Raw genomic sequence first — 72,089 nt, forward strand, 5'->3', positions numbered from 1 at the left:
AAATGACTCAAAATATGGCGCATCGAGGGTTAACCTATCATTGATGCAAAGTATTGAAGATGATTCACAATCATCTATCAACAATTTTAGATCAAAGAATGTTGATCAACCTCAAGTCCGTCTATCAGTGATTTGAGATGAGGAAGATTTCATTAACCAAGCAATTCAACTCAATTCAAAACATCAAATGATCATCAAAAGAAAATAAAAATAAACTAATAATGATTTAATATTGATTAAATAAAGAAAATAAAAGGAAAAATGTCAAAGATGGGTCAAAACATCAAACAAAAGTCCAACAAAAATATGGAAGGTCAACAAAATTAAGAGTGAATTGACCTAAAAAATTGGGATAAAAAATGATTAAAATAAAAAGGCAAAAAGAAAATTAAATGGAAAATAAAATAAAATATGCATTAAATGTAAAACTGATTTTAAAAAATGCAAAAAATGGTATGTGATAGAAAATATTTTTATGAAATTATGGATAAAAATTGGATCAAAAAATATTAAAGGAATTATTTAAAATTAATTTTGGAAGAAAAGAAAATAAAATGAAATAAAAAAAAGAAAATAAAATATTTGAATCCAACAGCTAGGTCATGTGGCGCGCTCTGATTAGCCAAGGATTTCAATTTTCCCACTAAAGCGCGCGAAGCAGCTCATCTTTAACCTTCAGATTTATGATTTTTCAACATCATGAACTCATGTTTTTAACATGAATCAAGCATTTATTCAATTGTAAAACATCTCATCATCATGTCTCCATGCATCAGAGCAATTGATATGCTCTGAGTAGGGAGAATTTTCTCAAAAACTCGAAGAACCTAGTTCTTCAAAGTAAAATTAAATGATGAGTACTGAAAATAAATTCCATGTAAGAGAGGACTTTTGATCAATGGAACAAGGTAAAGAGTGTGGTAACTTGTTTGCTCAAGGTTGTAACTCGTATCTACATGTTCGGATGAAGTTTCAAAAGTCAATAATGGTGGATTTGGGAGCTAGGTTGCTGAAGGATTCAGACCAAGGCAGTGCTTCAGACATGTCCAGAGGATGCCGGTGAAAGATTCTGGGCAAATAAATAAAAGTAAAATAGCTTGAATCACAAAAAAGCTTGTCTGGTTATTTGAGGTATCTGCTTCAATGGTGGAAGGGTTTATTTCGCTCTCAAAGCTTGTAAATGAAGGCAAAAGCTTACTCTATTTATAGGGAATGTGTTGGGATTCAAATATGTGTGAAATGGAGATAAATTCGTGTGAATTGACTTGGAAAATTTTAGATCCCAATCGTGTGAAACTTTGGTGCCAAACTCGTGATTTTGGAGCTTCTCAAGTCGTTTCAAGTTGTCATCAGATGTGTTTGGTCATGGGCAATTGGTTTGCACGCGTGAAAAATGGTCCTGAGTGGATTTGTGCAAGATTCAACATTATAGATCACTGTGCCAAACAGAGTTAGTTCACCATGTTCAAGCTTAGGCCAAATCCAATCCACTCGTGCATTTTCCAATTTTCTTTGAGCCAAATGATCACTTCATGGAGTAGAATAAGATGCAAAAAGAATAAATCCAAAAGGAGATGTGAAGTGAATTTTATGGTCCCGTGAAATTGAGGGTGTGACCTGTAAAATTGGGTTGGGCAATTGGTCAAGTACTTTGCAGCATGCTCTGTCATTTTAAGGTCATATGTTCATGATGCCATAACTTTTGATTCCCTCGTGCATTTTGAGTAAAACATGGGCCAAATGATATTTGACATAAGGTTAAAAAAATGCAAAATGAATTGGATCAAAAGAGTTCTTGGACTGAAAATGGCAAAGGTGGAAAGTAGGGGGTCATGGCAAGGTTTTGGCCCATTTTGGCAACTTGGTCGTTTGCACAAATGAGGTCCTAAATGGGTGAATTGATGTTTTACCCTTGAATAAAAGTTGTATAGGATCCCAAAAGGCACATTTGGCTCAAATAATCTTAGAATTTGGATGAATATTTAAGGAGTTATGGGGTTTGTACTAAAGGCATGGCATGCTTGCAAATTAGGTCAAACCATCTTGTGCCCCTTTGTGCAAACTTGGTGTTTTCTTGAATTTTAAGCCATGATGAGGATGGAATGAGAATACATTTATGAAATATTGATTAGGGCTTGAGTGATATGGGACATGGCTTAAAGATCGAGGGTTGTGGCATGGAAGCCAACACATGAACCACCTTTGAATCAACATGAACAAACTTGCATTTCCTTTGATCAAAGACCTTGAATTTCCCTTGCTTTGAAGCATGGTCATCTATAAGAGTAACAAGATAAAACAATTTCCATCTCTTCATGAATTTAGGGTTAGTTGACAATCAAAATAAGATGGAACCCTAATGTTAACATACAAACCAAAATATGGCCATGCTTATGGCCAAATGCAATGATCATGCATGATATGATTTGATGTATGCAAATGAGGTATGTTAAAAGAAGTAAAAGGGAGGGTAAATTTTGGGGTATGACACCATCCCCATCTTCATTCACATGATCCCAAATAATGAGCGTGTGAGAATCCAGAGAATGGAAACATCTCAAAATCTGGATCACTTCCCGATTGAGGGGGAAAAGGACACTCGGATCCTTTGGGTAATACAAGGATATAACGTCTAAGACAGAGGGAAAATATGGTCATCCTTTTCCCCTATAATGATGGGATAAGCATCACCTCAACCTCTCATCCACATGAAGTAGTCTTTTAAATCCTTATAGGGCTTCACAAAGGGTTTCAACAGACATCCACATAGCAAAGGTCGCAACGTTACCTAGTCGTTGTTTGAAAGAATATCCATCCTAAAGAATCTAACAAGAGGAGACATTTATAGTAATAAAATAATCCACTTCAAAATAAGTGGACGGAACTAAAACCCTTAGCTTGTAAATAATAGGCATGAGGAGGTAAAAATAGGGAACAAATAACTCGCTAGAGGTATCCATGTTGACCCTTTCTCTCTTCCTGAACATGGATCCATTATCACATCCCCCTCACGTCCCATGCTGGAAAACCTAATACCATGGTGAAACTTGTTGATTGTATCCATAGTAGAATACAAGGATACAATGTCTCAAACATGAATAACCTTAGTTTTCTTACCCATTATTGCCTGGGGTAGGAGATCAAGAGGTAAGAAGTTTTAGCCTAAGAAGAGGAATGAGTTTTTGGATTTCCCTATCGTTACCCTCAGCGAGTATATTTTTTTGGAAAAAGGGAAGTATGTAAGAAGAAGAAACTAAATTATTTTTCTAAAACAATATATGGGAAATCCAATAGCACAAGTCATATATCCACCCAAAGAGGTAACTACCACGAGAAGAAAAATGGTCTTTACTCTTGTAACACACGTGTAATAAAAATATACTAAATTGATTTTCTCAAAGAACGCCATTATGAGGTACATTATATTTTACCCACACTCTTTTTCCCACCAAATAAATCAAGTTTTCAAGGTTGATTTATGTCTTTATGTCTTAGAGTCCAATCAAAATGAAATTGGGTATACCCTTTACCATCTAGTTATCTAAGAGGCATTCGCTTAAAGAAGAGCACTCGTTATAAGCTGAGGGACTCGCCTCTTAATAAAAGTCGACTTCAGTTGAGGGACTCATTCCAAGTTGAGGTACTCGCCTCTTAATAAAAGTCTCCTTCAACTGAAAGAATCACCCCAGACTAAGGGACTCACTTCTTAATAAAATTTATCATCAAATGAGGAACTGGTCTCTTAATAAAATCCGCCTTCAACTGAGGGACTCGCCCTAATTTGAGAGACTCTCTCGAAGGTGAGAGACATACCTTGCAAATGGGAAAAGCCTTGAAAACAATTCTCCCTTAAAACATTTCTCGTGCTTGAGGGACTATGTAGTGTTATATTTGTGTGTCCTAAAAAGGGAAGCTCAGTTGTCCTTGCCTAAGAGTGGTATTGCCTAAGCGACATCTTCATAAAAAAAGGGTGCTCGGCCTTTAGACTGATGACGTGTATAATATTATTGTCTCCCATTGGTTAAATAAGGAGTCCACCATGACTAACTTAAGAATAGGGGATCAACAATCTTCCCTGGACATGAGGGAGTGGTTGTCTCCCTTATGGGTTTCCTAAACCCTAGGCCTAAAAATCATATATATATATATATATATATATATATATATATATATATATATATATATATATATATATATATATATATATATATATATATATATATATATACATATATACCTATCCCACAAAGGGAAAAAAACATATCTTAACTACTATCGATCCCACCTTACATATGCTTATATATAAGCATTCCACTCACAGACAGAGCCTCTCACCTCACGTGAGTAGGTCCTCTAAACCACCATAAAACACCACCACACAGGGCTTCTCGCTGTTGTGGGCAAGTCCTAACCACAATTATTTATTATACACCTACTAAGGCCTCTGAGTGTCCCCGCCCTCATAGGATAAATACACACATTTGTACTTTTTGGCCAGTACATTTATGTTTTGCTTTTACTTTAATCTTTGTCATGACTAAACTTGATCCTAGGGCAATGAAATGTATTTTCCTAGGATTCAAGCCTGAAACTAGATGATTTCTTCTATTTGATTTAACTAATAGAAACACCTTTATTTATAGAAATTTCATTTTTAATGAATATGTATTTCCTTATGCTATTGAGAGTTCCAATAGTGACAATCTTGATAATGTCACAACTTTTAAGGATAACATCTTCTTTGACATCCTTGATAAGGACAATTACATCAAGCACAAAGCTCACATTATCATTGAGGCCACCTTTGCCAATGGCATAAATTTCTCTGAGTATACTACCACATTTGAAAACATTTCCACCAAGAAACCTTTGTCAATGACATAAATTTCTCTGAGTATGCTACCACATTTGAAAACATTTCCACCAAGAAACCAAGAGGATCACATATCACCCGTGATATATCCATCATAACATGGTTTTTAAACATGGTAAAAAAATTCTTGTATACTATGTTTCTTATGCTATTTCATATGATAAATTATATGCATCCCATTCTAATGTTGTACATGTCTTAAACTATTATGTGGAACTCACAACTAACAAACAATTTTGTCCTGCCTTAAATCATTATTTGGAACCTTTTACTTACAGATAGACAATTAAATGCCACCAATGGATTGAGGCCATAAATGATGAAATTCATACACTTAATCGCAATCAAACCCGTATAATTGAATATTTTTCAAACAAAAACAACTTTGGATGCAAACATGTGTCTAAAATTAAACACAATAATGATGACTCCATAAAAAGATATAAGGTTAAACTAGTAGCTAAAGGATTTACCCAAATAGAAGGTGTTAACTACTTTGAAACATATTCACTAGTAACCATAATCTGATGCCTTAGACCAACTCAACCATCTTAACTTCATGTTATATATTTACTAAAATGTAATATTATACAATAGTAGTCGTGCAAAGGAACAAATAAAACATATAATTTCACATTTTGTTCCTCTAAAGAGTTAGAGGTAGAAGGCAAAGCATGAACCTTAACTTGAATATGATCTCATTTCTTCCTAACGTCCTCGCTATTAACTCTCTCGTACATGTCCCACACTCTCAACACACTGGAATCAAATAACCTCCCTTAGTTTTTAGAAATATTAAGATGTTTTGGATAGATTCAGTTGACACATTCAACTGATACTTGAAGCATGTTTTCATGTGACTTTGTAGATTTGATGTTTCATGTTTCTTAGAGTCGTACATGCATATTTGATGACAATACTTATATGCGGAAATTGATGGGTCACTATTATAAATGAGGTTAAAGTGATCCCAAATCTTATATCTCTTTATATTATTATTTACATTAGATTTTATTTCCTTTCTCTAGTTGGTGTAAAATTTGTGGCAGGTTCAATATGTGATGTTGTTGTTGGCACATTAGGTGTTGATGTTTGTAGATTAGGTTAAGAATGTTCAATAAGAATTTGAGTGTGTTGGTCTATTATCGAAACAATGAGCATCATTCGTTAAAGTTTAAATTAGGTTAATAATTTAAATTTATTTATATTTGCTAAGAATTTAGATTACTTAAGTTTCTTAGAGTTTAAGTTACTTATTTCATGTCTAATTGAGGGCTAAACATAATCATGCAAAAAATATTTCACACATAATCATTCATACACCTAAACATGCATAAATTAATCAAGTATACATTTTTCATACATATTTGCACCTAATCATTTATACACATAAACATGTTAAAACATTCATACTTAACCATACACCTAATAAACTTAGTCTAAACTTCAAATTATTTTGTATGCTTCTAGCTCCTTGCAGGGACGAAGCTATTCAAGTTGTTATGTGGGTATGTGTCCCCACTAATATTCCATACATATTTATACTAATAAATATTGTTGACATATTCATATTTTTTTATCCCATTATGTTGGATGAGCAATGCTAACTTAAAACATAAATTAACATTACATCATATAAAATACATTTGATTTAGTTTCTCAATATTTTATTGTTACTTAAAAATACATGTTAATAGTTTAGTAATAGTATAGTAGTATACAATACCATGGAATTGATGTTAAATTTTATGTTAATCAAACATTGCTCATGTTAATTCTCCAAAATTAATAAATCATCTATTGATATAACACATAATTAACTATATTTTTAAACCAGACATTATTAATTATGGACTCTTAAAATCACTACTATTTTATATCAATACATTAATAAACTTTGCCAACTTAATTGTATTTTATTTATCCATTATAAATATAATATATATGCTATCAATAAAATGTTATAAGTGTGGTAAGGTTTAAGTGGGAAATGGTTGATACATTCACTCAAATGTAAACTTTAGATGTCGTACTTGTGTATGATGAAAATATAATTATATTATTTATGAACTAAAAGACATATTAGTAATATTTATTTCTAAAATAATACATATTATACACCAAATATAATTTAATGGGTATGCATTATTAAATAATTAAAAAAAATCATATATATATTTGATTATGTCTAAATATTATAGATGTTTGTGAAAATATTTTTTTATTCATATAAAAAATTAATTTAATGATACAAAGTATTTAATTTTTTAGTATATATATTGCCCCCATATTCTATATTTTCTGGCTCCGCCCCTCTCTCCTTGTATATCCTAACACTTTCATATCTTCAATTCATTGCATATATATTTCCAACTCTTTGCATATTTCCAACTCTTGTATAGATCTATTAAAAGAATATAAATGAAGTTATTAAATCAATAAAACGGTAAAGTTAATCAAGTGTCATTAACTAGTAGTCACTAGCTTGAAATAGATAATTGAAAACGATAAATAAAGAGATGGTTGAAAAGATAATAACTAACTGACCATAATAGTAACTCATACAAAAGCATATATCATAACCTATTACTCTTAATTTTTACCATTTAAACTATTAATTTTGATCAAAGTATCTAATAACAACAAGTTAACTTATAGTCATATAAAAGGTGTACTAAACAGATCCATTATAATATTACAAAATTTATTTTTAAGAAAAAATCATCTAATCATAAAATTTTGTGCATAAAATTCAATCTATTAATATCATTAAATAAAATATAACAAGTTCTATATGAGAAAACAAAAAAATAACATAGTTGAGTACGAAACCAACACAATAATGAAGTAACAATTACAAAACGAAAATATTTATTTGCTTGTAATTGAATGTGAAATGACATTGCTTTGAATTTAATGATATTAACTAGTGATCATCAAGAAGATAAAGAATACATATAGACAAAAGAATAAGTATACAATGTAAACACTAACATAAAGAGAAAAATACTTGCTAAAAATAAACACATTCAACCAATAAAGGAGTCTCCCTTTCTTAATTGTTGAAAACAAAACATATTAAAGACTTATGCATCAAACCATCATAAGGATATGGAAAATCTCACCAACAAGCAAATAGAGCTATAAATGCAACTGTTTAGTTGAAAACATTTGAATGCAAATGTCAAATGGAAAATCTCACCAGCAAGCAAATAGAGTTACAAAATTAGTGTGGCTTAGTGAGAATGAGCGAGGAATGACGTGGATGGTGGTGACGATAACAAGGCTTAAGTTGTTTAAGATCATGATTCAAATTGGTAGTAACAACGACGAGACTATAAATGAGGTGAATATGCATGTGTTTTGTGACTTAATATTAGTTAAGGTTAAGGTTCAAATTGGATTGGGCTAGAGGAAACAATTAAACCATGGGGTATTATCTTATATATAAAACTTATTAATTGATTGAAGAAAACTCTAGAGCCAAAATTAAGGCTAATTTAATAATATATCATATTTATTTTATTATTATTTTTAATTATTTGATAAAATCTAACTTTTTTTTATTAATTTTTTAAAAAAAATTATGTAACATAAGTTAAATAATGTTAATTTTTTATATTTTATTATCTTATCTAAAATAGTTTTGGACCGGCCAAAGACCCAAAATGTGAGGCTCACTTACTGCTCCAAAGTAAGTCCAATGGATACTTGGTCCTTATGTATATATACTTCTATATGTGTAAGGTCTACGGTACACAATTTTCATACTTCACTTTATATATTTTTAGACGCATTCACTGACTTGGACGTTGGAGTGCTAATCTTGTAAGTCCAATCCCATGTTCCATGATAACACAGAAAAATATTATGTTTCTGACTTAATTCACATGCAAATATGATTCATTTTCCTTTCCTTTTTATAGTATTATGCTTGTATATTGACTCTATTTCAGGTATTTAGGTTGTTGGAGGGATTAGACGTAAAAATGAAGTAAAACGGAGAAAACGGGAGCAAAAATGTCTTTCTGTAATGATATGATGCCCTCACCGAGGGAATCACACCCGTTTGACGTGGCATGGTCAAAGGTGTCATCGCAAAAGGATAAAATATGAAGAATCTGAGCGTCAGTTGGATGACATGTAACCCGTCACAAAGATAATGTCTGTCATTTCTCCACGTTCAGTGATGAGTAGGGCGTCAGGACCATGACGCCTGTCATGGCTATGCTGTTCAGAGTTTTTAGGCACATTTTGTGACTTAGTTTTATGTTTTCCCACATATCTCTCTACTACCTTTTGCACGTTTTGAGACAGTTTTGTACGAATTTTAGCTCTACAAATAGGTGTTTAGAATTCATAATTTCTATCCAAGTTTTTTGAGTTTATTTTTAAACTGAAAAATCAGTTTGGAAAAAGTGTTTATTTGCTCACACTAAGTGAAAAGTGCACTTTAGATTTAAGTTCTGAGAATTTTCAGTATACACTTGGATCATTCATCTTGTAATCTTGTCGACATCAAAATTCCGAAGTTTAATTCAATGTTTATTCAGTATTGTTTCAGAGCATTTTCTATTTTAATACATTTATTTTAATACATGAAGTTCACTGCTATTACAGGTTTTTAATTTACTGTTTTTCTATTTGTTATAATAGCTACTTAGATGTGCTCAATTTTCTATTATTATTATTATTATTATTATTATTATTATTATTATTATTATTATTATTATTATTATTATTATTATTATTATTATTATTATTATTATTATTATTATTATTATGTTTGACATGTTTAGAGTTAATTTCCAACACTGTTTTTATATTGTTATCAATATGTTCGACTAAATTCTTAGAGTCTGTAATATGAGGTACTCACATTTAAGTCGTAATTTAAATAATTAAATGAGATTTGTTTAAGGACTGAGTTTTAATTTATTTTTAACTTAAATATTCACTGCCATAGCACAATTTAGAGATACCGATTCCGATTCGAAAGAATAAAACTTGTATCTGACTTAAGTAAAAATTTATAATTTAGTTAACTGCACTGCAAAAGCAACTTTTCTTTAAATTGCAAAAAAAAAATTATTATGAAAAAGGGATTTAAGAACATAAACTGACATGTGAAAGCGGGGTGCTTACGCACTTAAAATCTAGTATTAGACGAACAAAAGTCGATAATACCTTTAAAGCTTATTTTTCACCTTAAACAACTTTTTGATTAATTAAAAGTAATTAATTTCCAAAAATATAAGTTTTGCACTTTAACATGCGGAAACGGCATTATAGATTTTAGGCTAAACTCGGTTCCAGTTGCGCGAAAGTGAACGATTCCTTTAAATTGATTTTTTCTTGTGATAAAATACTATCCGATTTAATTAATTATTATTACAATTTTGCGAGTACCGTTGGTCAATCCGAGCAGTATTTTGGTCTCCGTCTTAATTGATTTTTCATACGAGCTTATTTTAATCTTTTTGCATGAAATATTGATATTATTAGCCTTAGATTTATATTGCAGCAATAAATAACGATACAATTGACACTTGATCTATGTGGGTTCGAACTTTATATTACTACGATATTTTCGTGTACCTGCGGACCTATCAAGTTTTCGACGCCGTTGTCGGAGACCATTAGTCAATATCGTGATTTCGTTGTTTCACCGTATAGACTAAGGCATTATTTTCCTTTTATTCCCACTCGTTCGATTGTATGCCAAGTATACACTCATCAGGGGACGAGTTAGAACATCCAATTGACAAAATCAAGCGTTTTATTTATATAAGACAACAATTCAAAAATTCCCCACCCAATTTACCATTCCTATGACCGCGACAAACATTAGGCGTCCTCTTAAGGACTATGTCATCCCATCTCATGACGAACCTCATTCGAGCATAGCTCCTCAGAATATTCAAGCCAATAACTTTGAGCTTAAACCTTCTCTACTTCAAAATTGTGCAGCAGAATCAGTTCTCCGGAAGCCCTACTGAGAACCACAATCTACATCTTTTTATATTTCTTCAATATGTTGACACATTAAAGAGTAATGGTGTTGATCCCAAAGCCATTTGATTACGTCTTTTTCCCTTTTCCCTTCGGGATAGAGCCAGAGCTTGGCTACAGTCCCTCCCTGCTAATTCTATTACAACATACAATGATCTCAAGAAGGTTTTCCTTGCCCGATATTTCCCGCCATCTAAAATGGCAGTTTTAAGAAACCAAATCACTTGTTTTAGACAAGCTGGTGGAGAATTTCTCTGCCTAGGAAAAGTACAAAGATGAGATGAGACTTTGCATGCACCATGGGCTAGAGCAATGGCTAATTATCCATGCTTTCTATAATGGTCTCCTCTATAACACGAGGATGACAGTTGATGTTGCGGTAGGAGGGGCTCTAATGAACAAGCCATTCTCTAAGGCCTATCAACTTATTGAAAACATGACCCATAATCATTATCAGTGGGGTAGCGAGCGCACCCCTGTTGAAAAGTCTCAAATAAAGGTGGTATGTATGAAGTAAAGGGCCTAGATCGTGTTAATGCTAAGGTATATTCCCTTACACAAAAGATTGAGAACCTAACCATTACTCCTGCAGCTACCGTAGCTGCAGTGACTCCTCCCTGTGAGATTTGTGGATTCCAATGACACATTACATATGACTATCAATTGTTGTCTGAAGCTTCCCATGACCAGACACATTATGCGCAGGGTAACACCTACTCTAACACGTATAATCCTGGATGGAGGAATCATCTGAATTTCTCCTATAAAAACAACAATGCTCTTTTTGCACCGAGCCCACCTCCTACTACTCCCCTAGATTTCAGAATAATAAAGGACCCATGTTGCTCATTCTGCACCTGAGAAGTCTAATATGGAACTAATGATGGAGAATTTTGTCATGTCTCATACCTAACAAAACAAGGAGTTTATGAACCAAAACGTTCATACTAATGAGCTGATAAAAAAATTGGAAAATAAGTTTGACACCATGGCTACCCATAATAAGATGTTTGAGATATAAATCACTCAAGTAACCTAATTACAAACGACGACTGCTTCTCTTGCTACGAAGTAATACAAAATTAGACGGACTAGTTGATACTAGAGCGAGAGACCCGATAGTAGGACATATAGTTGAGAGAGTAATAGAGAGAGTTAATGATAAAACCCCAATAAAAGTAGAATCATAAACTGATAGTGTGTTGGCACCCTAAGTTAAGGAGACGATTGAGAAAGAACAACCGTATCTACCTCCTCCCCCGTATAAGCCACTAATTTCTTACCCTCATAGACTTGCAAAGTCTAAGACTTAAGGTCAATTTAAAAAATTCATGGAGCTCTTGAAGCAACTCCACATTATTCTTCCCTTTACGGAAGCCACATTACTTATCTCTTTTATATTATATTATATTTTTATTATTTTAGTTTTATAATTAAATATAAATAAAATATTAATATGTCAGATAAAATTGTAAAACTGAATAAAATTGTATTACTAGAGTTAAAATTGTAAAACAATAAAACTTAATAAAATGCTTTGGCTTAATGGTTAAATAGAGATCATATAAATATATTTTATATAGATAGATATACTTTTATTGTTTCTAAGTGTAATGATCATCTGAGTAAATTTTTTTGGATAATGCTATCTTGTGCCCTTAAAAACTAAATAAAATAATGTTGTGTTGAAAATTATGCATTAATTTTAATAAAAGTATAAAATTAATTTTTTAATTATTTTTTCCAATATAAACTTTCTATAAGTGAGTTTCTTATCTTGTGTCCGCAAAACATAGCATTACCCAATTTTTTTTAGACTGTCGTTTGATAAAATGATTTGACGGGTGCACGTTATTATCTATAACAATATATAAAGGGAAAACTTGGTTTTGATGTGGCATTTTTTCTACCATTTTTACCCTTACATTATTGTATAATTTACTTAATAAACCACTATTATCAACTTCTATATAACTTCTTGCTATTAACTTCCACTTTCTATTATTAACTTCCACATACTATAATTTTTTAAAATTATATTCAAATATAAAATATAATTTATATTTATCCATTATACTCTTTATATTTATTTATTTTTTATTTTATTTTTAATGGATAAAATTTGTTGTTACATGTTGACTATAAAAGAAAAATATTTATATAACTTGCGACAATAATTTCCACTTAATAATAACCCCCTCTTTCACTTCCACTTTCTATTATTAACTTCCACATACTGTAATTTTTTATAATTATATTTAAATATAAAATATGATTTATATTTATCCATTATACTCTTTATATTTATTTATTTATTCTTTTATTTTTAATGGATAAAATTTGTTGTTACATGTTGACTATAAAAGAAAAATGCTAATATAACTTGCGGTAATAACTTCCACTTAATATCAACCCCCTCTCTCACTTCCACTTTCTATTATTAATTTCCATATACTGTAATTTTTTAAAATTATATTTAAATATAAAATATGATTTATATTTATTCATTATACTCTTTATATTTATTTATTTTTTATTTTATTTTTAATGGATAAAATTTGTTGTTACATGTTGACTATAGAAGAAAAATATTTATATAACTTGCGGCAATAACCCCCTCTCTCACACATAAAACTGTTTTTTAATTTTTCAACTGATCCCCACACAATTGTTTAATCTTTAAATACCTTAAAATCAGAATGCTTTGGAATCATAATTGTTTTCTATTTCTTCACACAAAATGAAGGTTGAAAGTTTCAGACAAAATGAAGGTTGAAAGGTTATATATATTGGTTAGTTTTTTCTCTTCATTTAAATATTAATTAGTATTCTTTTTTACATTTCTCATTTAGTTTCATTCTTACAGATTTTAAGAGTTCAATATTACTTTAAAATCAGAATGCTTTGGAATCATAATTATTTTCTATTTCTTCATAGAAAGTGAAGGTTGAAAGGTTTCAGATAAAATGAAGGTTGAAAGGTTATATATATATTGGTTAGTTTTTTCTCTTCATTTGAATATTACTTTAAAATCATATTTTAAGAGCATTTCTCATTTAGTTTCATTCTTACAGATTTTAAGAGTTCAATATTACTTTAAAATCAGAACGCTTTGGAATCATAATTGTTTTCTATTTCTTCACACAAAATGAAGGTTGAAAGGTTTCAGACAAAATGAAGGTTGAAAGGTTTCAGACAAAATGAAGGTTGAAAGGTTATATATATATTGGTTAGCTTTTTATCTTCATTTGAATATTTATTAGTATTCTTTTTTACATTTCTCATTTAGTTTCATTCTTACAGATTTTAAGAGTTCAATATTAAAATAATATAATGTTTTTGTTTTGACGTCTAAAATTGTGTTACCCTTAAAGTTCAATGTAATTGTTGATCATGGATTAAAAAATCAGTGCAAGACATGCCCTGTTATTTCTTATTTAGAAGAAAAGAAGAAAAGTAGAGTAAGTTATTTATCCTTACAACAACTATATTGCATATATGGATACAAATGATAAAAAATTATGAAGTTGATTTTCTTTTATTGTTTGTTGTTCTCAATTCTCACACATCTTTGGTTATAATTTTTAGTTCTATTTACAAGATTATGCTTATACTTTACTAATTGTAACTATTTTTGGTTACTTAATTCTTAATTATTTTGTTGTTTTTTATTCGTGTCTTCGGTTTTGGGAGAAGATCGCACTTTCGTAATGAAAAAAAAATATTGATGGAATGAGCATATGAAAGATATATAGGTGAACCAGTCATGTGGAACTTTCAATTGTTATTGTTTGTGCAATTCAAATGATAATCTTATAAAAGCAAAGTGGATGAGAAAAATAAAGAATACATCTCATCACGCAGAGGACATCCAATAGCAATGTATAGAGACAAAAATCCTTTCCTATTTCTTCTTTGTTTCTATACATTTTTTAGTATTGTTAATTTTTTTTCAATTGTTTATCTATCTTTTCAATTGATTTGTTTCTATTCCATTTTTATTCAATTCAATTTTTATTATTAATGATCTTTGTTATTGTTAACATTCTCTTTCTCAAATTTTAGTCTTGATGTTTGATTGTAAGTAAATCATAATTTTCAATAAATTCTCTATCTTATCTGGTCACATACGTCAACAGATTCTTATTCTCACCATCATTAAAGAAGGAATTTGTAAGAAAAATAAAGGTAAAATATTTTTGTTATTTCATTGTATAATTTATGTGATAACTTCCATAAAATTCACTAATATTAACTTCCATAAATTCAATTTTTGTAGACAGAGTAACACTTACTTACGTCAACAATAAATTTAACCATAGTAGAAAAAGCACTATAAAAACTTGCATCAACATATGAAAATCACTATAAAAACTTAATTGCATTCACATGAAGTTTAATCACAGTAGAAAAATGTTATTTATTTCAAATCTATTTTTTTCTAACTTATCTGGTGATTATTTGTCAGGAAATAATAGATGTAGAATCAACCATAGTATGTGAATCAACCATTATGTGAATCAACCTTTATCATCACTATGAACCTTGAAATTTCAGATTTCTTTTTTAATTTATTGATATTTTTCATTTGTAAATTTTATTAATTTATTAGTAATAAACATATTAAAAATACAAAGTTTGGATATTTTTAAATCCTACATTTAATTTTACAGATAAAACTAGCATCTAGACGGGCACTCGGGTGCCCGTTTGTCCGCTTTTTTAATACACATCATTGAAAATATAATATAACTTAATTTTTAAAAAATAAAGCATGTGGAAGTTATTAATAAGAAGTTACGTGGAAGTTAATAATAGTGTTTTTATTGGAAGTTATTAGGTAAATTATACAATAAAATAAGGATAAAAATGGTAGAAAAATAGGCTACACCAAAAGGAAGTATTCCATTTATATTCGTAGTCAATATTCAAGATTAATTTATTAGTAATAAACATATTAAAAATACAAAGTTTGGATATTTTTAAATACTACATTTAATTTTACAGATAAAATAATATAATGGAAAATATTCGTAGTCAAGATTCAAGAGAACGTCAAAGAGAAAGACGAACACAAAATGCAAGACATCGAAGACAGCGGATGAGTGTTGAGCAAAGACAAGAAGAATTGGCTAGAAGGCGTTCGAATTATAGACAAAATAAAGACAAAGGAAAACAAGTTCAAACATGTGATCTTTCTGATATGAGAACCATGATACCATTTCAAGACTTAACAAATGCCAATTTTGCTTCTCGGTTTTATCAAAGAGCACATGACAATGAAGCTGGACCGAGTACCACATATGCCAGTCGCTTTCCATCCACGGGTTAGAAACTTTAAATTATTGTATAGATTATACTTTAATATTTTATTTTTTAAAAATATCAATTAATTATGAAAAAACAATTGGCTGATATGTTAATTCAATACTAATTTACAAATCAAAATTTTATATACCCGATTTTCCAACAAAATGATAACCACGAAGCATGATCATTTATAAGAAATATTGATGACAATGATTGTGGTAAGTATAATTCTGTTTATACTCAAATTGATAGTAACACACACTTAGATTTATATATTGTTTCTATTTTTCATCTATAACTCTATATTGAAGTCAATACTTTCTTTTATAGAATCACATTCGCAAAATATTAATTCACCTGTTGAAACTCATGAAACACAAACAGTTTTTGATCAAGGTACGATTATGTATTTTTAATCCATACCATATATTGTATGTTTTTATTTAAATATTATTTCACGTTAGTCACCATGTAGATAATAAGTATATTTCTTTTAATGCATGTTTTGTATGTAATAAAACACAAAATCAAGATATATTTTTCAAGCAAGACATAACATTGCTAGAAATTTTTGAAATATTGTTATGACAATAAAATCCCTACTTCCTACTTAGAGTGAGTGTAGACGGTGCAATGCAAAATTGTTTCATAGAGAATCTCAAGATATGTGTTGCAAAGGGGGAAAGGTGACATTTTCACAAGTGCTTGCTCCTGACGAGTTGTTATAGTTATTTTTAGACAGTTCTACTGAAGGCAGACATTTTAGACAACATATTAGAAGTTACAACCATGTAATGTCGTTTACTTCACTAGGTGTTCATGTCGACGAAAGTTTGGTTGCAACTGGTTGTGGTATTTACACATTTCGTGCTCAAGGCGCAATTTATCACAAAATAGGAGGTTTTCATCCGAATCAAGGTTCAAGGCCATGTTACTTGCAGTTATACATTTATGATACCGATCATGAGCTTCAAAATAGGATGAGGGAAAACCAATACTTAACCAAGCCGTAGTGTATAAATTGCAAAAACTACTCCACCAATGCAACCTGTTTGTCATTATGTTTAGGCAGCTTGCACTAGAGCCAAATATTGAAGAATATAGGTTACTCATTAAAGAACATCCGTCGAATCAACCCCAATATAGTCTCCCTTCAGCTTCCCAAGTCGCAACAATTGTTATAGGCGGTGGTGATGAAGATACAATAGAACGTGGAAGAGATATAAATGTCATCAACTGTGATGGAAAGCTAACAAAGGTTCAAGAAACAATGGGGTATTATGATCCTTTACAGTAGCCTATATTGTTACCGTTTGGAACATATGGTTGGGACATAGAAACAAAAACTAATGTTGGAAAAAATGTTACATGCCGAGAGTACTACAGTTATGTGCTTCAGGTACACACTGAACTATTTTTCTAAGAAATATACTTCTAAATGTGTGAAAAAATAATTCAAGATTGATTATTTTATTCAATGTAGATTCGTCGTAATGATCAATCTGTATTGTTAAAATCGGGTCGACTTTTACAACAGTATGCTGTAAACAATTATGTAAAGATTGAGACAGGAAGGTTGAGATGGATCCGAAGAAATCAAAATAATATTCGGTCTTAGGTATATCAGGGGTTACAAGATGCATTGCACGATGGGGAGAATAACGCAGGTATTTAATATAACATATTATATTTATATATGAAGAGTGTGTACTTTATGTTTATACCACTATCCGCACATTTAATTTTTATACTTTTCATATATTTCTATAGATAGTGTCGGACAAAGAACAATACTGCCATCATCATTTATTGGCAGTAAGCGAGATATGACAAAAAGATACCAAGATGGTATGGCCATTGTTCTTAACAATGGTAAACCAAACATATTCATTACAGTGACATGCAATCCTTCTTGGATTGAGATAACTTCCGAACTAGGCCTTCATCAAACCCCACAAGATCGACCTGATTTGTTAACAAGAATTTTTCAATCAAAATTTGAGCAGTTGAAGGATGATGTCATTAACAAAGGAGTCTTAGGGAGGGTTAAAATTTATATGTATGTTACCGAATTTCAGAAACATGGACTACCACATGTGCATATGCTACTCATCTTGGATACTGATGACAAGTTACGGGAACCTGAAGAGTATTATAGTATGGTGAAAGCAAAAATACCACGACATGAATCTGAACCAGAATTGTATGAAGATATGTTAAAACACATGATCCATGGGCCATGTGGAGTATTAAATCAAAGCTCTCCGTGTATGAAGAATGGTCATTGTAAAAGAAGATACCCAAAAGACTTTTGTGAAGAGACGCGTCAGGGAAATGACTCATATCCTGAGTACATGAGAAGGTTTAGTGATCCCATTTTTTTAAATAGAAATAAGTTTGTTGATAATAGATGGGTGGTTCCTTATAATCCATGGTTGTTGTTGAAGTACGATCGTCACATCAATGTTGATATTTGCAGCAACATCAAAAGTATTAAATATTTGTATAAATATGTTTACAAAGGTCCTGATCGAGTTGCAATGGAGATTCACAGAGGTACATGTATGGATGAGATTCAACAATATGTTGATGCAAGATGGATTTGTGCTCCAGGGGAATTGTGGAAAATATTTAAATTCACACTTTACAAGTTATATCCCTCTATTGAAAGACTACAAATCCACTTGCCAAATCATCATCAAGTGCGGTTCTATAAGCATCAATGAATCACAGATGTACTAAATGATAACCAAAATGCAGTAACCATGCTCACTGAGTTCTTTGCACTAAACCAAATGGATCCACATGCTAGGAATTATTTGTATAGAGAGATTCCAGAGCATTATTGTTGGCTAAAAGGGGTCAAAAATGGCAGTGAAGACGGACAAAACAAAAAGTTATTGGTCGAATCTATACAGTATCTCCTTCAGAAGGTGAGAAACTTTATTTACGTGTTTTGTTGTCTCATTTTAGAGGTCCAACAAGTTGGGAATTCCTTCTTACACATAATAATACATGTTTTTTCACGTTCAAAAAAGCAGCTGAGGATTGGGGGTTATTAGAGAGTGACAATAGTATTCGTGAATGTATGCTTGAAGCATCAAATATGCGCATGCCATATGCTTTACGAAGGTTGTTTGTGACTATATTAATTTTTTGTGAACCAACTGATGTTAGAGGCCTATTTAATGAGTTTTATCCCTACATGGTGGAGGATTATCAAATGACAAATATTGTTGTGGGAAATAACTTTGAAGGTATGTTATTGAGGGAATTGAGAGATCTTTTGCTGCTACCTGGAAAACTAATCAAAAACTATGATCTTCCAATATTGATAAGGGAAACAAATGAAGTAGGGGGAGTGCCAACAATTATTCAAGAAGAGTTGTCGATCCGAATTCCAGATGAAGACATTCAATCTGTTGAGAAGTTAAATAATGACCAGGTGAGTGCTTACAATACAATCATGAACAGGTAAAACTTTCCTTTTTATTGTTGATGGTTCTGGAGGAACAGGTAAAACTTTCCTTTATCGAACTATAATGGCAAATTTGAGACGTAATAGTAAAATTGTCTTAGAAACAGCTTCCTCAGGTATAACTGCTACATTATTACCTGGTGCTAGAACTGCACACTCTTGATTTGGGATCCCCATTGATATAGAGCCCATTTCTATTTGCAAAATAACAAAGAATTGTGACCTTGCAAAACTCATTAGAATAACCAATGCAATCATTTGAGATGAAGCACCCATGATAAATAGATATTGTGTGGAAGCATTAGATTGATCACTGCAAGATATTATGAATATAAATGCTCCATTTGGTGGAAAAATAATGATCATGGGAGGAGATTTTCGCCAGGTGCTTCCTGCTATTGAAAAAGGAAGTAGAGGACAAATGATTTCAGCGTGTATTGTTAGGTCTCAATTATGGGCCACCACAAAGATCCTACACTTGCGCCAAAATATGCTATCAATTCATGACCACGAGTTTGCACAGTTTCTGATGAGGATTGGAGATGGAAATGAACCTGCTAAAGAGGATGACATGGTCAAGATGCCTGCTGAAATTGTAATACCATGGGAAGGAGAAAGCTCCATAAAAAAGCCTATACAACATAAATTTCCCCAATTAGAAAACCATGGGTGGGATGCTTCATATATGGTGGAGAGAGCCATACTTACTCCCAAAAATTGTGATGTACATATGTTGAATGACATGATTACTAATAAGTTCCCTAGAGATGAACATATTTTGTTATCTTTTGATGAGGTTGAGAGTGATACTCATAATCTATATCAACAGGAATACTTACGCACAATTGCTCCTGGTACTTTACCACCACATATTTTAAAGATAAATAGGGTCTCCTATGATGTTATTGCGTAACATAGACCCTAAATTTGGGTTGTGTAATGATACAAGATTGTTATGTCGTGGTTTTTTTTATGAATTTTCTTGATGTTGAAATACTTACAGGCCACAACGCTGGAAAAAGAGCTTTCTTGCCAAGAATTAAGCTCAAAACCACTGATGGTGTCGGACTTCCTTTTGTGCTTATTAGAAAACAGTTTCATGTCAAACTAAGTTTTGAAATCACTATAAATAAATCACAAGGACAAACAATTCCAAATGTCAGAATTTATCTTCCACGACATGTTTTCAGTCACGGACAATTGTATGTTGCTTTATTAAGAGGTGTTTCGCGGGCTGCAACAAGAGTGATAATTAAAGACGGAAAAGTAGAGGGGGAAGAAGGGGATTTTACCAAAAATATAGCTTTTAAAGAAATTTTGTTGTCACAACCTCATGTATTTATCTATTATGTTTAATCGTTCAACTATACTTTTTCAATGTCACACCTGGCGTGTACTCCCTAGATTACACTATATTTTTTACTATATTAATTTACTTCATTTGTTTTGCACTGAAAAGAGAGATATTTATGATTTTGGTTCCGTGGATGACATTCCTATTAAGCAACAATGTCATTTAATATCTTTGTTAATGTTTATGTTTATTTGCTTAATAAACTGTGAGAAATATTTTTTTTTCTTCTTATTTTATCTAAATCTTCTTATTGTTTTGAACAATCTATAACAATATATAAACACAAAATTTAATTTTGGTGTAACCTATTTTGATTTTCCATAATACGATATTCCTAACCATCAAATTATTCCACTCACATTATTGATTTTCTTGAAAAAACCGGTTGAATATAGTCACGTCACAATTCAGTTTTCTCAATTCAAATCAAATTTAATGCGCGAATATTACATATTGCAAACAAAATTTAATTTGTATATGAATAAATATCATATGTTTCATCATATAATTAGTTTATATTAAAATCCAATTTATAAAAAAAAAGACGCTGTTAATATTTTCACCTATTAGCGCAATAAAAAAAGCGGACAAATTGGACGCTAGTTTGAGTAATTGTATAAATATATCCTATTTTCTCATTGTTTTTTTTTAAATAAAAATAATTTAGGTTTTTTAATTTAATTAATTTATTTAACGTGTTCCTTTCGGTTTAACAAAAATTTACCCTGATTTATTTATTAATTGTGCCTCCTGGGTTTAACCAAAGAGTAACCCTGTTTTACTCAATTGATTAAGAACAAAATTGCAGTTCTTAAGTTTAAGTGTGCTCTTAGTGTTAATCACCATCGTGGTTAACTTCTCCGATCGTGTGTGCATTCGTCAATTCACTCCTCCTCGAAATCGCCGATCTTTGTCCGTTTCACCAAAAACAATGGGATTGGGTTTCGCTATTGGATTCGTCGGTGTTCTGATTCTATTTCACGCAGCTTATTCAACCATCCAATGTATGCGCCACTCGCCAAAATCAATGTTTCTTCTATTTCATGTATTTAAATTTGAATTTTGAAATTGATGCTACTTTGAAAATTGGGGTTGATTTGGTTGCAGATAGGGCTTTGTTGAAAATTACAGAAGAAGAGTTTTCTGGCTCTCCTTTGAGCGTGAGTGTTTTTCTTTTCGGGAGATTATTTGCTGATATAAATTTGATTTGTGTTTGTTATTGATTGGAATTTTCTGAGTGTTCAGAGTTTGAAAATGTAGGTGGTGTTTGAATTATCTTTAGGATTATTACTTTGTACTTGGGCTGCTTTGACTGTGCCTGGGAAGTTTTTGTGTATCCACCCAGATTCTGAAGAGAATAGGTAAATCTTTTCTCTTTTTAGTGAGTGTGAATTTATGGTTGTGGTTGATGTGATTTTGTTATCTAACTGCTTATCATTTACAAGAGGTTCTAGTAATTTTAGAGAACTAGCAGCTTGATATTATTGATGTCGGTATGCATGTCCAGCAGTGTTATCAAATGGCGGCACCGTGGCTGCTATGGCAGATATACATGGCGGATATTGGCCGATATTGCAGGTTTTTCGGCCATAATCTGCTATAACAGCGCTGCAATGCAGGTGGTATGGCGGGATTTTGGCTCTCCGCCATGGACCGCCCTCCGCCATAGACAACATTGGCGTCCAACAAAAGCTGATACACTTTCTAGAGTAGACTATAGGAATTTTTTTCTTTTTTGATAAGATGTTTATGGGAATGTAACCTCGTGATTTATGTGAGATGTTTTAGTGACGAGTAAATCAGCATTTTATTCCTTGAAAATTTTAAAGGTCGTTCAATTTAGTCCCGAATTTACGAAACAACAATTTAGCCCCTTAAATTGGACAATATCAGTTATTTTAATTCTTTTTTCAAATTTAACACCAAAAATTTAGAGATTTAGTGTTTGTCTTGATGCAACAAGAGACTATTAAAGTCAATATGTAGATCTTTCATTAGTTTCAATGGATGTCTTCTTAAGAGATAGTATGGTAGAAGGGATAAATTGATTGGCGTTCTTTAACTTAAGGGACTGATTTGCTACATCGTGAATTTTAGTGGCTTAATTGTTTGATCCTTACCATTCCGATGACTGAAATGTTGATTTACTCTATACCTGACATAAGTTGCTCTTACCATTTTATGCTAGTTGGGGAATTGAAATTGAAATAGATAATATTTGGAAGTTAAGATGGTTGAAAAATGAGGTTGGTATAAACTGAGCGAACTAATTCTCTAATAGCGTCTTCTCTGCGACTTGCTGAGTTGCTCTTTTACCTATATGCGTATAATCGACATAGTTCATAAATAGGTGGGAAGAGTTACTTTTGAGGAGATTTGATTTATCAAATTAATGACAGAAAAGATAGTTTTATGTTTGAGATGTTAGATTTATTATTTTGTTCTGTTGTGAAAGAAGTGAGTTCAGAGTGCATAGTTCGATATGGGATTTTGACTAACATCGAGTGTAACAACCTAGCCATGTGATAGGAATAGATTTGGGTAGTGGGAATGGGATACTATATGATGTGGGGAGAGGGAAAAGGTAAGAAAATTGTGAGTGAGGTTTGGGATAGGAGAGAGTAAACCCCTCAAAGTTCTAGCCTGTTCTTGTACAATCCCTGCTTGAGCCTGATATTCTAGCTGTTTTTCTTGAATAATAAAACGTACTCGTGTTTTAGTTCTATGTCACTTTATAAGTTAAATGCATTGGCAAGGTCCAATAATTTGCCATAGGCTTTGATTGGGATTTGGGAAGGGAAAGGAAGGGAGGGCCTTGGCCTTTGAGGATAAATAGCCCTCCACCTTGCATGGAGATTTGTTTTTCATTGGATCAAAACTCCTTAATATAGAGGAACTTAAAAAATACACCGAGGAAAGACTTTGGAGGGTTTTGAATAAATTTTCCTATCCTTCTCATCCTTTTATAATATTCTCAGATCAAAGAAAATGTTGATATATCTATTCTCATCTGATCTTGTCTAAAACTACTCTTCCAAATTAAGTGAATGATTTCCCTTCATTTCTCTTCCTCCCCCCTCCCCTCCAAAGCCCCACCTCATTTCCTTTCCAGAATCCCAAACAAAGCCTTAGCGTCATTAAGCCACTTGTGTTATATTCTCTATTCATATTCTCGTAGTTAGATTCTAAACTGTATTTAACAACTATACTCAATTTGGCATTACTTATCAAAAAAAAAATACAGGAATTTTTTATCGTTCCTCAGCATGTCATGAATATTGCCGGGAGTAGTTTTTGCATGAGCATGTAGTATACACAATCAGTTAAAAATTGCATGAGTAAATAATATTACAAACAACATAAAAGTCACGCCGAAGTTATCTTTATATAATTTTTCACTTTTAATTAGCTATATCCAATGAACACTGCTCATAAGAGAATCATTCTATTACCAAACTCCAGAAGCCTTAAGCTTCAATGATTCCATCAGGAATCACTCTCTCCACATACTTTTATGATCTATTTTATTAAACTGAGACAGCAATTTACCAAACAGGAATAAGTTTTCTGCTTAGTCAGTCATATAATCGATAGTTGCAGTGTCCATTAATATGTCACACGATGTCTGGTGCATGATTATGTTTGTGTATAAAAGCATGCTGCCTAATAATATTTCAAGCTCTTCATATACATACACCTGTTTCCAGACACCCTTATATGCCTATTTTGTTATACACCAGTTTCCAGACACCCTTATATGCCTATTTTGTTATTATGGAGTTTTTGTTTTCACATTGAAATTGTTAGTGATGTTTACGATAAAACATTACATTCGAGAGGATGTTAAGAGCAGGGTCCAAACTCCAAAATCCAAAACTTTGCAATTGTTCTCTTCTCCCTGGTTGGCGGTTGTACTCTGTTCATACTGAAATGTGGAACCTCCTGATGTAGTACTTAGTCTTACTTTACTATCTATCAAACTTTTTATGGTATTAATTGGATCCCAATCACCGTGGTTTGTTACTTTGGATGCAGGATCGTTTCTTTACCTGCCAACTTAGACTTCATGATCTTCAACCATCGAGGCAAAATCTTTCCTGCTGAAAAGAATGAGAAGTTGAGACATTGAAGACTTTTCTATAATCGGATTAAGCATTCTCAAACATTTGATATCTCTATTGGTTAATGTACTAGTTTTTGCAGCTTCATAATTTACTTTTTTGTAATGGACATCTGCATATGATTTGGACGGGATGTTACTATTACTACTATAGCCATTTATTTATGATGAGGTAGCCACAAATTGACCATAATTATGTGAATGTTTTACTTAAACCTTGAATTAACTTTTGGGACAATAGAATGGTTATGTTCAAAATAAAAGTGACCGATCTTGATTGTCTAGGTGAAAAAGTTGCTTGAGCTTTGTTAGGCTGCAAATATGTTGTAAGCTGCGTAGGGAAGATTAGGCTGTTAAAACTAAACTGCATTTTTATTGGAAAGTCACAAGGCTAATTTGTTTGAGAGTAAGTTTCAAAAACAATGATTCAAAGAGAATTTAGTGGAATCAATGATCAAAATGATTCACTAAGATCTACTAGTACATACGGGTAAACGAAATCGCAACTGCAAAACTAAGAATAATTATAATGGTATGACTTGCAGGATTATTAAATTAGAATAACATATTTCATATACAATGCCTCAGATTTTGAATTCTAATGGTGCATATGTTTTGCATCTTTTGGACAATTAGTGAAAGAAATAAACTCCTTAATCTTGATTACGATCAACCTATTTATAGTTGATGATATGTATTGCATGCTTGGCAAAATTAGCTTAGTTGGCTCTACACTTCTTAAATATATCATTAATTTGGAGGAATATATGATAATCAACAATATAAAATTAATTTATATTCTCAATGCTTCATCTATTTTTTACCTATAAAATTAATTTATAGTGTAAATGCATCATATATTTTATCCTCCGACCGAATGTCAAATTTTATATATAAGTTAAGATTCATTGATATTAGATATTAAATTTATTGAACTTATCTCTATCAGTAACTCTTCATAAAAATTAAATTAAATCAATCAATCAAAATTCTTTAACAACAAATTTATCAGACTCACATCTATCAAATTTAATTAAATAAATTCAATAAATTATCAAATTTATAAAATTTTATATAATTAAAAAAATTATTTAATATTCTATCATCCCAATTTATTTTAACCTATAATAAATTATTTAAAATATTTGTAAATATCAACTACTAAAATATATAATTAACTTATTTAAAATTAATTAAATAATAATATATTCAAAATATTGAATTTTAATTTCGTATCCCCGCAAAAACTAAAAACGTCGTCGTAAGCGCATATATCTCATCAGTGTATGTAGCGGTTTAGATAGAAGTGAAAAGTGGATAAGAGAAGAGTTGTGAGAAACCGAAGAGAGAAAGAATGGACAAGTATTTCAGTTCTGCTTATCGCGGCGACCCTGCCATACCCCATGCCGCCCCCCAGCGTTTCGTCAACATCTGGATCGGTTCCCTTTTCCTCACCGCCTCCAACTGCATCAATCCCTACTTTTGGCACAACGGCTCCTCTACCTTCAAGTATCACTCTCTTCTCTTTCTCTTTTCCGTTCATTCAGTTTCCTAAATTCAACTTACTTTCTCTAATTTTAGGGTTTTCTGTTCGTTCTGCGCCATATCATAGAACTGTTTATATTTAATTTTTATTTTTTTAACAGTTAATTGGGATCTTGATTAAACAGAATCTACGGTTTCATTCAATATATCATGGCCCTAGTTAATGTGTGAGGTTTTTGATTAGGTTCATTTTTTCCCATGTGGAAATTTAAGTATGTTGTAGGGGTTAGACAATTTGTAGCTTTTGAGTCTAATTGATATTTACACTGAAATTTTATTGTTCAACTTATTTTTATAAGAATTTATTCAAATATAAACCACTTTATCTTTAACTTACTTTTAATAGGAATCAATTAACTCAAAATAAATTGGATTGACCGCAGAACCAAACCCACTCGTTAGCTGAGTATGTCATAATTGTAACTGAAACAAAGTTATTGCCTATGTTTATTCATATGGAGAAATAATGACTTAGAATTAGAAGTCATTATTTCAAAGTGCACACAGCATAGTCACTTTTGTTACTTTTTAATTCAAGAGTTTGAAATGGTTTGATTGATACTGAGGTCTAAGCTTATCTATGGCGCGAAAGTAAAGCAATGACTTGCTAGTTGCTATGGAGGTTCATAATAATGCTAAAAAATGTATGTCGTTGAATCATGTACTTGTGTCTTGTCTTTCTTGTTTTCTTACTCATCCTGCTTCTGAGATTCGGTAGCCTGACACAAATTCTCCCTGATTATGATTTTGCTCGGTGAAGTGTTCTTTTGCAACAAATCCTTTTCTCTTAATCTAAGATACTTCAATGCGCAGCTGGCATGATAGGGTAATGCTATATGAGCAATATCACTGGAAAAAGGCGATGAAGAAGAACCAGCGATATGAGTTCATGGTATGGTATTTTACCTCCCTCTACTACCTATTTTTTCTCGAGTTTAGCGCAACAGAGCTAAAACGCTGTTTTTACCTTGTTCTTTATTTAACTGTATAAAACTGTGTTGATGCAGTGGAACAAGACATGGGACAAGGCCCACCGAAATTCATTCTACTTCAATTGGCCTATTTACTTCACTTAAGTCACTTCCTTTTCTCTCCCCTTGTTGACATTGTATTAATAGTTACTTTGGTTGCAAACCTGGAGAAAATTGATGTCCCCTTCCCCTCCTTGTTGTACTCTCGACTATGGGCGTGTTTAAACAATTATAAGGGTGTTTTTTTTGCTCTGTCTAGCGTCCTTGTGATGCCATCGGAATTTTTAGATTCGCATATTAAATGCAAAATTATATAAATTACAGATTGTTTAGACTAAGTGTGTTACAAAATTTAAGTACACTTATATTTTTATTAGAAAATAGTATAAACGAGAAATTGTATCGTTTTCTCTTTAGAGGAAAGTAATGATTGAAAGAACATGATATGTTTCACTTGCACGATATACTTCGCAAGGAGTTGAAGGTTGAGATGCTATTAACGGCTAGGAGCTAGTTTTTGTCATTAGCACGCATAGTCACATATAAACATAACCATATGCTATTTTTATGTACTGCTGAATCTACTTGGAGGAAATTGTATGCTAGATTTTTGAGATGCGTTTTTTAACGTTTGATTTCTCTCTCTCTCTCTCTTACACTTTTACTCTCTTATTTTTTTTATTCTTTTCACTTTTCTCTTTCATATAAGGGAATTATTTTTTGCATTCTTAATGGTGTTCATCCATGGGAAAAATTAATAATACCCTTAAAATTCAAAAGTTAAGTTCCACAACTGAAATGCAACCGCATTCAAGTCTCACAGCCAGACTAATACATGTTGAGTTGTAATTCCTTGTATTGAAACAAGTTTTTAGATAGAAATAAGGAATTATCCAATCACCTAGTGTGTTGAGTTATATTAGTGTGTCGAAGTGTCGAAGCATGTTGTTTCATACAAGTTTCGACTTAAACTTATTTTTAGTAGTGTTAACTATTTTGGGTTTTTATAGTTTTGAGATTTGACTTAGGGAGTAAGTTAATCTAAATCTATAAATATAGGGAGTAATCCTTATTCTTGTAATCGAAAAGTTATAACATTGTATTCATAGAATTTTGTAGTTGTAAAGTGAATTAAGAAGTTTTCCATAGGTTGTGAGCAGAGAGAGAACTCTGCAGAAAATATTCTTCTTTTCCAACGTTTTTTTCTTTCTTTCTCAATTGTTCTTTTCTTTTTATTGTCATTGTGTGGGTAATAACAATCTTGTTCATTAAGATTGATAGAAATTCTCCATATGTTGTGGTTGATTTTCAACATTTAGTATCAAGAGCTCCAGTTTGAGCGATTCGTGGAAAGAAAATCACGATGACAATGAATCATCCAAACAGACATTTTTTTGAGAATCTTCTGATTCTCAAGAACAATAATTATGAGAATTGAAGCAAGCAGATAAATGTTGTGTTCTGTTATCAAGATCTTTGGGATCTTGTGAAGGAAGGAGTAACAATGCTTGTAGAAAACTCGACGGATTAAGAAAAGGGTGCACATAAAGAATTGAAAAAGAAAGATTATAAAGTCCTCTTTATAATCCATCAATGTGTTGATTCATATAACTTTGAAAAGGTTAGTGATGTAGAGTCAGCGAAAGAAGTATGGGAAATTTTAGAGAAGTCGCTTGGAGGCGCGGAGAAGGTGAAAGAGGTGAGGTTACTAACTCACAAAAGGACATATGAATTGCTTCAGATGGAAGACAATGAAAGCATAACCGATTTCTTCACTAAGGTTACAAAACTGGTGAAACAAATCAAGCTATATGGAGAAGTGTTGACATCAACATCTGTTGTTGGAAAGATCTTGGGGTCGTTGGCTCCAAAGTTCGACCACGTGGTAGTAGCCATAGAAGAGTCAAAAGATTTGTCAAAACTGACAAAGGAAGAGCTTCAAGGGACGCTTAAATCTCATGAACAAAGAATGGATGAAAGAGCTGCAGGAGAGTCGAAGAGTGATATGGCTTTGCATATACAATTAGTAAAAGAAAGGAAAGGCAAAGGAAGTTGGAATGGCAACAAAGGCAGAGGAGGCTACAACAGTTCGACTGGTCGAAATCAGCAAGAAGAAAACTGGTCGAATCATAGAAAACCCTGGAACCAAGGCAACCAAAGAGGTGGTGTTGTAGGTAAAGGAAGAGGTGGTGGTCAAAATCTAGACAAGAGTCACATTCAATGTTACAATTTTCAGAAGCATGATCACTATTCTAGTGATTGTCCAGAAAAGCAGAAGAATCAAGAAACTTATGCAAAGCTAGCGAAACATGAAGAAGAAAAGATGTTTTTGATGGTTACAACAAGAGATGAAGAGAGATTCAAGGAACAATGGTATTTGGACTCAGGATGCTCATCACACATGTCTAGAAGAAAAGATTGGTTTGTTAACATAAAATCCTTAATGAAGAACATGATGAAATTTACAAATGACAACACTCTAGCAGCTGAAGGTGTTGGTGATGTTTTGATTATGAGGAAAGATGGCAAGAGGTCAGTAATTTCAAATGTGTTGTACATACCAGGCATGAAGAGCAATTTGCTCAGCATATGACAGTTAGTCGAAAAGAACTACAAGGTATCGATCGAAGACAAGATGATGAGAGTTCTCGACTCAGATGGAATGTTGATCTTGAAGGCTCTAATGTCCTGATTTAAAGGAATTAAGGAAGTTGGCATCCTTTGTATTAGATCCCTTGGACTTCAAGCAACGTCACGAGAAGCTTTTGTCCGTGTTATCTACTGATGTGGTTGAAGGACTTCTAAGTGTTTTGGTACAGTTTTATGACCCTCTTTATCACTGCTTCACTTTTCCCGATTATCAGCTTGTGCCTACGTTGAAGGAATACTCCCATCTCTTAGGTATACCCGTATCTAACAAGGTACCTTTCAGTGGATTAGAGGAGATTCCCAGATCTCATGTTATAGCTGAAGCTCTTCATCTAAAGAAATCCGAGATTGATGCTCATTTGGTGAAGAAAGGAGGTATTCTTGGGCTGACTTCTGAGTTCCTCATTGGTAGAGTTACTGTTTTTGCTCAGGCCGGAAGCATTGATGCTTTTGTAGCTATCTTTGTCTCACTCATATATGGTTTAGCCTCGTTCCCTAACATTGATGGTTTTGTTGATGTTAACGCCATTAGAATATTCTTGATTGGAAATCCTTTTCTGACTCTGTTGGGTGACATGTATTTCTCTCTTCATTTAAGGAATTCTAAAGGCGGTGGGACTATTGTATGATGTGTTCCTCTTTTGCACAAGTGGTTTATTTCGCACTTGCCTCAGACGTCTGCTTTTTTGGAGAACAAACAATGTCTACGGTGGTCTCAGAGACTTATGCCTCTCACTAATGATGATATTGTTTGGTATGATTATGCATTGAGTAGCTTGGACATTATTGATAGTTGTGGTGAGTTCTCTAACGTGTCTCTCATTGGTACGCAAGGAGGAATCAACTACAACCCTGCTTTGGCCCGTCGTCAACTTGGGTTCCTCTTGAGAGATAAGCCTAATAACATTCAGTTAGAGGGTTTATTCTATTAAGAGCTTAAAGATCCCCAACATTTGAAGAAAAGGATGATGTATGCTTGGCATAATTTGCATAGGAAGGGAAGATCCGAGCTTAATCCACACAACTGTGTAGCTTTGGAAGCTTACACTATTTGGGTGAAGAAAAAAACTTTGGAGCTGAAGATGCCGTACGCTTGTGAAAGACCTATGTCTTTGGTTGTGGCTGAGCCATCAACTCTCCTTAACCAAGATGTAGAGGAGTTGGAAGACGCACTCACCAAGATGAAGCAAGAGAAAGATATGTGGGAAGAACTATTCCATGCTTTGAGCGAAAAGCGTGAAGAGTTGCAACTTAAGTCGAAGGACAAAGATGCGCTTATTGAGATTCTGGAAGAGCGTGCAGTGAAGAGACAGAGAGAGCCAGAGCGTTTATTTTCCTCTAGTATGCCTCAGTCTTCCGGTGCTTGGAAGAAGATTGTTGATAAGCTTGTCCTCGAGAAGGCTCAGATGAAGACATCCTTTGAGTCAGATATTCGACGCATCAGTAGGAAATATACTCCTTTGGCTAGATCTGCTGATGTAGTTGCTAAGGATCCTTAATATGATAGTTTCCTTTTTCTCTTGTATTTGTATTTTGGTTTCTGAAATTGTACTTAGTGCAATCCTTCCAAAGTTTTATGAATAAAAAGAGATTTTTATGGTCAATTGAATTATTATTATATTTGCAAATAAGACTTCATATATTCCTTGAGATTAAAAATAATAAAAAACATTGCATTTCATGCATCATTTGCATAACAGGGTTCTTCCGCCAGGTGTCTTATCAGTTCTTCTTCTGTGTTAGAGTGAACATATCAAGGATTAACTCTGAGGGAAAAAATAGGGAGAATCCGTCACTGGTTAGAGTGAACATATAAAGGATTAACTCTGAGGGGAAAAATAGGATTTATATCTATCATTACTGGGTAGAAGACCGGGAAGAGGATAAAATCCGTTACCGGTTAAAGTGAACATATCAAAGATAGACTCTCTAGGGAATAAAAGTAGGGATTACAACTACCTTTTTACTGGGTAGAAAACCAAAAAGGAAGAATATCCGTCTTCGGTCAAGGTGAACATATCAAGGATAGACTTACCGGGGAAACATGAAAATGAATCCGCTGGGGAAAATAAAGGAAGTAGATCACACTTTACCGGGTATTAGGCAAGAGTAATGTACTCAATATCAAGACGAATATTATCGGTTACTGGGTAATAGACTCTTGGAGACCAAAAGATCTATCTAGGTAAGAACTAGAAAGAAATGGCCAATCAAAGACTCAACTCAATGAGGATATAACTCAAGGGGAGTGGTTCCGTCCAGATAATTAATTGGGGAGGAAACTGAAATAACAATCATCCACGAGGAAATAACTCCGTGGGGAATTGGAAAGGATAAATTTTGTCTGCTTAAGGGGATGACACTCTATAATTGAAGGAGGACAGACACACCCAATCTCCATGGGGAAATTGCATCACCAAAGCAGGGGATCTGAAGAAAAATCAATGCGATAGAATGCATAATGAAATATTTGATGCTGAATTTTATGCATGAATATGCATGTATATGATTATGATTATGCTAATAAAACATCACAAAGGATACAAATATAGAAGATTTGAATTATCACTATAACACTCGGCTAATCTCAATAAGATGGAAAAACCAACTGGAGAAAATACTAGGGATAAAAATAAATCATCTAGCTATGAATAAATCAACTTTGGCTGGGAAAAGTCACGGAGAACATGCTTTCAATCACAACAAACTCCGAGGGGAGAGAGCACTACTGAAGGATGATCACCTAAACATGTCGAGGATAGGGAAGTATCTGCTGAGGATTCAAACAAATCAACACTGCAGGGAACCTTAAGTCAATACCATGTCAAATGGGAGACAACCTTGCAGGGGACAAAATCAAAATACCGCTCATAATCAAACATTGACGGGAAAGAGGGAACTTCTATCTGAATATGAACTCCGTCGGGGAATAAGAGATAAAACTCTGAATGAGGAAATAAGCCAAGTGTTGCCGATGTTGTGACAAAGATCGTCCAATTCCTCAATAATCATCAAATTCTTGGAAATTGTGAAATAAACCAATTCCACGACAAAGATAACCGGATCTAACTCACACAAAGGAAAAACTGCCAAAGTTATACAACAGAAACAGATGCAAATGACGATCTGGAAAGCAAATAAAGGTTCCGGAGTACCCAGGGTACGGTCATGCAAATCACAAACTGGGGGATACAAAGCATGAGCGCCTCAGCTGGGGAAGATGAATTTGCAAAGGGGACCAATCATCAACTCAATCAGGAAAGAGACCCACCAACTCTACTGGGGGTAAGAAATATTCGGGGAGAAACTCATCAACCAAGCTGGGGATAAATGACGAACTGTTGGGGAAGAAAACTTTCCGAACCGACTGCTTAGGGAAAACCAACAATGCTTCACACCTCAAGACTTACCTGTTCTCAGACTGTTGTTGACATTCTTTATTGAAATAGGTTATTCTTAAAGTGATTGCTTTTATTATTTTAAGAAAAATAATTATTCATTAATTTATTTCAAAATTATCATCATAAAAATTCAATTTTATTTAACATAAGTAAATAAGAATAGAAATAATTGGATGAAAAGTTCAACTTTATTTAATAGAATGGTAGTCCGTGAATGGCGGGACTCTATGGATCTTTACAAAGTTTGAGAATGGTAATTTACATGAAAAATGGCTACATAAAATACAATGATCACTACTCTCCCTACCAACTTTTGAAATCCACCGTGCTCTTGTCTTTGGTTGAGAATGATGAACCAGAACCAAATGACTTGCTCCAAACTGTTTCAAAGATCAGGACCAGCCGGATGCAGTTACTTTCCATAATCCCTAATTTTTTTTCTAGATTGCACCAAGGTGGAGTACTCAATCTACCGGGATAGATTTTCTATTTTATGTCTCTAACTTTTGCCTGGACCTCCCTTTCGGGTTTTCAATCCACCGAGACGCTCATTTTTTCCTAAGCCGCCCTTTCGGGTTTTCAACTTAGCGAGCTATTCTTTTCTTTTTTAGGCGAAGTATTTCTTGACTGCATCAGCATTCATAGGACTTGTGAACTCTTCACCATCCATAGTTGTAAGAATCAATGCACCACCTAAGAAGGCTCTCTTAACAACATACGAGCCTTCATAATTAGGAGTCCATTCGCCCCTAGCATCAGGTTTGAAAGATAGAATCTTCTTGAGCACGAGGTCATTTTCTCTGAACACACGAGGCTTGACCTTCTTATCAAAAGCTTTCTTCATTCTTTGTTGATATAACTGACCATGACACATGGCAGTCAATCTCTTCTCTTCAATTAAATTCAACTGATCATACCTGGTCTGACACCATTTAGCTTCTGTCAACTTGGCTTCCATCAAAACACGCAATAATGGGATCTCAACCTCTACGGGGAGTACAACTTCCATGCCATAAACAAGAGAGAAGGGGGTTGTCCATGTCGAAGTGCGGATGGATGTACAGTACCCATGTAAAGCAAATGGGAGCATCTCATGCCAATCTTTGCATGTCACAACCATCTTCTGAATGATCTTCTTAATGTTTTTATTCACAACATCAACGTCCCCATTCATCTTAGGTATGAAGGGAGAAGAATTATGATGTGTAATCTTGAAGTCTTCTCAAAAAGCTTCCGTCATATTATTGTTTAAGTTCGATCCATTATCAGTAATGATCTTACTCGGCACACCATAACAACATATAATCTGATTCTTGATAAACCTTACAACAACTTGGTCACATTTGCATACGATGTCGCTTCAACCCACTTTGTGAAGTACTCAATAGCCACCAGAATAAAATGATGTTCGTTCGTAGCTTTGGGCTGAATCATGCCAATCATATAAGTTCCCCATATGGAGAAAGGCCATGGAGAGGAAATGACATTCAACAGTTTCGGATGAACATGAATCCTATCTGCATAAATTTGACACTTGTAGCATTTCTTCACACACTTGTAATTGTCAGATTCCATTGTCAGCCAATAGTAACCTGCTATCAACATCTTCTTTACCATAACATGTCCATTGGAATGAGTACCAAAGGAACCTTCATAGACTTCAGTCATCAACGGGTCTTCTTCATGTCTATCCATGCATCTGAGAAAAACCATATTGAAATTTCTCTTGTAAAGCACATTACCATTCAGATAGAAGTTGCCAGCTAATCTTCTCAAAGTCTTCTTATCTTTCAAAGATGCCTCAGATGGGTAAATCTGACTTTGGAGGAAACATTTGATATCAAAATACAAAGGCTTTTCATCTTTGGCTTCTTCAATAGCAAACACATGAGCTGGCCTATCAACATGCATCACGGTCAAATTGGGAACTTCATTCCAAAATTTCACCACAATCATTGAAGCCAACGTTGCAAGAGCGTCTGCCATCCACTTTTCATCTCGAGGGATATGATGAAACTCAACCTTTGTAAAGAAAGTTGAAATCCTCCTCGCATAGTCTAGATATGGTATTAAACCAGGTTGATTCATCTCCCATTCACCTTTGATCTAATTTACAACCAAATTTGAATCTCAATAGACGTCAAGATATTTGATTCTGAGATCGATGACCTCTTCAAGCCCCATAATTCAAGCTTTATACTCAGCCATATTGTTTGTACACTTGAAGGTCAATCTAGTCGTGAATGGAAAATGAGTGCCTTCAGGAGTAATAATCACCGCCCCAATGCCATTACCATACGAATTAACAACTGCATCAAATACCATGCCCCAAAGGGAACCGGGTTCTGGCCCTTCTTCAAGCAATGATTCATCACAATCTTTCATTTTCAAGTACAAAATCTCTTCATCAGGAAAATCATACTGCACTGACTCATAATCTTCAATCGGTTGGTGAGCCAAATGGTCAGCCAAGACACTACCTTTAATAGCCTTCTGAGATCGGTATTCAATATCATACTCAGATAACAACATCTGCCAACGGGAAATCCTCCTAGTTAGAGAAGGCTTCTCAAAAATGTACTTGATTGGATCCATTTTGGATATCAACCAAGTAGTATGATTCAACATATACTGACGCAAACGCTTAGCAGCCCAGACCAATGCGCAATATGTCTTTTCAAGCATAGAATACCGAGTCTCACAGTCAGTGAACTTATTACTAAGGTAGTAAATTGCATACTCTTTTTTTCCAGATTCATCTTCCTGACCAAGAACACAACCCATACTCTCTTCAAGCACAGTCAAATACATGATCAAAGGTCTTCCTTCAACAGCCAGATACAAAATTGGAGGTTCAAGTAGATACTCTTTGATACTATCAAAAGCCTTCTGGAAATCTTTAGTCCAATCACAAGACTGATCTTTTCGAAGGAACTTGAATATAGGCGCACATGTGGCATTCATATGCGATATAAATCTTGAGAAATAGTTCAAGCGGCCGAGAAAACCTCTGACTTGCTTCTAAGTTTTGGGCGCAGGCATCTCTTGTATTGCTTTGACCTTGGCAGGATCAACTTCAATACCCTTCTCGCTGACAATGAAGCCTAATAACTTACCAGAACGAACACCAAAAGTACACTTATTGGGATTCAAGTGAAGTTTATATTTCCTCAAACACTGGAATAATTTCAACAAATGCTCAACATGTTCTTCTTCATCACTTGATTTGGCAACCATATCATCAACATAGACTTCAATCTCTTTATGCATCATATCATGAAAAAGAGTGGTCATAGCTCTCTAGTACATTGCACCAGCATTCTTTAAACCGAAAGGCATCACTCTATAACAAAATGTTCCCCAGGGTGTAATGAACATGGTCTTCTCCATATCTTCAGGTGCCATCTTGATCTGATTATTACCGGAAAATCCATCCATAAACGAAAAAACTTTGAATTTAGTTGTATTGTTTACCAATATATCAATGTGTGGCAGAGGAAAATCATCTTTCAGACTAGCTTTATCCAAATCTCTATAATCAACACACATGCAGACTTTTCCATCTTTCTTTGGAACAGACACAATGTTGGCCACCCAATGCGGATACTCGGAGGTAACAAGAAAACCAACATCAATTTGCTTTTGTACTTCCTCTTTGATCTTCACAACCATATCAGGATGAGTTCTTCTCAACTTCTGCTTGACCGGCGGGCATTCTGGATTCAACGACAATCTATGCTCCGCAATCTCAGAATCCAAACCAGGCATATCTTGATAGGACCAGGCAAACACATCAGAATACTCATGAAGAAGATCAATCAACCCCTTCTTAGCTTCTAGACACAGTTGAGACCCAATCTTGACTTCCTTCACATCATCCTCGGAACCCAAGTTGACTAATTCAATTTGTTCTTCAAATGGTTGAATGACTTTTTCCTCGTACTCAAGCAAACATGATAACTCATTAGATACTTCTCCATCATCATTCTCTTTCTCAATTTCAAACACAGGGAAATCAAAGTTTGGAGAGGGAGTAACATCATTGTATTTAATGGGTTTGAGAACCAACCTGCATAATGATTTGATATTTTGATTTTAGAGAAGTGGAACTCAAACAAATATTATGCAGATGCAAGATTATTATTTATTTATGTCTTTTATGATTACCATTTTCAGAAAAAGCAAAAAGTAAAAATAAAACATCATAGATGTGGATGAATAAAATTGTACTTTATTGATGATAATAAGGAAAATGCCCAACAATGTTTCACTTCTCCCTTAGGAATAGGAGACGGATTTTTATTTAAAATAATAAAAAACAAATTACTTAGAACGGTGAATGACAACAGGAACATCAACAACAACCCAATTGTTGCAAATCTGGCCATGTGTCACAAAGTTGGCGCAAGCTTCGTCTTTATCACCGCTGTCTCCAATTATGGCAGCTAGGTGTTGATCATTCCCATGTGTAGCGGGGTTTTCGTTACCTTTAGGTTTATTGACTAAACCAAAAGTCAACATACAATTCGAGTCGCCACCGCACTTTTATTTGTCCAAAGGAAAGGCTAAAAAGCGAACAAAAGCCAAATAAGAAGTTTTTCAAATCAAAAACTAATAAAAATGTCAGAGATCTAGGTAAGGGGGTTGGTTATGAAATGGGAAGTTTTTACGCATCCAAAACATCCTTAGTACTCTAAGGGAACCCCTTTTGCAAAAATGTGTTGTAGGTTGGTATTTGTGAAAAGATTTATACAAAAGATTGGAGGGATGAGAAGGGAATAGGTTATATTTACAAATTTTGTTGTTTGAATGGATGAACCCATTGCCTACGTACCATCACAAAGGAGGATCAAAACCTCGTAGTTCGGGGTAAAAATCTCAAAGATTGGTGAATTGATTTGACCAAAAGCCTTAAGGTCTTTTGTTATCAAAGGGAGAAAACTCAATCTAAACCAACAATCCACCATGTGAGGAAGGCTTAAACATGCTAGTGAGGGGTTAACCCTATAATAAGCATGGAAGACTTATAATCCAATCACTAAGGATGAGGTGAGCTTTACATCAACCACTATGATAACTCAAACCTATGACTAATGTTTTTGAAAGGGTTTTAACAAGGTGGCCATTGGAACCACAAAACAACTTGAAGTGAGTTATATTTACAAGTTAAATTTATTTACAAAATGAGGTCAAAGTTGGATTAACATTTATTTACAATGGGTATTTATGAAAATGGTTTTTAAAAAAAAAACAAAGGCTTAAGGCCTAGGTTTCTAATTTGAAACAAAGTCAAAGTTTGAAAAAAAAAAGATTTTTGGCTTGGTTAGAGTGGGGAGAAGAAGAGAAGAGCTATTCCTAAAGCATACAAAGATAAGAGGGGAAAGATAAACCCTTGGAGTTCCTTTTCTTGAAGTCATAAAGATGACTCAAGATGCTCCTTTCCTTTGGACTTGGCACACAAACAAGCAATCAATCAAATTGAATTCAAGCTCATAGGATCTCCATTTGGCTTGTCTCTTAACTTGGCTACTCATGACAATGGTCCTCTTTTCACAATCTTAAGATGGGATCCCTATCACACAGGAGCAAACATCAAAAAGTTCACAACACAATAAAGGGAATGGACAAAGAATAAGTTTGGAGGAGAAGTCCTTTAAGATCAACTTTGAATTTTAGCATTCTAAAGGCATGAGGCCTAGTTTCTCTTCAATAAATTTTTCATTCTAAAGGCATGAGGCCTAGTTGCTCTTGAACTCCTTTAGGCATAGATAAGTCCTAATTCTAAGTCCTTTCTCCTTTTGCATTTGGTTCACACAAAACAATCACAAAGCAACACAAGATAACAATATATTTATATACAATAATGGGCTCAAATGAGCAAAAGAAAAATGACATAAATATAAAGTATGTGCTCAAATGAGCAAAGTGAAAATCAAGATGAATAATGAGCAAGAAATAAATGGCATTAAAAGTAAATGGCAAGAAATTAAAAGCTCAAATTAAAGTTAGTAATTAGTGAAGTTATGTTAGCTTGTCATAAGACAATTAGCGCTATGTTAAGCAATCGTAAGTGGACTAATGTAGTAGTCACACCTATCTGAGGCCGGTCAATAAGAATATAGGCAAAGAACACAAGTTAGAGATCATGACTAGTAAGCCAAGCTCCATGAACTTGCCATGCCAAACAAAAGGGGAAGGGCCTTGTATTGACTTTAGGTTATTTGCTTGACCAAGAAGCAACCTATCTTTGACACAAAACAACTCACTTAATCATGGGTCAAATTGAGTTTGGTTTGGATCAAAGAAGGTTAAACCTCTCATTTGTCAAGACCAACCTCAAGACTTTAACTCATTGGCCATTGATGGAAAGAAAGGGATGAAGATGAAAGGGAGGGGAATAAGAAGTCAACAACAAACCCAATTGATCAAAGTTGAATCAAACCAACCTCAATCAACACCAAACAGAAGAGAAATGAAGATAGCAAGTCAATAAGTCAACAATATTTTTTGGCATTTTTTGAATTAAAATAAAATACAAATAAAAAATAAACAAATAAGGTTGAACCTCAAATTCAATTCAAATCAACTTCAAAAAGTCCTATTAAATTCTCATAGGTTCAACATGGTCAAACAAGCTTTGACTAATTTTATCACAAATTTTTTAAATCAGAAAGTAATTAAAATCAATTAAAAACAATTAAAAATAGCACAATATGAATTAAAATCTCAAATAATCTCAAATCAACTAAGAAATTGATGAGACTATTTTTCCATGACTTATCATGATCCATAGATGCCATGAAAATATTTTTGGATTTTTTAAAAGTCAGAAAGTGTTTTAAAATGAATTAAAACCATTAAAAATCAAATAATCCATGAAAAATATCAAAGGAAGTCACAAAAATAATTAAAAATCATAATATGAAACCAGATTTTTCGAGAAATTTTTTGGAATTGGTCTCATATTTTTCTGACTTCAAATGAATTTTTTTACGAATTTTTGAAAATGAAATGAATTAACTGAAAATAAAAAGAAAATGAAATAAATGGAAAAAAGCAGCGCCACATGATGCAACTCATTAATTGACGTGGCATCAAGGGATGGTCCAAATCTGAGGACATACGCTTGACTTGAGTCAAAGGCGCTACACAAGGTATTAAATGAAGTATTTAAAAGGAACGTGTGAGATTAGATCCTGAACACAAGATCCAAATGCCAGGAGGATGCACACGTGGTGGTGGTGGTGGAAACCACCATCTTCTCCGGCCAGACAACCAATTCCGGCCACCAGTTGCAGGAAATAAAATTTTAATGAAAATGGAAAACAAGGACATGGAAATGAAGCTCGTGTGATGGAGATCATCACTGTACCAATGGATTTCCCTCACTCTTCCTATATTGAGAGAAATGTGAAGGAGAAAATCATGGTGTTCAAACTGAAAGTTCATGAAATGGAAAATTGAAAGCACCAATGGCTTGCCTCAAGTGTGAGGACTTCAGAAAACCACAGAAACACAAGGATACTACATTGAATTAAGAGTTCTAGATCCAAAAAGTTTGAGATTATACCTCTGGATTGAAGAACTTATGGCCACGAATCCTTCAAGATCCTTGCTCCTCTTTGATCCTTGAGTGTAATGGAAGTGATTGGCTAAGGAATTAGTCTTTAAAACTCAGCTAATGATACTGAATTTCAAGCTCGAAAGTGTGAATTTTTTTTGAGTAATTCCTTTGGTATGGCTATGGTTTCACTTCTGCAACAATTTGGATCTCCAAAAGGTTACCCAATGAAGCTCATGGTGCCTCTACTTATAGGTAAATGTGGCTGAATCACATGCTTCTTTCTTGTGCATGGCAATTTGAATTTGGATGCATGGGCCTGTGCAAGCCTGTGGAAGGCCCAATGATGAATGAAAGGGATTTCTGAGTTCACATAGAAAGCCTTTGGACGTGCACATGAAATGGAAACAACTTGCATACCAAGTTATAACATGAAATATCCAAAATGCACCTAAATGAAGATAATTTCGAAACTCACAAATGGTAAGTCCAAATAAGTATTGTGAGTAATGGTTGGAAAGCCCTTGAAATAAGGAACAAAAGTAATGTTAGGAAAAAACTCATTTGGCATGTGAAAATTGATGAAAACTGGCTGTGAAAATTCAAGTACAAAACATGTTCAAATCACTTTGAAAAATATCACCCAAAATCAAGCTTAATAAAACCCATCTTTTCTCATGATACAAGCTTTAAATGGAAAAATCTCCAACATCAAAGTTGTATATCCTTTCAAGATAGTCAATCTAGACTCAAAGTTTGCATCATTTGGATTTTCTATGACAAAGTTATGGGCATCTGAAGTTGGGTACGTTTTCAAATTCAATAAATTAGGTCCAAGATGACCTATAATGTTTTGTATTATCACATGTATTTATTTTAGGATTATGAATTTTTTTCCAACATAACCTTTGAATTATAAATCTCAAACTTTCCAATTCATTTGGTATCACCTCAAAATCATAAAAGTTAAGGAAGTTATGCCCTTGGTAAGTTGACCCAAAATTTGGGTTTCAGTCAAAATGACCTATAATGTTTTGAAATGAATGTTGACCTTCCAAGTTTCAAATAGACTTTTGATGAACATGTATGGTTCTTAGGAACATTTTTTCTCTTGGGGTCATCTTCATTTGACAAACACATCAAAAGTTATATCTCATTGGACCTCAGCTTAGTTAGATGACTTGACTGGTCAACTTTTCAAGGCCAAACTTCCAATCTTGATGAATAAATGATTGAGGGGCCTCAAATAGGCTCATATATGCATAAAATTATGAATGAAAGAACTTCCCTTGATTAAACTTGATCAGAGGTTGAGATTTCTTTATGGGCAAGGCACAATCAAGGCATAGTGAAATTAGGGTTTCCTTGGGAAACAATCTTCAAGCCCTTTGGGTTATCTTGATCAAATTGGCAAATTGAGATACTTGGGAGGAATATATGATGATTAGGAGCTTTGTGGACCATTGTGATGCTTTTTATCCTATTCATCTAGCCACTTCATTGGGCTTAGGAGCCTCCTAGGAGCATTGGAGCACATGATCACTTGAGCTTCAAAACAAAAAGAGTTAGTGACATATTTTTGTTCTTTTGGTTAATAATCAAACAAGAAAAGCAATAATATACAATACAAGCATTCTTGGTGGTCTCAAAACACTCAAACAAGTCCCACCCCTAGGGTTAAGGAGCCAAATATGCTATGATCCTTGAGGCAATGCACTTGTGCAATAACATGATGCCATGAGGGATCTTAGGGTCAAAATTAGGGTCTTATAGATGCCCCTATTTAAGTCCGTTCTAGCCGGAGATATGAAGGTTAAAATCTTCGTCTCGACGAGATAAAATGAGCTTAAATAATAACAAAGAGACAAATTTTGGTCCCTAAGAGACCTCATGATGCAAATGTATGTATGCAAAATAAAATCTTCATGGTGAATAATTGCCACAAAGGAAAAGAAATCAGGAGAAACTGAAGACCCATAGGAGTAACACACTCACTAGGGAAACAAAGACTCTAGGGGTAAATAAGGTAAAAATGCGTGAGCAGGTCACGACTTGAAAACTTGCTGAGAGACACGAAGGGATTCCATGAAAATAAATCGATGGAAAGACTCGAGCTGACGCAAAGGTGCATGCATTGGGGAACATGCCAATACAGCAAAACTATCCACAAAGGATACATTGGATAAAATCCGGACTCAGACCGGGATGTCCACAAAGGACGCAGCTGAGGAAGAAACAACGAGACATTACCGGTTACTGGGTAATAAACTCAAAGAGACACATGTTATATGAACACCGGTTACTGGGTGAGAGAATAACACGCTCAGGGAGAAGGAATATCTAAGACCGATATAAGGGTGAGAGATATCAATCATCTGAAACATCTGAGGAGGACCCAAAAGGCACATCTCAACTCAGGAAAATCTGACTCCACATGGGACAAAAAGTCATAATAGGGAGCAGAAGGAAGGAACACCAGGGATACCGATTACTGGGCATATAATAGGTGACCAACTAGACGTGAATTAGGAACATCCAAGACACTCATCATCCGAAAGGAGGGCTGAAAAAGCAAACTCGACTTACAGGATGGACATTCGACTCCACAAGGAAATACGAATCTTACTCGACTGGGGAAGAAAAAACTTCGACTAAAGAGCGCATGAGATATATTATCTACTAATGTTATATGGGTAAGAATGTAGATAACATACTCGCATGGAAGATTATCCACAACCCGTTACTGGGTTAATAAAGGATAAATCGACCGAAAAGAAAGGACATCGGGATACCGGTTACTGGGTATAAAATGATGACCAATCTGAAGGAGAAACAATCATTACCAAACAAGGGTAAATGAAAGATGACTCGCCGGGGATAAATTGCATGACAAAAGAAATTATCCAAGAGATATATCACCGGTTATTGGGTGGTATACTGAAAAACTAAGGAATATCAATACCGGTTACTGGGTAAAGATAACCAACAAAGAGGGGATTACATCTACCGGTTACTGGGTAGAAAACCACAGAAATAGGACTTACAACTACCGGTTACTGGGTAGAAGGCCACAAAATCCGCTGGGGAAAAAGATGAACAATTACTGGTTACTGAGCAATTGAACAACTGAACCACAGGGAATAACAAGAAAGGAAGTCAATCTATGAACAAACTAGAAGGACACAATCAAACAAGACTCAACCCGATGAGGATATAACTCAGGGGAGTAATTCCATCCCGATACACAACTGGGGAGGAAACTGAAACAATAATCATCCACGAGGATGTAACTCAGTGGGGAAGAAAGAAGGAAAGATAAACACTTTCTGCCTATGGGGATGACTCTATATGGAGAGATCAGACACAAACATATGCTTAGGGAAGAACATTTCACCAATAGCAGGAGATAACAAGCAAAGATATATGGCAAAGAATGCAATCATGAATATCTGAATGCTATGATTATGCATGCACATGCGTGATTTATGTATTATTAATGCTGACAAACAGACATATCTAACACAAACAAGTCCAAGAATCATGAACAGACACTCGACACAACATCTCGACAAGAAAGGCAAAGCCTACTGGAGAACTCAGCTTGGGAACAACCCGAGAAAGACGAAAATAAATCATCGGGGATATCAAACCCTATCCCAGAGCTACGCTCACTGAGGATACAAAGAAGATGTATTCAGGAGCAGCGAAAGAAGACGATCAAACAGAGAACTCAACTCGATGGGGATCATCTCTGGAACAAGAGTAAACCGTGAAATTTTTTAACCATAGCTGGGAAAAGGCAAAGTGAAAGCTTCCAACTGCAAGAAGATTAACACTCTGCACGAGAGAAGTCTTCCAAGAGTAAACAATCATGTCATAAGGAAGACGCAAAAGACCTATCGGGGAATTTCCATCAACTCTCATGGGGACAGGTGGTTAAAACAATAAGATTCGCCGGAGAAGAAACTCTACTGGGGAAGCTTACTAAGGAATGACGTGAAACTCCTTGGGGAACAACCACCAACCAGATGGACATCAATAAAAACACTCCCTTCTATCTGCCGGAGAGGAAACTCTACAAAGGGGAAAATAGTATTTTAGTCCATTGGGGAAGGAAATAAACATCTTCACCACCAGTTCTCAATGCTAGAAGAAATATCCAGACTCAGAGGAAATACAAACATCAAACTATGATCCGGCAACCCTATTGGGGACAAGCTGCAAATACTCTCGAGAGACTATCCTGGCTGGGGAAAACGGAAATAAATCCTTCGTCAACAAGCGATATGCTGGGGATGAAAAGGGAGACAAGCCCTTCATCAATTGCACTAGGCAACTTCCTGCTGAGGAGACAATTATCTGGAAAGGTAGCTCTGCAGGGAACACATGCTTACTCCGCTGGGGACTTCTACTCATGCTGGGGAAAGACAAACCTCCTCTGAGTAGATAACATATCAACTTTTATCAATCTATAAGGGATTTTAGGTCAGTCCACACAAGAGATGACAACCATCTGATTGATAAAACACAAATGCTAGTGCCTGATATAGAGGGAATACACATCTCTAAAAGATCGAGGCAAACATCTGGGAATGCACTGGATGAACATCCAAAAATTCTGCTAGGGGAAACCATCCACTTCCATTAAGGAGGACTTCTCAGGCCATGCTTTCTGGGAAGCTGATGAAGTATCATTCTTCTGCGCTCACTAGGGAGACAACTTGAATTCTGATGAAGAGGATATAAGAATGCCAGAATATGAACAAATGTCTTACCCTTTGGTGATCGTACTATCCTTGGGAAAGCACTGAGGACATTCCACATATCCTCTCAATCATTGTGAATGTTCATTTTGTTTAAAAATAGTTTATTCATGAAAACTTTATTTGTTTAAAACATGGATATTTATCAATTAAAACATGCAAACGTTTGTTAAACAGAAACAAATAAGAGTGCAAAGAATTGGATAATGGCTTAAATTTATATAAGAGAATGGTAGTCTGCAAATGGCGAGACTCCATGGATATTTACAAATTTGAAATTGGTGATATACATGGAAAAGGGCTACATTGAACATAATGACCGTTTCCCCACCGACTCTGAATCCACTATATTGGAAACTTCAGTTGATGACGATTGAGCGAGAATCTTTGACAGACGACAGCTTGTAGAACAAAGTCTTGTCCGGATGCATTTACTTGCCAAATCCATAATTTTTGACTAGATTGCCCCAGGGTGAGGTACTCAATCTAGCGGGATATATATATTCATCTTTTTTATTTTTTATTTTTTTTATGTCTCTAACTTTTGCCTGGATCGCCCTTTCGGGTTTTCAATCCACCGAGACGCTCATTTTTGCCTAAGCCGCCCTTTCATGTTTTCAACTTAGCGAGCCATTCTGTTTTTATTTTTAGACGAAGTATTTCTTGACTGCATCTGAATTCACAGGACGAGTGAAATCCTCCCCATCCATAGTTGTGAGCAACAAAGCACCGCCTGAAAAGGCTCTCTTAACAACGTACGGACCTTCATAGTTTGGAGTCCACTTGCCCTTGGATTCGGGCGCGAAAGATAAGACTTTCTTGAGCACGAGGTCACCTTATCGGAACACACGAGGCTTGACCTTCTTATCAAAAGCTTTCTTCATCCTTTATTGATATAACTGACCATTGCACATGGCAGTTAATCTCTTCTCTTCAATCAAATTCAGTTGGTCATAACGACTCTGAACCCATTCAACCTCAGTCAACTTGGCTTCCATCAAGACTCTCATTGATGGGATCTCGACCTCTACGGGGAGCACAACCTCCATGCCATATACGAGAGAGAAAGGGGTTGCCCTTGTTGAAGTGCGGACAGATGTACGATAACCATGCAAGGCAAATGGCAGCATCTCATGCCAATCTTTGTATGTAACAACCATCTTCTGAATAATCTTCTTGATGTTCTTGTTAGCAGCTTCAACAACCTCATTCATCTTGGGTCTATAAGGAGAAGAATTATGATGTGCAATCTTGAACTCGCTACACAACTCTTTTATCATCTTGTTGTTCAAGTTAGATCTATTATCAGTAATGACTTGTCTGGCACACCATATCGGCATATGAGTTGGTTCTTGATAAACTTCACAACCACCTGCCTGGTCACATTTGCATATGATGCCGCTTCAACCCACTTGGTGAAGTAATCAATGGCTACGAGAATAAAACGGTGACCGTTCGATGCCTTAGGTTCAACCATACCAATCATATCATTTCCCCACATGGAGAAAGGCCATGGTGAGGAAATGACATTTAGAAGTGTTGGGGGAACATGAATCTTGTCTGCATAAATCTGACACTTATGGCATCTCTTCACATACTTGCAGCAGTCAGACTCCATTGTCAGCCAATAGTAGCCTGCTCTCAACATCTTCTTTGCCATAACATGTCCATTGGAATGAGTACCAAATGAAACCTCATGGACTTCAGTCATCAACAAGTCTGCTTCGTGTCTATCCACGCATCTGAGCAGAACCATGTCAAAATTCCTCTTGTAAAACACACCACCATTAAGGTAGAAACTGCCAGATAGCCTCCTCAAAGTCTTCTTATCTTTAACAGATGCCCCAGGCAGGTAAGTCTGACTTTGGAGAAAACACTTGATATCATGATACCACGGCTTATCATCTTTCACCTCTTCAACTGCAAACACATGAGCTGGTCTATCCTGTGAGCAAATTCTTTACTTTGAATAAGTTTTGAATGATAGCAAATTGTGTGATCATTGTCCAATTGTTGGTTGTGCATTATGTTACATGGTTCAATTGTGTTTTTAGCCTATACTACTGTTTCGTGTCTATACATAAAGATCCACATTGATACATTTCTTCAAAGAACTCATAAAAACTGTTTTGTGTCAGTATGTATCGATACATGTTCATATGCATCAATCCATAAATGTGTTTTAAATCACAAAACGTTTTTGCTTTAGTATGTATCGATCCATACGAACCTTGTATCGATACATGCTTAGTTAAAATGCTCTATGTATCGATACATACGAGCTTGGTATCGATACATGCTTAGTTAAAATGCTCTATGTATCGATACATACGAGCTTTGTATCGATATATGCTTACATTAATTCTCTAAAATTAATCAAAGCCACAGTATGTATCGATGCATAAGCTTTTGTATCAATACATAATTCTGTTTTGTCTACTAACAACTTCTGTCTTTCATAGATAAGAAGTATTTTGACAGCAGTGGAAAGTAGACGAATTCACAAGTGAAAAACAGTTGTAACACCAATCAAAGGAGTGTGTAGCAGCAATTGTTTGAGCAGTTAGAAACCTGAAAGAGACTTCATCTTCTTCATCTTCTCAATCTCTTTTCTTCAAGAACATCAACACATAATCATTCTTGTTCTTTGGATTAAAGGATCAACGAGATAACGTTCAGTGGAACGATCAAGGATCTAGCTGAGGTGTTCAGTGGAACGATCGAGGATCTAGCTGAGTTGAAGGTTGAAGGGGGTTTCGAGGAAAAACCAAATGGTTTGTCCTTCAAGAACTGGAGTGTTCTTGCGGGTTTGTTAGTCACGTTTGCAGAACAGATTCAGCCGTAGCGTAAGGTTTGGAAATTGGGTAATTTCGCAAATAGGTCGTGGAACCGGTGAATTGTTTGCAATTTCTTGCAGGAAATTCTTGATCGAGCTCAGATCAAGTGGAGGTTTTATATAAGAAGAAGATCTTGGGATTTAGAATTCGGTCTTTTTATAGTAACCTTGTATCAACGAATTCGGCATTATTGATAATTACAGTTCTCAATTTCATTTGAAATTGAGAGGGAGACGTACCCACACGCGAGGACGATAGTGGGGAACTTCCTTACCAAATCTCTGCGTATCGTATTCTTTCCTTATCTCTCTTTACGTTTTCAACAGTTTTGTGATTTCAGTTGGTGTGTTGTGGCTGTACATTTCGTGATACAATAGTGGCAAGAAAACTTCTTTATCTAAACTCCACCATTGTTCATCATTGATCACATACACACCAATTGTTTGATAAAACTGTTAGCTGAGTTTTATTCATTGGAATTAGGATTTAGTGATAAGTGCATTTGATTTGATAATATTCTGGTGTTAATAATCTCTATCGTTCTAATTCAAATCCAACAATAAATTCGCGTGTTCGGTTTTCTAGTAGCGGTTCAGAATAGACGGAAGTCGATTCGGGACTATAATTTTCAGCTAAGTTTGAATAACTCTGATAAGATTTTTTAAATCCGTTTATTTTAAAGAGGTGATCTATTCACCCCCCTCTCGATCACTAGCCACACCGTCTAACATATCCAAGCGCATCACAGTAATATTTGGGACTTCATTCCAATAATTGAAAAACAATCATTTAAGTAAGCGTAGCGAGAGAATTCGCCATCTGATTCTCATCTCGAGGAATATGATGAAATTCAACCTTAGTAAAGAAAGCTGAAATCTTCCTTGCATAATCTCTATATGGGATGAGGCCAGGATGATTCGTCTCCCATTCACCCTTAATCTGATTAACAACAAGGGCTGAATCACCATAAACATCAAGATGTTTGATCCTAAGATCAATGCATTCTTCCAAACCCATAATACAAGCCTCATACTCCGCCATATTATTCGTGCATTTGAAAGTTAGCCTTGTTGTAAAAGGAAAATATGTGCCTTGAGGAGTAATAATCACTACCCCAATACCATTTCCATACTGATTGACAGCACCATCGAACACCATACCCCATCGGGAACCAGGCTCTGGCTCTTCATCGAGCGTAGGCTCATCACAATCTTTCATCTTCAAATACAGAATCTCCTCATCAGGGAAATCATATTGCACCGACTGATAATCTTCAATTGGTTGATGCGCCAAATGGTCAGCCAAGATACTACCTTTAATAGCTTTTTGAGCTCGATACTCAATATCATACTCAGATAACAACATCTGCCAACGAGAAATTCTCCCAGTTAAAGCAGGCTTCTCAAAGATATACTTGATTGGATCCATTTTGGATATCAACCAAGTGGTATGATTCAACATATACTGGCGTAAACGTTTAGTAGCCCAAGCCAAAGCACAACATGTCTTCTCAAGCATTGAATACCGAGACTCACAGTCAGTGAAATTCTTACTCAAGTAGTATATTGCATATTCTTTCTTTCCTGATTCATCTTGCTGACCAAGGACACAACCCATGGAATCATCAAGCACAATCAAGTACATAATCAATGGTCTCCCTTCAACAGGCGGAGACAGAATCGGAGGCTCAGACAAATACTCTTTGATACTGTCAAAAGCTTTCTGGCAATCCTCGGTCCAATCATGACGCTGATCTTTCTGGAGGAGCTTGAATATAGGCGCACATGTGGAAGTCATGTGGGATATAAATCTCGAAATGTAATTCAAGCGGCCAAGAAAACCTCGGACTTGCTTCTCAGTTTTGGGCACAAACATCTCTTGTATCTCTTTGACCTTGGCAGGATCAACTTCAATACCTCTCTCGCTGACAATAAAGTCCAATAACTTGCCGGAATGGACTCCGAATGTACACTTGTTCGGATTTAGGAGGAGTTTGTACTTCCTCAGACGCTGGAAAAGCTTCAACAAGTGTTCTACATGTTCAACTTCCGTTTTCGACTTTGCAATCATATCATCGACATACACCTCGATCTCCTTGTGCATCATGCCATGAAACAAAGTAGTCATAGCACGTTGATACGTGGCTCCGGCGTTCTTCCAATCCAAGGGCATCACTCGATAACAGAATGTTCCCCAAGGTGTGATGAATGTTGTCTTCTCCATATCCTCGGGTGCCATTTTAATCTGATTATAATCGGAAAATCCATCCATAAATGAAAAGACATTGAATTTAGCCGTATTGTCTACCAACATGTCAATGTGTGGTAGAGGAAAATCATCTTTTGGACTAGCTTTATTCAAGTCACGGTAATCCACACACATTCGGACTTTTCCATCTTTCTTAGGCACAGACACAATATTGGCCACCCATTGAGGATATGTAGAAGTCACCAAAAACCCCGCATCAATTTGCTTCTGAACTTCTTCTTTAATCTTCACTGCCATATCAGGATGGGTTCTTTTGAGCTTTTGCTTCACAGGCACACACTCAGGCTTCAACGGCAAGAAATGTTGCACAATATCAGTATCTAGATCAGGCATGTCTTCATACGACCAGGCAAAGACGTCGACATATTCTCGTAGCAACTCAATCAAGCCCTTCTTAACAGACTCTTCAAAGAGTGCCCCAATCTTCACTTCGCGGATGTAGTCTTCAGACCCTAAGTTGTCTGTTTCCAGATTCTCAAGATGTGGCTGGATGATCTTCTCCTCGTGATCAAGCAAACGAGTAATCTCATCAGGAATCTCTTCAACATCATCTTCTTCTGCCTCAAATACATGGAACTCAAAGTTGGGAGATGGTGTTGGATCATTATGTTCAATGGGTTTGATTAACCTGCATAATGATTTTGAGTATAAAAGAGATTTCAGAATTCAAACAAGGCAAATCATTATGTAGATGAAAAGATTGATTTTATTCTTTTTTTAGGGTTTTATGGTGATCACCAATTTCATGCGAAAAGCAAAAATGAAAAATAATTTGAAAAAGAGACATTTAACATGCGATTATTGAATGAATATCATTGTATTAATCGAATTATGCCAACAATGTCTTCACTTCTCCTTTTGTCATGCGAGAAGGGTTTTTGAACAAAATGAACACATTACGTTGACTTAAGGATAACTGTTGGAACATCAACAACGACCCAATTATTGCAGATTCCTCCAGGTATGACAAAGTTGCCTTGGTCTTCCTCTTCATCTTCTTCAACGATGGTAGCAGCTTCCTGATCTTCAACGGTGTGGATAAAACCTCCACTCTGAAACAACCCAAGATCATTGGAAACACCAGAAGAATACCCTATACTAGCCCGGGACTTATTATCTTTCATCTTTATCATTTTCCCCAAACCAGTAGTTGCACCATGCTCAATGGCCAACTTTGCATCATTATAGGAGGCAAATGAAGAAAGTCCTTTCCTAGAATGCTCAACAATAGATAAGGCTTTCTACAGGGTTCATTACTACCCCTCTTACTACAGGACGCTTGCCTCGCCAACGTTTAGCTCCGGCTCTGCCTAAACTTTTCTGGTTTACCCCAACATTCCCTACTCGTCCGACTGTTGCTGAGCAGTTTTTTGATATCGAACGGACCTCTCCAGAAGGTAATTTTAGTGTTGCTGATTTACCCTCTTTTGCAATTAGTTTCGCTACAGCACCCGCTGCTCTAGCTAATTGTCCACCCTTTCCAAGTGTTATTTCTATGTTATGTATGGCCATGCCTAACGATATATCGGTTGAAGTAGATTCTTCTTTTTGATCAATCAAAACCCCTTCCTAAACTGTACAAGCTTCTTCCAAAGCATACGAATTTCTGGATGTAGATTATAATATCTATACAAATGCATCTTATATATCGTTTATTTCGTAGATTATATATGACATAACGAAGTACCAACCTCATCTTCAACATCAATGTAGGAAAAGGAAGATAAATGACTGACCAAGAGAGCCTTCTCTCCCCCTATCACCACCAACTTCTTATTCTTAACGAACTTCAACTTTTGGTGCAGGGTGGATGTCACAGCGCCTGCCTCGTGAATCCATGGTCTACCGAGCAAACAACTGTATGACGAATGTATATCCATAACCTGGAAAGTGATCTGGAAATCACTAGGTCCAATTTTGATCGGGAGGTCTAATTCACCGATCACGGTCTTGCGCGATCCATCAAAAGGTTTCACTACCACTCCACTCTGCCTCATGGGAGGCCCCTGATATGAAAGTTTGGCAAGAGTGGATTTTGGAAATACATTGAGTGATGACCCTGTATCCACCAACATATTGGACAAGGCATCATCTTTACAATTCATAGAGATATGTAAGGCCAAATTGTGGTCTTTTCCCTCCTCGGGAAGATCATCATCACATAAGCTCAAATTGTTGCAGGCAGTTATGTTTGCAACAATGCTATCAAACAGCTCAATCGTGACATCGTGATCCACGTATGCCACGTCCAACACCCTTTGCAACACTTCACGGTGTGGCTCTGAACTCATCAGCAAAGATAAGACAAATATCTTTGATGGAGTTTGAAGCAACTGATCCACAATGTTGTATTCACTCCTTTTGATGAGCCTTAACATCTCATCACCATCCTCTTTTAACATGCCAGACTGGCCAACCAGGATAGGAGTTTTATTAGATTTAACAACAATAGGGTCAACACCCTTCACAACAGGAACAAAATGATTTGAAGAAGAAGTCCCCACTGGACCGACAGAGTTAACAACATCCCCTTTCACGGCGCCTTCATGAGATTTTGGCTGAGCCGAGAAAACACGACCACTACAGGTCACTCCACTAACGTCGGAAATTCTTACCACAGAAGTTGAGGGCAACGACACCTCCTTCCCATCCTCCAACATAACAGCATTATAACGGTACGAGACCGCTCTATCTGATACATACGGGACATGGCCCGCTGGCTTGATCACAAGAGTTGGTGACACATTCTTCTTGTTGCCATCATACTTAATGACAACAGGATCATGAATTTTGAACACAGGAGTGATAACATCAACTTCATCCTCATTACGATTCTGAAGTATCTCAATCATCCCCTGGTCTATCATCTCTTGGATGTCCTTTCTTACTTGACGACATCCTCTTTCATTAATAGTGCACATCTGGCACCTATCATGATCATGCTCATAATGATTGTGCTCACACAACAGCTTATGCATCTCTACCAAGGATTGCCTTATGTCATTCACATAAAGGACTTTGTATTAGCCTGGGCACCCCTGAACCATATTGACAGCTACCTTCCCATGCTCGGGCAATGGGTTCTTCTTCACATTTGGGCCTACATCCTCAAATAATAGTATCCCACTCCTCACAAGGTCTTGCACCTTGGTCTTCAAAGGAAAACAATTCTCTACATCATGTCCGAGAGCACCGGAATGGTACACACAGTGAAGTTCGGGCTTGTACCACCATTGGGGATTGGCTGGCACAACAGGAGGATCATGAGGAGTTATCAGCTTCCTATCAATTAAGGAAGGATAAAGTTCATCATAGGTCATAGGAATCGAGTCAAACGTTACCCTCTTCCTCTCATAGTTGTTGGTGCTGGTGTTGTTATTGTTGCGAGGCTGGTAGGCCTGTTGTTGTTGACGATGTTGTTGTTGTGGTTGTTGTGCTTCTCTAAAAGTAGGTGCTATATGAGCCACCCGATGTTGGTTAACAATTGGTCGGACTCCCTTCCTCCTTACAGAGGGCCTTCTCTTGATATGGGAAGAGACAACGTGAGTCTCCCCTTCTTCCTTCCTGGAAAATCCTCCATACTTCTTTGCCGAATTGCCATCATCACGGGACAATCGTCCTTCACAGACTCCCTCTTCTAGCCTCATCCCCATATTTACCATTTTGGTAAAGTCTGAGGGAGCACTAGCAATCATGAGCTCATAGTAAAAAGAGCTCAAAGTCTTCAAGAAGATCTTTGTCATCTCCTTATCCTCCAAGGGTGGCACTATATGAGCTGCCAATTCTAGCCACCTCTGGGCGTATTCCTTGAAGGTCTCTTTATCCTTCTGGGACATTGCCCTCAGCTGATCTCTGTCCGGAGCCATATCCATATTATATTAATTCTGTTTCACAAAGGCCTCGCCTAGATCATTGAAAGTGCGGATGCTTGCACTCTCTAGCCCCATATACCAACGGAGCGCAGCACCTGTCAGGCTATCCTGAAAATAGTGAATCAGCAGTTGATCATTATCTGTTTGGGTCGACATCTTGCGGGCATACATCACAAGATGGCTGAGTGGGCATGTATTTCCCTTGTACTTGTCAAAGTCAGGCACTTTGAATTTAACTGGGATCTTCATGTTGGGCACCAGGCACATTTCAGCAGCACTCTTCCCAAACAAATCTTTGTCTCTCAGCGTTTTCAGTTCCTTTCCCAGCTCAAGGAATTGATCCTTCATCTCGTCCATCTTTTCATAAACGTCCGGGCCCTCGGATGGCTCAGAATGATAGATGGTGTCTTCAACACGTGGAAAAGTGTGCACAACGGGAGGTGGCACAGACAAGACCGGGCTAGATGACGACATAAAAGCAAAAGTGGGAGCGAAACCCTCTGGTACAAAGTTAGATGGCATTCCCCAAGGGAATCCAGCAGGCATATTAGGAGCGAAGTGGGCGGTGGCAGCAGGCACTGTTGAGGTAACCACTTCGAAGATGACTGTCCTCGCGGGAGGAGTTGCATGAGTTGGAGAAGCTTGACTCTGAGCAGCAAGGACTGGCTCCATCATGGCAGTCAGTCTGGAAATCTCCTCTTTCAGATCTCTGTTCTCTTGTTCAAGGTGTTCCATGATCTTTTGATGATTTGCTCGGGTGTTATACCGGTGCGTCATCTTGTCTTCAAAATAAATGAAGAGCAAAGAGTTAGACCACTGCATCAAGGGCTCAGAGCCAAAACCTGCTTATGCATATGATGCATGCAATGCTTGTGCATATGATTTGTTTTTTATCAGAGGAACTTTATAAAGATCTATTTGCAAATGTTTTGAAAATATTGAACTTTTAAGACATATATGGAATACTCATAGCAATGTAATATTTGGAAACTTTTTTACACCAAAGAAGTAGCATAGTCTCGGTAACCAAATACAATACAAGAGAAAAGGAGAACAAACATCCTATGGAGCCCTAGAAGCAGTCATCCAAAGCCTTCGAGATCGGAAGATACGTCGCACGAAGCCTCTTCACCTCTCTCTCATAAGCCGCTTCCATGTCGGCCTTCTCCTTAGTGAGCCGATCATACCTCTTCTTCCAAAACCTAGATGAGTGAGGAAGGAGTGAAGTAACCATATCATCGGGCTCATCAATAACCTGATGCTCTAGAAACTCTATCATTGCATCCTTATCTTTGAGCTGCTGAAGAAGCTCCTCACGCTCACGAACCCAAGCACGCGAATAGTCTTCGTCTCTCAACTCTTCTACTCCTTGATTAGGGAGGGTTGAAGGCCCAACCATAACCATAGGGGTAGGTCTCGGATACTCGTACGACATGCGGTACTCGAGGGCTCTCTTCCTTACCCAAGAGGTGTAAGGTTCCAAAGCAATACAATTCTTCGGACCAAGTTCATTCCTCCCTTTCCTATGAACCTTGCGCCAGGCGCGGACCATCCTATCCTTCATGTTTTGGGGATATTTACCCTATTGAAAGAATAAGCCTTCCAACAAAATGTTGTTAGGTTTATCCTTTAAGGGGAACCCAAGATGACGGCGAGCCAAAGCAGGGTTGTAGTTAATTCCACCACATGTACCAAGAAGAGGTACATTGGAGAACTCACCATAAGAATCAATAATCTGAATGCCATCATAAACACGATTATACCAAGAGATATCATCATTAGTGAGAGACATAAGTCTCGTGGACATCCATAGACATCCCTTGTTCTCCTTGAAGGTAAGTGATCGGTCACCATTTCCATTGAATTCCCACCTTTTATCCGGCATATTTTCATCACTTTGGTAAGATTTGTGGTTGTTTTTAGTTGTTTTAAAGTCATTTAGCATGTTTTCGTTAGTTTATTATTGCATTGCATTTTGTTACATGTTGGTGTCAAAAAGTCTCTTTTATGCTTCGATTTGGTAGTGTTAATGTTGCAGGTTGTTGCATAGGTTCAAAAGGACTAATAGCTGAGTGTGGGATGCTCCGGAAGGCCAAAATATGAAGATAAAACAGGTCAACACGGCCCCCCGTGTACATCAACACGGCCCGTGTTGTTTGTCAGGAAACAAGCACTCAAAGAGGCTAAACAGAGGGTTAACACGGGCACCCGTGTAAATTAACACGGCCCGTGTTGATGCCTCTGTAGCTTGCTCTAAAAATACAACTGTTGAAGAGCAACACGGGCACCCGTGTGAATCCACACGGTCCGTGTTGATGGGCGCGACTGAGAAACTTTACTTTTTGTTGTGTGGATCTGCCCTGTTCATTAAGGGTATTTTGGACTTCTTGCTGGGAGAGAAAACCATCTGATGCTATTAGAAGACTTTGGAGAGGAAGAAAAAGGGACTTTTTTGGACGTACAAGAGAAAACATTGCACTGGAGAATATAACGACTACGGAGGGTTTGAAGACGGCGAGATTCAAGGGCATCAACCATTGAAGATCAAAATTTCCTAATTCTTTGTAATGTTTAATTTCCACAATATGATTTCTTTGAATACTATGAGAGGCTAACCCCCCCCCCCCCCCAATGCTAGGGGGTGGTCCTGATTTGATCTGATGTTATGAATTCTAACCATGGATTTCCTTATTACTATGTTAAGTATTTCAATTCAATTGTGTGATGTTATTATGCTGTTGTATCGGACAAATACAATGAGATCTATGACTATCAATAACAGGATTGTGATTGTTAGGGTTTTCACACAATTGGGTTTATAATTGCATCACCTAGGACTAGGAACTTTTGTAAATCACCATAAACCTTGATATTATTTATGATTAAAACCAATGATTAGTTGAATGGACATTTGAGTAAGAATTGGTAGTTTAATAGTTTCTTCATTAAGGACTTAAGGAAGAACATTCTGAGGTTAGGTAATTGAATGTTTCATGTGTATTGAGGAAATCTTGACGTGAATTCATAACTCGTTAAATCAGCCACTCACCCTAGCATGTTTCATCTTAATTAATTATTCGTTACTACTTTTTTGTGTTTATTGTTATAAATTCCCAAAACCAACCGAACCATTGTGTTTTTTTTCTAATAGAATCAGAAGTAAAATAAGTATTTCCTACGCAACCCCTAAGATCGATACTTGGAAATAAAACTCCTTATTACTACATCGGTAAAAATAGTACACTTGCTATTTTTCTGATAAAGTTTTTGGCGCTGTTGCCGGGGATTTACAAAATACCTATTTTAATTTTTATTCTATTGAAATTTTGTTGCTCGTCAACCAAAATTTTATCTATGACAATCTTGTTATTCAATTCTAATATTTGTCTAACTTGTTTATGCGAGGTAAGGCCTCAGCGGATTTTTCTTTTGACGCAGATCCAGAAAAAACTCTTCGCGCTAGACTGAGACAAGCTAAGCGAGAAAAACTGGAATCAGCAGAAAAAGCAGAAGAGGAAGTTGTTTTAGTGCACTAAGAGAATTCAGATTCAGACGCAGAAACAACTCCCGAGGTCATGGCTGCAAATCCACCACCACCAGAGAGACTTCTCGGTGACTATGGTGGAAACAACACTCCGGGTGGTCGTATGACAATTGTAAACCAACCGGTAAATGTAGAACAATTTCAACTGCATCCCAGCTTAATTAATCAAGTATTCGTTACTACCTTTTTGTGTTTATTGTTATAAATTCCCAAAACCAACCGAACCATTGTGTTTTTGTTCTAATAGAATCAGAAGTAAAATAAGTATTTCCTACGCCGTTGCAAAGTTGGAAATAAAACTCCTTATTAATACATCGGTAAAAATAGTACACTTGCTATTTTTCCGATCAAGTTTTTGGCTCCGTTGCAAAGTTAGTTGAGCCACCAGCTGCTGAGTCAAGGATTAATCGTAGTGGATGAAAGACACACCTCATACTTGTTCTGTTAAGGTACCCCGGAAGTTGATGCAACCATGAGAAAGTAAAAGTCGGACACAATTTGGTGACACTGGACCAAGAGAGCGGTATGGTAGAACCGAATCGGAAAAGAAACCACATGACACTAGGAGGCTTCAGAGCTTGTAAGTTTAACCAACATGGTGAGAATACAAAGGCCAAACACTAAATATCAGCATGAGAGTTCAGCCAAGTATGACTCTATCACTCTGTTTTTGCGTATGTTCTTTTGACACTTCACAGCATGACAACACACACTGAGGCAAGTTGTTTGTTTAGCCCAGAGCCTTTCTAGCCATCCCTATTTGTATGTTTATCCTTCATGAACCCCGTTGAGCCTTAGTCTTTTTGTTCGTAATAAACCCCATATTAACCATTAATCATTCATTTCTTCCATGAATCGGCATGATTGTTGTCAGTTACAAAATGTGCAAAAAGCTAAGTTTGGGGTGGTAATCTCGAAAGAAAGGGCAAGTGCATAAGAAGAGTCTCAAAGTAATGCAAAAAGAAGAGACGTGTGTATGTCCTAAAAGAAAAAAAAGAAGAGAAATGCACTTGCCGAGACTTAAGACTCTAACACCTGTAAAATGCTCACAAAGAATTAAGTTAAAAAGAGTCAAAAGTGAATAAACCCCCAGAGTTATGAGTTAAGCACGAAAAAAAAAGAAAATCAAACAACATGAATGCCGAATTCAAAACCATTTGTTATCCATTTCTGTGTCTATCCTACCGTACCCAAGCCCCGTTATAACCGAAAAGACCTCATAAAGTGTGTGGAATCTGTTGTTGTAGTGAAATTAGAATGTATTCAAATTTAAGAGTTTGGTATTGCATGCTGTGCTGTGAGTGTAAACAACCTAACCATGAGAGATGTTGTGAGTATGTGAAAAAGCTTGCAGGTAACGAGGCTTTTGATGTGGAAATGTGGTGAACAGTTTGAGTCGGGAAAACCGGAAACTTGATTGGAAAGGAAGAACACAAGTTGTGAAGGACAAGGTTGCATTGTGGAAAATGAATTCGTGGGTGACCTTTGTTTGGACTCAATACATCACTTGAGGACAAGCAATTAGACAAGTTTGGGGTTGTGATCGATCACCATTTCCATTGAATTCCCACCTTTTATCCGACATATTTTCATCACTTTGGTAAGATTTGTGGTTGTTTTTAGTTGTTTTAAAGTCATTTAGCATGTTTTCGTTAGTTTATTATTGCATTGCATTTTGTTACATGTTGGTGTCAAAAAGTCTCTTTTATGCTTCGATTTGGTAGTGTTAATGTTGCAGGTTGTTGCATTGGTTCAAAAGGACTAATAGCTGAGTGTTGGATGCTCCGGAAGGCCAAAATAAGAAGATACAGCAGGTCAACACGAGCCCCCGTGTACATCAACACGGCCCGTGTTGTTTGTCAGGAAACAAGCACTCAAAGAGGTAAAACAGAGGGTTAACACGGGCACCCATGTAAATCAACACGGCCCGTGTTGATGCCTCTGTAGCTTGCTCTAAAAATACAACTGTTGAAGAGCAACACGGGCACCTGTGTGAATCCACACGGCCCGTGTTGATGGGCACGACTGAGAAACTTTACTTTTTGTTGTGTGGATCTGCCCTGTTCATTAAGGGTATTTTGGACTTCTTGTTGGGAGAGAAAACCATCTGATGCTATTAGAAGACTTTGGAGAGGAAGAAAAAGGGACTTTTTTGGACGTACAAGAGAAAACATTGCACTGGAGAATATAGCGACTACAGAGGGTTTGAAGACGGCGAGATTCAAGGGCATCAACCATTGAAGATCAAAATCTCCTAATTCTTTGTAATGTTTAATTTCCACAATATGATTTCTTTGAATACTATGAGAGGCTAACCCCCCCCCCCCCCCCCCAATGCTAGGGGGTGGTCCTGATTTGATCTGATGTTATGAATTCTAACCATGGATTTCCTTATTACTATGTTAAGTATTTCAATTCAATTGTGTGATGTTATTATGCTGTTGTATCGGACAAATACAATGAGATCTATGACTATCAATAACAGGATTATGATTGTTAGGGTTTTCACACAATTGGGTTTATAATTGCATCACCTAGGACTAGGAACTTTTGTAAATCACCATAAACCTTGATATTATTTATGATTAAAACCAATGATTAGTTGAATGGACATTTGAGTAAGAATTGGTAGTTTAATAGTTTCTTCATTAAGGACTTAAGGAAGAACATTCTGAGGTTAGGTAATTGAATGTTTCATGTGTATTGAGGAAATCTTGACGTGAATTCATAACTCGTTAAATCAGCCACTCACCCTAGCATGTTTCATCTTAATTAATTATTCGTTACTACTTTTTTGTGTTTATTGTTATAAATTCCCAAAACCAACCGAACCATTGTGTTTTTTTCTAATAGAATCAGAAGTAAAATAAGTATTTCCTACGCAATCCCTGAGATCGATACTTGCAAATAAAACTCCTTATTAATACATCGGTAAAAATAGTACACTTGCTATTTTTCCGATCAAGTTTTTGGCGCCGTTGCAAAGTTAGTTGAGCCACCAGCTGCTGAGTCAAGGATTGATCGTAGTGGATGAAAGACACACCTCATACTTGTTCTGTTAAGGTACCCCGGAAGTTGATGCAACCATGAGAAAGTAAAAGTCGGACACAATTTGGTGACACTGGACCAAGAGAGCGGTATGGTAGAACCGAATCGGAAAAGAAACCACATGACACTATGAGGCTTCAGAGCTTGTAAGTTTAACCAACATGGTGAGAATACAAAGGCCAAACACTAAATATCAGCATGAGAGTTCAGCCAGGTATGACTCTATCACTCTGTTTTTGCGTATGTTCTTTTGACACTTCACAGCATGACAACACACACTGAGGCAAGTTGTTTGTTTAGCCCAGAGCCTTTCTAGCCATCCCTATTTGTATGTTTATCCTTCGTGAACCCCGTTGAGCCTTAGCCTTTTTGTTCGTAATAAACCCCATATTAACCATTAATCATTCATTTCTTCCATGAATCGGCATGATTGTTGTAAGTTACAAAATATGCAAAAAGCTAAGTTTGGGGTGGTAATCTCGAAAGAAAGGGCAAGTGCATAAGAAGAGTCTCAAAGTAATGGAAAAAGAAGAGACGTGTGTATGTCCTAAAAGAAAAAAAAGAAGAGAAATGCACTTGCCGAGGCTTAAGACTCTAACACCTATAAAATGTCACAAAGAATTGAGTTAAAAAGAGTCAAAAGTGAATAAACCCCCAGAGTTATGAGTTAAGCACGAAAAAAAAAGAAAATCAAACAACATGAATGCCGAATTCAAAACCATTTGTTATCCATTTCTGTGTCTATCTTACCGTAACCAAGCCCCGTTATAACCGAAAAGACCTCATAAAGTGTGTGGAATCTGTTGTTGTAGTGAAATCAGAATGTATTCAAATTTAAGAGTTTGGTATTGCATGCTGTGCTGTGAGTGTAAACACCCTAACCATGAGAGATATTGTGAGTATGTGAAAAAGCATGCAGGTAACAAGGCTTCTGATGTGGAAATGTGGTGAACAGTTTGAGTCGGGAAAATCGGAAACTTGATTGGAAAGGAAGAACACAAGTTGTGAAGGACAAGGTTATATTGTGGAAAATGAATTCGTGGGTGACCTTTGTTTGGACTCAATACATCACTTGAGGACAAGCAATTAGACAAGTTTGGGGTTGTGATCGGTCACCATTTCCATTGAATTCCCACCTTTTATCCGACATATTTTCATCACTTTGGTAAGGTTTGTGGTTGTTTTTAGTTGTTTTAAAGTCATTTAGCATGTTTTCGTTAGTTTATTATTGCATTGCATTGCATTTTGTTACATGTTGGTGTCAAAAAGTATCTTTTATGCTTCGATTTGGTAGTGTTAATGTTGCAGGTTGTTGCATAGGTTCAAAAGGAATAATAGCTGAGTGTTGGATGCTCCGGAAGGCCAAAATATGAAGATACAACAGAGGGTTAACACGGGCCCCGTGTACATCAACACGGCCCGTGTTGTTTGTCAGGAAACAAGCACTCAAAGAGGTAAAACAGAGGGTTAACACGGGCCCCGTGTACATCAACACGGCCCGTGTTGTTTGTCAGGAAACAAGCACTCATAGAGGTAAAACAGGGGGTGGTCCTGATTTGATATGATGTTATGAATTCTAACCATGGATTTCCTTATTACTATGTTAAGTATTTCAATTCAATTGTGTGTTGTTATTATGCTGTTGTATCGGACAAATACAATGAGATCTATGACTATCAATAACAGGATTGTGATTGTTAGGGTTTTCACACAATTGGGTTTATAATTGCATCACCTAGGACTAGGAACTTTTGTAAATCACCATAAACCTTGATATTATTTATGATTAAAACCAATGATTAGTTTAATGGACATTTGAGTAAGAATTGGTAGTTTAATAGTTTCTTCATTAAGGACTTAAGGAAGAACATTCTGAGGTTAGGTAATTGAATGTTTCATGTGTATTGAGGAAATCTTGACGTGAATTCATAACTCGTTAAATCAGCCACTCACCCTAGCATGTTTCATCTTAATCAATTATTCGTTACTACCTTTTTGTGTTTATTGTTATAAATTCCCAAAACCAACCGAACCATTGTGTTTTTGTTCTAATAGAATCAGAAGTAAAATAAGTATTTCCTACGCAATCCCTGAGATCGATACTTGGAAATAAAACTCCTTATTACTACATCGATAAAAATAGTACACTTGCTATTTTTCCAATCAGCAAGCGTCTGAGGCAAGTGCAAAATAAACCACTTGTACAATAGAGGCAGACAACATACAATGGAACCACCACCCTTCATATTCCTCATATGCAAAGAAAAATAAGTGTCACCCAACAGAGTTGGAACGAGATTAAGAGAAGAGAAAATCCTAATAGCGTTCACATCCACAAAGTTGTCAATGTTGGGAAATAACACTAGCCCATAGATGAGGAGTAAAAATATGTCTTCAAAAGCTTCCTTACTCATGGCCTTCCCAAACAAGGTAGCTTTAGCAATCAGAAAATCAGATGGGAGACCTTGAATTCCACCTTTGGTATTCATATTAGCAACAATGTCAGATACCTCCAAGTGAAACATGTCAGCAATCTCTTGAGAAGAAGGAATCTCCTCCAAACCACTGAACGACAACTGGTCAAGAATGGGTATACCCACATGATAAGCATACTCCTCTAACGTAGGCAAAAGCTGGGAATCCAGAAAAGTGAAGCACCGATACAGAGGATCGTAGAACTGCACCAACACACTCATCAGACCTTCATCCACCTTGGTAGAAAGAATAGACAGAAGCTTCCCATGGCGAGCTTTGAACTCCAAAGGCTCTAATACATAAGATGCCAAACTCCTTAACTCTTTCAAGTCGGGTTGTCTGAAACTGTATTTCTTCGTATTCCTTCTTTGCTTATCCATGTATGAAAATTTGCAAATAGACCTCTTAAGTTCCTTGTAAAATCTTTATTGTTGATGACATGAATGTGGATGAATGCATGGATTCATGGATGCAACAATCACACTCAAGGATCAAGCAAGTCACACCATACAAAGGTCACGGGATGGCTCAAGTCATCGTCAATATCAATCATCCATTTTGGTGGATTATGGTTTACACCTTATCAACACCCAAGTTCCATTGATATTGAGGATATACGAGAACGGATCAACCGCGAATCATGAGTTTGTTGTAAGTCATGAGCATGGAGTCTCGGTTAAGAACCACCCAAAGGGAGTGTACTATGGTTAAACCGGACAATCATGTTCTAAAATGGTTCCCATAGTCATCATCCCATCTTTCAGATATTATCGGATAAAACGACTACTCATCCTCCAAAAATATTCTCAAGAGGGACTCTTATGAGTGTAGTATCGCGTAACAATTGCATCAAGTCTTACACTTGAACGACCTTCGCACTACGTCCTAAAATATGCCAAGATGGACTAGGTATCTAAGGTCCTTGGCTTCTAAGGATCTTATTGGAAAGAGTAAGGCCTAACCACGACTACTCGTGTGACATTATTGATCCCAACAAAAACCTCCACAAAGTGAATGGACTTGCAAGTTAACTTGTTATGGAATAACTCCACACAAGTCAACAAGACTATGCCATTCTCCTATCATAAGTGCACTCGAGTTCGGGTATAGAACTCATCTCACAAGAAACCACCAAGCATACAAGCAATTAATATATCAAGCAATTCATACATTACAAACAATACATTCATCCCAAATTTGCACAAAAATATGCCACAAATAAATATAAACATACAACACATGCAAGTAAAAACTAGGTTAAACCCACTAGAGAGAATTCCCCAGCAGAGTCGCCACTTTTCTGTAGCGGGGTTTTCGTTACCTTTAGGTTTATTGACTAAACCAAAATTCAACATACAATTCGAGTTGCCACCGCACTTTTATTTGTCCATAGGAAAGGCTAAAAAGCGAACAAAAGCCAAGTAAGAACTTTTTCAAATCAAAAACTAAAAAAATGTCAGAGATCTAGGTAAGGGGGTTGGTTATGAAATGGGAAGGTTTTACACACCCAAAACATCCTTAGTACTCTAAGGGAACCCTTTTGGAAAATATGTGTTGTAGGTTGGTATTTGTGAAAAGATATATACAAAAGATTGGAGGGATGAGAAGAGAATAGGTTATATTTACAAATTTTGTTGTTTGAATGGGTGAACCCATTGCCTACGTACCATCACAAAGGAGGATCAAAACCTCGTAGTTTGGGGTAAAAATCTCAAAGATTGGTGAATTGATTTGACCAAAATCCTTAAGGTCTTTTGTTATCAAAGGGAGAAAACTCAACCTAAACCAACAATCCACCATGTGAGGAAGGCTTCAACATGCTAGTGAGGGGTTAATCCTATAATAAGCACGGAAGACTTATAATCCAATCACTAAGGATGAGGTGAGATTTACATCAACCACTATGATAACTCAAACCTATGACTAATGTTTTTGAAAGGGTTTTAACAAGGTGGCCATTGGAACCACAAAACAACTTGAAGTGAGTTATATTTACAAGTTAAATTTATTTACAAAATGAGGTCAAAGTTGGATTAACATTTATTTACAATGAGTATTTATGAAAATGGTTTTTAAAAAAAAATCAAAGGCTTAAGGCCTAGGTTTCTAATTTGAAACAAAGTCAAAGTTTGAAAAAAAAAGATTTTTGGCTTGGTTAGAGTGGGGAGAAGAAGAGAAGGGCTAATCCTAAAGCATACAAAGATAAGAGGGGAAAAGATATACCCTTGGAGTTCCTTTTCTTGAAGTCATAAAGATGACTCAAGATGCTCTTTTCCTTTGAACTTGGCACACAAACAAGCAATCAATCAAATTGAATTCAAGCTCCTAGGATCTCCATTTGGCTTGTCTCTTAACTTGGCTACTCATGACAATGGTCCTCTTTTCACAATCTTAAGATGGGATCCTTATCACATAAGAGCAAACATCAAAAAGTTCACAACACAATAAAGGGAATGGACAAAGAATAAGTTTGGAGGAGAAGTCCTTTGAGATCAACTTTGAATTTTAGCATTCTAAAGGCATGAGGCCTAGTTTCTCTTCAACAAATTTTGCATTCTAAAGGCATGAGGCCTAGTTGCTCTTGAACTCCTTTAAGCATAGGTAAGTCCTAATTCTAAGTCCTTTCTCCTTTTGCATTTGGTTCACACAAAACAATCACAAAGCAACACAAGATATCAATATATTTATATACAATAATGGGCTCAAATGAGCAAAAGAAAAATGACATAAACATAAAGTATATGCTCAAATGAGCAAAGTGAAAATCAAGATGAAAAATAAGCAAGAAATAAATGGCATTAAAAGTAAATGGCAAGAAATTAAAAGCTCAAGTTAAAGTTAGTAATTAGTGAAGTTATGTTAGCTTGTCATAACACAATGTAGCGCTATGTTAAGCAATCGTAAGTGGACTAATGTAGTAGTCACACCTATCTGAGGTTGGTCAATAAGAATATAGGCAAAGAACACAAGTTAGAGATCATGACTAGTAAGCCAAGCTCCATGAACTTGCCATGCCAAACAAAAGGGGAAGGGCCTTGTATTGACTTTAGGTTATTTGCTTGACCAAGAAGCAACCTACCTTTGACACAAAATAACTCACTTGATCATGGATCAAATTGAGTTTGGTTTGGATCAAAGAAGGTTAAACCTCTCATTTGTCAAGACCAACCTCAAGACTTTAACTCATTGGCCATTGATGGAAAGAAAGGGATGAAGATGAAAGGGAGGGGAATAAGAAGTCAAAAACAAACCCAATTGACCAAAGTTGAATCAAACCAACCTTAATCAACACCAAACAGAAGAGAAATGAAGATAACAAGTCAATAAGTCAACAATATTTTTTGGCATTTTTTGAATTAAAATAAAATACAAATAAAAAATAAACAAATAAGGTTGAACCTCAAATTCAATTCAAATCAACTTCAAAAATTCCAATTAAATTCTCATAGGTTCAACATGGTCAAACAAGCTTTGACTAATTTTCTCACAAATTTTTTAAATCAGAAAGTAATTAAAATCAATTAAAAACAATTAAAAATAGCACAATATGAATTAAAATCTCAAATAATCTCAAATCAACTAAGAAATTGATGAGACTATTTTTCATTGACTTATCATGATCCATAGATGCCATGAAAATATTTTTGGATTTTTTAAAAGTCAGAAAGTATTTTAAAATGAATTAAAACCATTAAAAATCAAATAATCCATGAAAAATATCAAATGAAGTCACAAAAATAATTAAAAATCATAATATGAAAATAGATTTTTCAAGAATTTTTTTGGAATTGGCCTCATATTTTTCTGACTTCAAATGAATTTTTTATGAATTTTTGAAAATGAAATAAATTAACTAAAAATAAAAAGAAAATGAAATAAATGGAAAAAAAACAGCGCCACAGGATGCAACTCATTAATTGACGTGGCATCAAGGGATGGTCCAAATCTGAGGACATACGCTGGACTTGAGTCAAACGCGCTACACAAGGTATTAAATGGAGTATTTAAAAGGAACGTGTGAGATTAGATCCTGAACACAAGATCCAAATGCCAGGAGGATGCACACGTGGTGGTGGTGGTGGAAACCACCATCTTCTCCGGCCAGACAACCAATTCCGGCCACCAGTTGCAGGAAATAGTTTTTTAATGAAAATGGAAAACAAGGACATGGAAATGAAGCTCGTTTGATGGTGCCTCTATTTATAGGTAAATGTGGTTGAATCACACGTTTCTTTCATGTGCATGGCAATTTGAATTTGGATGCATGGGCCTGTGCAAGCGTGTGGAAGGCCCAATGATGAATGAAAGAGATTGCTGAGTTCATATAGAAAGCCTTTGGACGTGCACATGAAATGGAAACAGCTTGCATACCAAGTTATAACATGAAATATCCAAAATGCACCTAAATGAAGATAATTTCGAAACTCACAAATGCTAAGTCCAAATAAGTATTGTGAGTAATGGTTGGAAAGCTCTTGAAATAAGGAACAAAAGTATGCTGGGGAAAAAATCATTTGGCATGCACAAATTGATGAAAACTGGATGTGAAAATTCAAGTACAAAACATGTTCAAATCATATATGCATAATATGATGAAATTTGAATTATCCCTTGAATTGTTTGATCAATTGTTGAAGAAGCTTGTTGAAGAAGTTACACAAGATACCTAGATGAATTAGGGTTTCCAAGGCAAACAAACTCTAAACTCTTGATGATTAGTTTGATTAAACTAACATGTGAAGCTCATGGGAATTCATATATGATGCCTAGAGCCATAGTAGATCAAATCTTGGTTGAACTCCTTGCAATGAGGGTTTGAAACCCTAGATGTGAGCTTGATGAATCAAAGGTGAGCATGCGCACTACCTACAAAAGAGTTAGATAAATACAAAGATATATTTTTGGTATTTTGGTTAGTAAAGGATAAAGATACAAAGTATGATACAATCAAATAGTGCTTGGTGATCTTTCCCAATACATACCCAATGAATTAAGGGTAAGAAGGATGCCAAGTTATGATCCCAATGCTAATGCATATGATGAGATAGTATGAGGGATCTTAGGGTTAAAATTGGGGTCTTACAGCTGCCCCAATTTAAGGACGTTCTAACTGAGGAGATAAAGGTTAAAATCTTCGCATCGACTCAGTAGAATGGGCTTAAATAACAAGATATAGAAAAAAAAATTGCTCCCCAAGAGACCTCATGATGCATATGAAATGTTATGTTGAAATAATATTTGTGGTGGAGATATTGCCACAAAGGAAAAGAATCCTGAGAGACTGAAAGTCCACAGGAGTATAATGCATTTCGTAAGGAAAACTCACTGGGGAGACCGAGACTCTAGGGGGATGAAAATGTTGCGCGTAGGCCAGGCTACGACTTAAAAACAATTGGGGGTCTCTAGGGATTCCATGAAAATAAATCAATGGAAAGACTCAGCTGGGGAACGAAAGGAACATCTATAGGGGAAACTGGTAGATCAGGACAAAGATGAAATACTCGAACCAAGAAGGAAAGAACGATTTCATTAAGGAAATGCACACTCAAACTCAATTGGGGGAAGAAAAGATCTTCAACACAGGAGGAGCAGAAACCTATTATCTATTACCAGTTGCTGGGTAAAGGAATAACAAAAATCTGATAGGGAGAACATCTGTTACTGGTTAGGGTAAACATATCAAGGATGACTCGATGAAGGCAACCAGGAGGTGTATTCATTATCGGTTATTGGGTAAGAATAAACTACTGTGGAAAAGCCAAAAATAGGGTTTACAACTACCGGTTACTGGGAAGAAAACCAAAGAGAGAGAATATCCGTCATTGGTTAAAGTGAACATATCAAGGATAGACTCAAAGAAAAGAAAATCCGTCATAGGTTAGGATGAACATATCAAGGTTAGACTTGCTTAGGGGATCTAGGGAGGATATCCGTCACCAGTTAGGATGAACATATCAAGGATAAACTTCTTGACAAAATAGGAATTACATCTATCGAATGCTGGACAGAATACCGAAAAGAGAATATCCGTCATCGGTTAGGATGAACATATCAAGGATAGACTCAGAGGGCAGAAATAGGAATTGTATCTATCAGTTACTGGATAAAATACCAAAAAGAGAATATCCGTCATCGATTAGGATGAACATATCAAGGATAGACTCTACAACAAGGAGAAAAGAAGGATTTACAACTATCGGCTACTAGGCAGAAGACCTCAAAGAGAAGGAAACCCGTCATTGGTTAGGATGAACATATCAAGGATAAACTCTCTGGGGAATAAAATAGGGATTACAACTACCTTTTTACTGGGTAGAAAACCAAAAAGAGAATATCCGTCACTGGTTAAGATAAATATATCAAGGATAAACTCAAAGCAGGGGAAGAAAATATCTGTCATCAGTTAGGATGAACATATCAAGGACATACTTCCTGGGAAACGTGGACACGAATCCGCTGGGGAAACAAAGGTTGTTCTTGCGGGTATTGGGCAGAAGTAACAAACATGAGAAGAATATTACCAGTTACTGGGTAATAGGCTCTCAGGGGACCAAAAGCTTCTATCTAGGTAAGATCTAGAAAGAAAAGGTCAATCAAAGGACTCAACCCAATGAGGATATAACCCAAGGGGAGTGAATCCATCCAGATAATCAACTGGGGAGGAAACTGAAATAATAATTATCCACGAGGAAATAACTCAGTGGGGAAGAGAGAAAGGTTAAAGTTTTTCTGCTTATTAGGCTGACACTCTACAATTGCAAGAGGACATATACACCAAATCTGCATGGGGAAAGGGTACCACCATAGCAGAGGATCAAAGGCATAATGAATCATAAAGTGAAATGATGAAATAATGAAATTTACGAATATGTATATGTATATATAATGATCATGCTGACAAAACGATCATAAAGGATACAACTGTCACTGATCTAGATCATCGATACAACTCCTAGCCAATCTTCACAGGAGGGAAACCACTGCTGGAGAGAGATCAAACATCTCGAAGGCTCGACCCTGGCTAGGGAAGAAAGGAGAGGATCTACCGAGGAAGCTACTACAAAGTCTGCGGGGAATTTTAGGTTAACACCATATCAAATGTGAGACAACCCTACAGAGGATAACACAATAGCTGCTTAGAATCAAGGAGAAAATCTGACGACTTGTGGAGAAACAAAATTCCCATGATCCCTAATTTTTGCATAAATTGCCCCAAGATGGGGTACTCAATTTATCGAGATAATTCTTTCTGTTTTTATGTCTCTATTTTTTGTCAGGATCGCCCTTTCGGGTTCAATCCGCCGAGATGCTCATTCTTGCCTAAGCCGCCCTTTCAGGTTTTCAACTTAGCAAGTTGTTCTTTTCTTTTTAGGCGAAGTATTTCTTGACTGCATATGCGTTCACAGGACGAGTGAACTCTTCACCATCCATAGTTATAAGAATCAAAGCACCGCCTGAAAAGGCTCTCTTAACAACATATGGGCCTTCATAATTAGGAGTTCATTTTCCCCTAGAATCTGGTTTAAAAGATAGAATCTTCTTGAGCACAAGGTCACCTTCTCTGAACACACGAGGTCTGACCTTCTTATCAAAAGCTTTCTTCATTCTCTGCTGATATAACTGACCATGACACATGGCAGTCAATCTCTTCTTTTCAATCAAATTTAGCTGGTCAAATCTGGTCTAACACCATTCAACTTCTATCAACTTGGCTTCAATCAGCACAAATAGTGATGGGATCTCACCCTCTACCGGGAGCACGACTTCCATACCATAAACAAGTGAGAAAGGGGTTGCCCCTGTTGAAGTGCAGACGGATGTACGGTACCCATGCAAAGAAAATGGGAGCATCTCATGCCAATCTTTGTACGTCACAACCATCTTCTGGATGATCTTCTTGATGTTCTTGTTTGCATCTTCAATAACCCTATTCATCTTAGGTCTGCAGGGAGAAGAATTATTATGTGTGATCTTGAAGTCTTTGCAAAGAGCTTCCACCATATTGTTG

The 72,089-nt window shown here is 35.8% G+C and overlaps 3 protein-coding genes across 3 annotated transcripts; all 3 read left to right on the forward strand.

Annotated features, from left to right (window-relative positions):
• The first annotated feature begins 19,998 nt into the window (after positions 1-19,998).
• Positions 19,999-21,029, forward strand: LOC127094293 (uncharacterized). The gene is made up of 2 exons (XM_051033147.1): positions 19,999-20,527; positions 20,677-21,029. The coding sequence occupies exons 1-2, from the start codon at positions 19,999-20,001 to the stop codon at positions 21,027-21,029; spliced, it is 882 nt and encodes a 293-aa protein (XP_050889104.1).
• Positions 21,030-21,754: 725 nt separating this feature from the next.
• Positions 21,755-25,340, forward strand: LOC127094526 (membrane magnesium transporter). The gene is made up of 4 exons (XM_051033350.1): positions 21,755-22,031; positions 22,135-22,187; positions 22,288-22,388; positions 25,063-25,340. The coding sequence occupies exons 1-4, from the start codon at positions 21,959-21,961 to the stop codon at positions 25,154-25,156; spliced, it is 321 nt and encodes a 106-aa protein (XP_050889307.1). The 5' UTR covers positions 21,755-21,958; the 3' UTR covers positions 25,157-25,340.
• Positions 25,341-26,381: 1,041 nt separating this feature from the next.
• LOC127092675 (uncharacterized) lies at positions 26,382-27,995 on the forward strand. Its single transcript, XM_051031559.1, has 3 exons — positions 26,382-26,656; positions 27,506-27,584; positions 27,700-27,995. The coding sequence occupies exons 1-3, from the start codon at positions 26,502-26,504 to the stop codon at positions 27,766-27,768; spliced, it is 303 nt and encodes a 100-aa protein (XP_050887516.1). The 5' UTR covers positions 26,382-26,501; the 3' UTR covers positions 27,769-27,995.
• The last annotated feature ends 44,094 nt before the right edge of the window (positions 27,996-72,089 follow it).

This window comes from Lathyrus oleraceus, chromosome 6 (assembly GCF_024323335.1).
Source record: "Lathyrus oleraceus cultivar Zhongwan6 chromosome 6, CAAS_Psat_ZW6_1.0, whole genome shotgun sequence".
Classification (NCBI taxonomy): Eukaryota; Viridiplantae; Streptophyta; class Magnoliopsida; order Fabales; family Fabaceae; genus Lathyrus; species Lathyrus oleraceus.

Bases quoted from the DNA above. Each gene is read 5' to 3' on its own strand.
- LOC127094293 (XM_051033147.1), top strand. From the start codon at position 19,999: ATGAATATAAATGCTCCATTTGGTGGAAAAATAATGATCATGGGAGGA. The intron at 20,528-20,676 runs GTACTTTACCAC...AAATACTTACAG, and splicing joins CTTACGCACAATTGCTCCTG to GCCACAACGCTGGAAAAAGA.
- LOC127094526 (XM_051033350.1), top strand. From the start codon at position 21,959: ATGGGATTGGGTTTCGCTATTGGATTCGTCGGTGTTCTGATTCTATTT. The intron at 22,032-22,134 runs GTATGCGCCACT...ATTTGGTTGCAG, and splicing joins AGCTTATTCAACCATCCAAT to ATAGGGCTTTGTTGAAAATT. The intron at 22,188-22,287 runs GTGAGTGTTTTT...TTGAAAATGTAG, and splicing joins TTTCTGGCTCTCCTTTGAGC to GTGGTGTTTGAATTATCTTT.
- LOC127092675 (XM_051031559.1), top strand. From the start codon at position 26,502: ATGGACAAGTATTTCAGTTCTGCTTATCGCGGCGACCCTGCCATACCC. The intron at 26,657-27,505 runs GTATCACTCTCT...TTCAATGCGCAG, and splicing joins AACGGCTCCTCTACCTTCAA to CTGGCATGATAGGGTAATGC. The intron at 27,585-27,699 runs GTATGGTATTTT...GTGTTGATGCAG, and splicing joins ACCAGCGATATGAGTTCATG to TGGAACAAGACATGGGACAA.